Source organism: Zosterops lateralis (assembly GCF_965231275.1).
Source record: "Zosterops lateralis genome assembly, chromosome: 4".
NCBI classification, from domain to species: Eukaryota; Metazoa; Chordata; class Aves; order Passeriformes; family Zosteropidae; genus Zosterops; species Zosterops lateralis.
Genome location: NC_139765.1, coordinates 36,853,795 through 36,914,742, shown reverse-complemented (window position 1 = coordinate 36,914,742; position 60,948 = coordinate 36,853,795). Strand labels below are relative to the sequence as shown.

At 42.7% G+C, this 60,948-nt stretch overlaps 3 protein-coding genes across 3 annotated transcripts; 2 read left to right on the top strand and 1 right to left on the bottom strand.

The window, feature by feature from the left end:
* Window positions 1-499: 499 nt before the first annotated feature.
* Window positions 500-7,058, top strand: LOC310908295 (glioma pathogenesis-related protein 1-like). Its single transcript, XM_083859154.1, has 6 exons — window positions 500-754; window positions 2,864-3,109; window positions 3,551-3,663; window positions 4,382-4,464; window positions 6,225-6,251; window positions 6,345-7,058. The coding sequence occupies exons 1-6, from the start codon at window positions 587-589 to the stop codon at window positions 6,569-6,571; spliced, it is 864 nt and encodes a 287-aa protein (XP_083715280.1). The 5' UTR covers window positions 500-586; the 3' UTR covers window positions 6,572-7,058.
* Window positions 7,059-8,502: 1,444 nt separating this feature from the next.
* LOC310908296 (glioma pathogenesis-related protein 1-like) lies at window positions 8,503-19,834 on the top strand. Its single transcript, XM_083859155.1, has 6 exons — window positions 8,503-8,819; window positions 13,460-13,705; window positions 15,683-15,792; window positions 17,571-17,653; window positions 18,795-18,821; window positions 18,906-19,834. Exons 1-6 carry the CDS (start codon window positions 8,640-8,642, stop codon window positions 19,055-19,057), a joined length of 798 nt encoding a protein of 265 aa, XP_083715281.1. The 5' UTR covers window positions 8,503-8,639; the 3' UTR covers window positions 19,058-19,834.
* Window positions 19,835-23,154: 3,320 nt separating this feature from the next.
* KRR1 (KRR1 small subunit processome component homolog) lies at window positions 23,155-29,004 on the bottom strand. The gene is made up of 10 exons (XM_083859013.1): window positions 28,816-29,004; window positions 28,266-28,441; window positions 27,646-27,780; window positions 27,252-27,377; window positions 27,071-27,154; window positions 26,432-26,488; window positions 25,775-25,945; window positions 25,539-25,616; window positions 25,290-25,383; window positions 23,155-23,767 (listed from the first exon to the last, which is right to left on the bottom strand). The coding sequence occupies exons 1-10, from the start codon at window positions 28,907-28,909 to the stop codon at window positions 23,625-23,627; spliced, it is 1,158 nt and encodes a 385-aa protein (XP_083715139.1). The 5' UTR covers window positions 28,910-29,004; the 3' UTR covers window positions 23,155-23,624.
* Window positions 29,005-60,948: the final 31,944 nt, after the last annotated feature.

Genomic DNA, 60,948 nt, shown 5'->3' with positions numbered 1-60,948 from the left:
TTTGTTACACATCAAACCAGACTAGAATGTCTGTTCTGCAGCAAAGTGCTGTTCAGGAGTGTTTTTTTTTCCTCCTGCTGAAGCACAGATTTGCTAATTCTGTTTATTTCTTGAGTACTTCTGATATGGAAGCAGTGTCCTGCAACATAATTGTAACTGGTGTGACTAAACAGTACTGTTGGAAAATCAACTGAATAGCAGATTTCTGTTTTGTCAAAGCTGCATTTTTTATGATTGATGCAGGTTTTAAGAAAGCTGTTCAGCAGCATCTCTTCAGATAAGACCAAGAATCACAGAATGGTCTGGCAGTTACCCAAGATGAAGCACACTCAAAGAAAAGACAGAAGTATACTTGGAGTGTTGCTCGTTGATGATATGCATGGCAGCTGCCTGTTTCATGCCTTACCCTTTGGCTGCCAGCTGTGATGTCAGATAGAGTTGTACCTGATTAAGCAATTGCTCTTCACTTCCTGTTTGACACTTTCAAGTGCCGCCGCACCCAGGGGACAAACTCTGAAAAACTGCTTGCCGGTATCATCTCCACCTAAGAGATTTTTCAAAACTTAGGAAAAAAAACTGGAGAATTATGAAAATCAGATTTTTCTTTGCTGCATTGTCCTCACTAGATTTCTTCACTTTCTTTCATGCTTATCTGCCTGACATAGAAGATGCAAAGTTCATTGAAGATTGTGTGAGAGCTCACAATGCATTTCGATCTAAAGTGAATCCACCAGCCAGCAATATGTTTCGCATGGTAAGGTGGTGTTCGTGATCTTTTTGAAATTATTATAGATTGGGCTGCTGGTTTAGCCCATCTTATTCTTTGTTTGTACTGTGCTGTTCTTTCCATTTCAGTTAACGATTTCTGTAACATGTATGTTGGTTCTTTGTATGAAATAGAAAATACATTAATTTTCACAGTATTGTTCAATTTTAATAAGTTGAAGGGAATTTCTTTTTTAGCACAAGATTTAGCTACTCTCGACTTAAGCCAGAGTATTGCAAAAAATAGTGTTCAGTTCTCAGTATGTCATCTACCTCTTTCTAAGAGAGATAGTAATCTGTTTTATATCAGGTCAGGTTTCATGCATGGAAGCTGTTTTGCTTCTAAAAAGTTTCTGAGTAGGCAGTCTGCAACAGAGTTAGAATATGTGTTGAATAAAGGGATGTTCCAGGACATCCATGTAGATACCTAATCTTCATTTGCTGTAGCAGGGTCTGAAGAGTAGGGATAGTGATATCTAGGCTGAACAGCAGAGTTTTCTACAAAGACATTGGATATCAGAAGAGGTTATGGTTAGGTCACACATTGTTCAGTGGAATACATAAGGAGAAATATGTATAGCTAGATGAGGGAGGTAACCCCAGTCAGTGCATGTCACTTCTAGGAGCCCTTCAGCAGTGCTGCATAGCTGGAAGGGAAGTTAAATGCCTAACCACATGCAGAGCATGAATCATTTCTACAAATGGAAGCTCACAGTAAAGGGATGAGAATACCAGTGACTTTAACAATACCAGTGACTTTAATTTCTTGCCATGTTAAAAATTATGTTTAATTAAAAAAGCAAACTTACCTGCTCAGACCAAAGACCCAGCGATTCTGAAATAACAGCAGGAGGAATATAGTTAGACCTCTTGAACCAAAGGTATACTTACCAGGTGTCCAAGCATGGTACTTACAAACTCTTAATGGATTTTTTTTTCAGCCTTGAGGTCATAAAAGTTTTTTATCACCTCTAGCATCTCATGGCAAAGGGCTGCACAGCCTAACCACAGGTTGTGTGAAGCTATTTCATTGTGTTTGATTTGGGCCTGCTAATGCCTAGCTTCATTTAATAGTGTCTGGTCTTTGTATTGGAAGGTGCAAGTTAATGCTGCTTATTTACCTATTTCACACAAGATATCCAGATGTCTCTCACTGAAGCTGCAGAGCACCCCCTGTAGCTATATGAAAGCCCTCTCATCTTGAAGATGATCATCCTACTCCAGTTTCTCTCTGGCCTTTCTAGTTCTAGTGTACCTTTCTTGAGGTGGGGTGCTGTGCTGCACACAGCATTTAACAGGACTTCTGCAGAAGTGTGATTACATATGTGGTTTTATTCTCCATTCCTCTGCAAAGAGTTTTGAATACTTTGTTTGCTTTATAGTCTACTACTTTCAAGTGGTAATAGCCATCTCCAAACCTGTTATTAGGAACAGGAACTCAATTTTTTCTCACATCCCTTAACCTGAATTTCTCTGTACTGAACTTTACCTGTCAGCGTAAAATCTGCAAGTCTGGCAGACTGGTCTGTTAAATTTTCACTTGAGCCTCTTTGGATGGGAGTGTTTCCTTCTCAGCCCAGCAGAGATGAGTGAGTGTTTTATTTGCTTTGTCCATTTGCAGAGAAGGGAAAAGAGAAAAGAGGCAGAAGGAGCTGTGGAAGGGAGAAGCTGTGACTCTCCCTTCTGTTCTGGCCAGCAGAACAGAATTCCTATCTGGCCTGGTAATAATTGCCAAGTGCAAATCCCTGGACAGCCAATATCTCCTAGGCACAAAGGCCCCTGAGCCCCTCTACAGCTGGACGTTTCACAGTTACCCCCTCCAGGTGAAGCAGCTTAAAGGCTGCACTGCAGCTCTAAATATATTATTAACAAGTCAGATTCAAGAAGATAGTGGATAGATCCTGCATGTCCTGCAGTGGCTAAGGGAGAAAGAAGACAAAAATTTGTTATGGGAGTAGAGATATCAAGTGAGAGAAAGAAGCTGAAGGCAGGGATGGGAAGCAGAAAAGGGGAACTTTTAATGAGTTTCTGTTTAAAAATGTCTGAATTAAGCTAAGTTGCAGTGTAGGTTATAGTATATTTTCTTCCTTTTCTACAGTCCTGGGATGCTGCTTTAGCTAAGACTGCCAAAGCATGGGCAAAGAAGTGCATATTTGACCACAATACCTACCTTGAAATGCCAGGAAAAATGCACCCCACCTTCCTACATGTTGGAGAAAACATCTGGACTGGCACAGCCCGCATCTTCTCTGTGGATGCAGCTCTAACATCCTGGTTTAATGAAGTCAGCAGCTATGATTTCAGGACCAATACATGTACTCACGTGTGTGGCCACTACACTCAGGTGAGTCTTACATGTCCAGTGCTTTATAGTCTAATATATGGATAGTCTAATATGTATATAGCCTTATTTCACCAAAGATCTGAGTACAGGCTTGGAACAGATTGCTTTGGAACAGGAATTACAGCAGGGCTTTGCATCCCCTAGTTTATTGTTGCTTGAAATTGGAAATAAATATTATGAGCCTCGGGGATGTCAAGTTCTACTTCCAGTAATGGTGGGAAGGGATTATCCCCTGGCAATTTCACATTTACAGGGGAGCCAGATAATAAGTGAAAAAATGGCTATCAATCTGTCATTTATCCCAGCTGCCCTTCGGGTTAAGTTGCTCCTCTGTCAGCTGATTTAAATTTCCCTGAGATACTTCCCTTCTCCTTCTTCCTTTAATGCTGTTGTTTTGGCAGTATTTGAACAGTGCATTACATACTTCCCTTTGTCCTGCAGGTCGTCTGGGCAGAGAGTTATAAAGTTGGCTGTGCAGTTCACTTCTGCACTACAGTTGAAAATTTTCCAAGACTGTCAGACGCTGCACATTTTGTTTGTAACTATGGACCAGCGTAAGTTAATTGTGGCATTTGGGTGGTTTTTTGTTGTTTTTTAAATACCCCAGCTGATCTGGTATCAGATGCCAACAATGATGGGTGCAGTTCTAACAAATTTCAGAATAAGCTACATCCTCATGTTACTTGTCCAAGGAAAACTTCCTCTGGCCATTGGGAACAGAACCTACTGGACATAGCTGGGACTGCAGAAAAGCCCATTCCAAAAAAACCATGAGAGCAGATCTTAGCTGAGACCACTCACCATAATGCAGATAGTGGAAAAAAATCTGTTTTGACTTCAGTCTCTGCAGGAAAAGTGGGAAAGGTGTAATCTTCCCACTTCAGAAAGATTACATCTTTCTCTGGCTCTACACAAATTTCAAACCAGACATTGTACTTTAAGAAATAAAAGGAAGACAGTCCTCTAGTTTATCTAGTACCTTGCAGTATTTCTACCTACTTTTTACAGGTTTGTTTTTTATAATCCGGGTGGGTAATGAGGGACTAGAGGCAAATTCTTACAATAATACTGGCTTACAATAATACAGTATTGCCTGAGAAGTCACATTAATTTCCAGTGGCAGGAGTCAACCGCTCCCCATGCCAGTGAGAGCTTTAATCTGATCTAAAAGGAATTTCAAAAAATTGCAATGACAAGTTTTTTGATTAGGGTATTCCCTCCCCTTGATAGCTTTTCAATGACAGCTACCAAAATACTGTTCCTGTTTTGCAGGGGGAATTACCCAAGAAAACCATATAAAGAAGGACAGCCATGCAGTAGATGCAGTAATGAGAAGTGTGTAGACAAGCTCTGTGGTAAGACCAAAGTGATCAGTAAGAAAATTGCATAGTAATAAAAGCATAATTTGCAGTGGAAAGACAACAACAAGTCAATTTGCACTAGTTGCACTATGCATAGTGGGTCTGTAGCAAACCATACAGCAACAGTACCAAACTCTGGGAGGAATGGAGTAAGAAGGAAATAATTGAAATACTTTGCTGTTGAGGGCTCTCAGGAAAAGCAACCAGAGTTTCTGATGCAAAAAAGTATCAGTTAGACTATTTTCTCTCTTTTATCTGGTCAGGAAGTCAAATCCAAAAGTTTAGCCCCAACAAATATTCACTGTCTAGTTTTTCTGTCCCAGCAGAAATAGGAAATTTATCTTCTGCTTTTTTTGCTTGTTTAGCATGTTCTAACACATTTTCCAGACAACTGTATTTCTGAACTAATAATGAGACTGTACCAAAAAGCACAGTTATTTCTAGCTTCCACAATTTTCTGAAAAACAGCAGTGAGAGCTTGCTTGTAAATTTTTTCCCTACTATGCTCAGTGTTATCAGAGCACTGGTGGAAAATAATTAAATTAACAGTTGTAAAAGGGCTTGGAATGCTCAGGGGATGAGGCAATTTTCATACAATCTTGAGGAGCAATTAATAAAAAATACCCCTTTGGAGCAGGCCTGTGGCAGCTGTGGGATGTCTGGCTGCTGCTGGGAGCTGGTGTGGGGCTGAACTGGCACAGCCCACTACCAAACCCTGCAAAGATGCAACAATGAAAGGAGTGTGGTTGGAGCAAAAACCTCTCTGGGGTGGTGGTGCTCCCTGCAAACCTGCTGCCTAGGCCTGGGAGAGAACTGGACAATGGTGAGGGGCTCAGCCTGCTCCCTCCTCCTTGCCTCCCCTCTAATGAGCTGGAGTGACTCTGTGCTGGGTCTGTCTCTTCAGTGTCAGGGTGTGGGCACAGCAGGGACACACAGCCTTTACCACATCACTCTGAGTCTGCTCCAAACAGCCGTGGACCTTTATGTCAATTCACCTAGTCTCAAACTGAGCAATGCTTTAAATAAACAGAGATTAAAGGAGGTGCAGCAATTACTTAAATCAAATATGAACTTTATACAGAGGTGTAATGGGGATGTCTTTATTCGCCAGGATCTAGACAGCTTCAGCTGTAGAAATTATTGAGCATTTGGTACTCTTATTTCCTTCTGTAATATCCTGGCTGACTCATCTGAAAGTCTCAGACTGATGCATCACAGGAAAACTAGAAATATCTCAAAGACTAGGGGGAGGGACAGGAGGAACAGCATATTTAAAAGTTAAGTGCTAGACCCTACCACCTGCTTTCACTATTTTCTCCTATAGGCCAAGTGAGGAATTTCAATAGGATGAACGCAGGCAATCCTGCAAATGCATCAAAACTTATAGTAAAGGTGTACTTCTGTGCTAAATTAGTGGTTATATTTGTCTGTCTGTAACTACTTAAATTTGGTATCTGTAACAATTTTAAATAAATTCCAAGTTTTGTTATTATTTTTTATTCCCTCATCTCCATGACACAAATTCTTCTTGATACAGCTGTTTTTTTCTGTTTCTCTTTCAATTCAATAAAAATAGGAACTCCACACCAGCTGGGAGCCTGCTCTTGCCGGCCTGCTTCCCCCCTGCAGGATCTTAGGCATTAATTGGCATTATGAGTGCAATCAGCCAGGCACCAGCAAAAGCCTATCTCTTTACAGTAAGAACCACCATTGAATGGTACTCACATTGCTTTCCTCTTCTGATCTCTTTGCAGCAAATGCAGAACGTGAGAAGCTGATAAGTACGTATCAAATTCTTCTTAATGGCTTTCCTGTAAGTATTTCCTGTAAGGCTAAGACTAGGTCTTAACACCTGTTTCTTCACTGACTTTTAGGTTATGCCAACTGGTATCCAGACTGGGATATGCAGCCCCAGCCACCGCGGCCCCGTCCCCCCAGGCCTCCTGTGCCATCACGAGTCCCACCTGCTGAGCATCCACGCCCCTCTTGTGACCAATACTGTCTTAGTGTTTTAATTTTAAGGCCACTGTTTCTCATATTGAGTGCTGGTGCTGTATTTCTAGTACAACAGCGCTTTCCACACACTTTCTTTTATGAGTAATGATCAATTAAGATACTGATTGTGATCCTACTTCTGTATTACTCTCACACAATTGGCACACATTTACAAAAAAAAAAAATTGGTCATCTCTCATTATCCCTGCAATGTTTATCCAGCCAGTGTTTATCTATAGAAAAGGCTGCTTCTTCACTCAAGACAAGATATAAGTGGCTGTGCATAGAGGTAGTATAATTTATTGGCAGTAGCTGCAACATGCTCCTATGTCTGTATGAGACTGTTAGCTCTAGGGGTAGGTTGCTAGAAGGACCACAGAGACCAGATATTACTCCATGTGCTAGCTAACAATCCTCCTGGAAGCCTGGGGCATCACAAAGACATGTCTGAAGTGGCACACTGTATCCAAAAGAGTCAATAATTAATCTTCATTATGCTTCAGTTATCCCAGACACAATTTTCCCTAGATAATGGAGATTTAACTGCATGTATTACTTTTTAGGAACAGGAATAAAGCTTGCCCTTTGCTATATTTAGCCTATGTGTGTCAGTGTCCGTTACTCTATTGTCAGTTGTACTATTCAGTTCTTCTCCTCTCAGTAATCCTTGTTCTCCCTAGGTAGAAGAATACTAGGGAAAGTTGACAGAGTATGGATTAAGGTGAAGTGTCAGTGGGGAAAGGTTAATTTTAGGATGTGAGATGGTGAAAATATCCAAAATGCAGAGTAGATGGCAGAAGATGAAATGGGCTCAGGATAGATTCTGGTTTAGAAATGGAATATCTCAGTTTCATTTAAAAAGTCCAAATCTCTGATGGCTTCAGTTTGTTTTGAGAGACATTTAGCCCTCAACCTGACTCCCATTGTTCCAATATATGTTTGTTAGTGAGGGGAACCTTTCAAGCCAGGAGATACCGACTGATATTAGCAATGCATAACTGTGCTATCAATATTTAAAGCTGGGTTTTCCTCCTTTGTCTTTGTTCTAATGTTTTAGGAAGACAGTGACTCAAATTCTGAGCCACATTGCAGCATATCATCCCACAGAATAAAAATGGGCCCCAGCCAAGGTTCTTGTTAATAAATCCCTTGGGGTGGATTAGAGTGAAATGACACTGAATGACCAGTAAATAAATAAATAAATAAATAATAAATAAATAAAGCAGCTTTATTTTATAACAATTTGGTTGTAGTTGAAAGGAAGAAAGTCTATAAAGAAAAGATAAAGCAACAGTCTTAACAGCATCTAGTTTCATCAAAAGAAGAAAATTTATTCCAATCTTTTCTGCAGTACATTGTGATTACTATGAATAGGATTACAGGGATCAAACAAATAGTAACAAAGAAGCCTAAAGGACAGGAGAGACGCTTGCCCACCACAGTTAAAGAAAGAAGAAAAAAAGAAAGAGACAAAACTGCTACAGCTCTAATGTGAACTTGTAGCTTAATTTCCTTATTCTCATGACAGCGTTCTTGAAATATGACTCGTTTTCTGTGACTAACTTTGTATTCAATTACCATGGCTAAGGAAAGTCCAGCCCACAAATCTTCCAAGCAAAATGCTGCTGGTAGAGCTAAAACCGCTTTGTACAGCTGAAACACTCTGCTTTTAAAGCTAGAAAAGCTGCTTCTCAACCAGATGTTGAGAAGCAAGACTGTAAGGAAAGGGCTAATGACATTTGCAGTGGATGCCTTAAGCAAGCGCTCGGCGACGGAACTGGCTGAAGGAAACTTCCCTGGTGCCTGTGCACAAACCGCAGAAATGCAGCGCTGGCCCCGCGAGGGCAGGACCGACGCTGATGCTTTTCCCGGCACGTTGCACAGCGAGTGAGGGACAGCACCAGCACCGGCAGCGGGGCTCAAAGGGGCCGGGGGGCTCCGGGGGCGCCGCCCGCCCCGCCCCGCCCCGCCCCGCCCCGCCCCGCCCCGCCCGCCGGGCCCAGGCCCCGCCCCGCCGCCCTCAGGCCGTGAGGGCGCTGCAGAGGTGGCCGGGCAGGGCGGGGGCCGGGGCAGTTCAGCATCACAGCTCCGCGCCGAGGGTGTCCCCCGGCATGTCCCTAGAGCCGCTCTGGTGACTTTCTGCCTGCACCGTCTCTCTTCTTCTCCCTTTCCCGATGACAAGCAGATTTTATACTTGTGTGCTGGCTTTACTACTCTTTTGTTATTCCTCTGATGCCTATGAACCATCAACATTGCCCGATCCTCGGGATCCAAAGTTTATTGAGGAATGTGTGCAAACCCATAACACTTTGCGGTCGAGAGTGGATCCACCAGCCAGCAACATGCGCTACATGGTAAGGGAATCTTCATGACTTGTATGCAAATTTGTAGCATTGAGATGCTGTTTATGATTTTCAAAGACTGCTTTTGTGATCAAATGCAAAAAAATCAGAAAACAACCCCACAAAAACCTGGGGTCATAGAACTGACTGCTTTTTAAAGCGGAGAAGAAGTCTCTAATCATCAGGGGGCTTTAAGCAGTTGGCTCTGTGCAGGTTTGCCGGGAGTGCATTCCCCGCTGGCGGGCGCGGGCCCGGCCCTCAGGCGGGCGCTGTCCTGTGCTGTGTGAGCAGCTCCGCGGGGCGAGGCGCCGCAGCCGGCCGGGGCTGTGCGGTTTGTGCACATCTGAGCACATCCTTCGTGCTCCGGACGGCGAGGGCAGATCCTGTTGCCGAACAGCGCTGGAGAGCTGTCTCTGAGCTTTCTCTGAGCACTCTCGGCAAGGCTCTCACGGACCGAGCCGGCAGAGCGGCAGTTCTGAGGGGCTGGGCCTGCAGGGAAAGCCAAAAAAGCCCCAAGTGCAGCAGATCGAGCGCTGGAGACAATCGTGTCCCCCCCTGCTCTGCCCCCACCCGCTCCCCGGGCACCTCTGGAGCAACATCTGCAGCTGCCATGCAAAACACAGCCTGTCTTTCAGTGGACCACAACCACTGTCCTAACTCCGAGCTCTTTCTTTTTGCCCTGCTTTCTTACTATCTCCCATGGTCACCACCAGAAGAGGACATAGCCACAGCTGTAATTAGCAACACCCCAACTGAAGTTAGCGAGGAAAAAGGGTTCATTTGCCATTTCTGGTTGTCAGGCACTAAAAGACAAGTTCCCCATTTCGGAGGGGTAACTGCACAGTAATCAAACTTGAATTGCAAACATGACAGGAAACTTACTTAGTTTCTCTTCTAGATGAGTCTTTTGTATCACCTCTCCTCAGCTGTGCATCCTGACTTCCAGAACACGTTGCTTTGGACTCTTTATTTTCTACATTGCTGTACTGGCAGTGTAGAAAATAAAATATTGTTAGGATGTTTTAAAAGTGCAATATTCATATTTTTAAATTGTGCTTAATTTCTTCATTTAAAAAAATAACTAAAATCTGAAAAAAAAAAAAGGAAGTATAAGAAATGGACAAATACATTGCATCTAAAATGGAAACTGAATCATGGTAAGTTTCTTTCAAAACACTGCAAAGCCCCTAATCTTAATATGACATTTCCCAAGAACTATTTAATGTGGAGAGAGCAATGTAATACATGATAAAATCTGTTACAAAAGTAAAAACATTGGAATTGAAAATGGTATTTTGATGGTCTTTAGCACTCAAAAAAGGCAGAAAAAAAATGGTGCTTTTATTTCACAGGGAACTTCTTTTTTGCTGGAGGTAACTGTCCACCTAGGTATGTAAAAAATTAAGATTGAATTAAGGGCATTCCCATATTTTGGAAAAGGAGTTTTTAAAAGAAAATGCAAAATTGAAACTCCTTGAATTGCAAGAAACAAAGCTCAACCATTGATATTTGTAAAACATGTATTATAAAATGAGAACATTGATCTAATTTTTTTTTACCTGACAACTGTGAGCCCTTTCTCAGCCACCCAAAGCACTGTGTAGTTCTGTTCTAAGGCTCCTTAAAAAGAGCAGAGTCTCACCAGTTTCATCAGGGCTTCACAAGAGTCTTCTTTGAATTAGTGCTGCCTTCCATCACTTTTCACATATTATACATTAAAGTTTTCCTCCTTAAGTCAGCAAGCAACTTTTTATAAAATGGAAACTGAGAAGCAGTTCATGAGGGGGGAAAATGTAAGTATTGTTTCCTTAAACAGCAGTGATATCTGTAAGCAAATCTTCCTGTCCTGTTCATTTTGTTCCCATGCCATTTAGTCCAATCTTGATTTTTAAGTGCAGTATTAAAAGCAGATAAGGAGTGTAACTGCAGTTCAGCTAAAGATCATTGTGAACATTTCTGTACACCACTTTTCATCTGTCAGCCAGTTTAAGCTTTCACATAAAATGGAAAGCGTATTTAAATTTACTGTGCAACTTTAAACTTAGTATTATGCATACCTTTATCGAACTTTAAACCTATTACTACTATAGGATGAAGGAGAGGAGGTGCATGGACTCTTAAAAAGCAGAATGGGGGGGGAAAAGAGACCATGAAGCACTAAGGTGCATCCCCCACTGTCGTATATTTTTCATCATCATCACAGGGCCTTGACAAGATGTAAAATGAAGCTTCTGTCTTAACTGGCAGAGTTATCTTCCAGGACTGGAAGATAAGTTCTGTATAATGCTAAATTGTATCCATTGTCTTTAAAAGTATCTAAGGAAATACCTACTGCTCACTTGAAATAAGACTCCAAATTTAATATTTGATATGCTGAGTTCCTATCTAAATTATTTATGTTCTAGTTTTGTGGGTGTATTTGTTTTGCGTGGACAGGTTTTGGAAGCAGAGGGGACATACAGGGCTGGTTTCTGTGAGAAGCTGCCAGAAGCTTCCTGCATGTCCCACAGGGCCATTTCTCTGCTGCTGGCCAAGGCCAAGTCCGTCAGCCACAGTGGTAGTGCCTCTAGGATAATACATTCAAGAAGAGGAAAGGTTGTGCACAAGCAATTGCAGCCAGAGAAGACTAAGAACACGTGAAAGGAGCAGCCCTGCAGACACCAAGGGCAGGGCAGAAGGAGGGGCAGGAGACACTCCAGGCCCTGGAGCAGAGATTTCCCTGCAGCCCGTGGTGCAGCCCATTGTGAGGCAGGATGGGACCCTCCAGTCTGTGGTGGAGCTCCATGGAGGAGCAGAGATCCAACTGCAGCCTCTGGAGGACCCCACAGTGGAGCAGGTGGAGGCCTGAAGGGGGCTGTGACCCTGTGGGAAACCTGTGCTGGAGCAGGGCCCTGGCAGGACGTGTGGCCCCACGGAGAGAGGAGCCCACACTGAGCAGGTTTGCTGACAGAACAGGTGACCCCATGGAGGACCCACTCTGCAGCAGGGTGTTCCTGAAGGACTGCACCCTGAGGGAGGGACATGCTGGAGCCGTGTGTGAACAGCTGCAGCCTGTGGGAAGGAAGAGAAGTTTGTGAAGGACTGTCTCCTGGGGGAGGTACCCCACACTGGAGCAGGAGAAGCGTGTGAGGAGTCCTCCCCCTGAGGAGAAGGGAGCAGGAGAGACAGTGTTTGATGAACAGAGCGTAACCCCCAATTCGTGTCCCTGTGTGCTGCTGGGTGGGAGGAGGAAGTGGAAAATCAGGACTGAAGTTATGTCCTGGAAGAAGACAGAAGGGGGAGGAAGGTATTTCAAATTGTAATAAATACAATTAATTTCCCCAAGCTGAATCTGTTTTTCCCATGACAGTAACCGATTAATCATCTCTCCCTGTCTTTCGCAGTCCACAAGCCTTTGGTGGCATTTTCTCTCCCCTTCCCAGCTGAGAAGTGGCTTTGGTGGGCACCTGGCCAGCCTCCACCCCACCACAGTGGGAACATACACCCTCCACAAACATTAGGCAAAGGAAGAAATGGAAGGCAAAGGTTAAAAAATATTTTCAAATCTCTGTAGATGCATTTTGGCATGATCTTGTGATTTTTAATTACTAATTGGTAGCATAAACAATACACATTGTTTCAGATTTAGCTATGGTACCAAAAAAGCTTACTTAGGTTAAACGTAGACAAAAATCTAATAACCTACCTACAAAAATCTACAAAAAGGTAAAATACAACTTTTCCTTCATCATTTCTGATGCATTCAAAACAATTTCCTTAGAGTTTCCATCATTTGCAAAAGCAAGTAAGCTATTTTAATTAATTCAGAAGAAGTCAAATAAGAAGTTTATTTTAAAAAAAAAACTTCAGTACAAAATAGTTCAATGCTGGGCAACTTAATTTACGTAACACAAAGTATAACTAGGACTACAAGCATACACTTGTGGTACTGTATCTTGCAGGAGGTCCAATGCTGTAATCACTCAATCAAGGTGTGTGCACAAGAAAACCTAGCAAGAGCAGACACTACCTCCAATGCAAACAAAAGACATTTACATAACTCAATTGCTTAAATAGGCACTTCCTCTAAAATGGAATAGCAAGTGAATGAGTCATTCCACAAGTATGAATTCAGCACTAATGTTTCAAGCCACCAAACACAATGTTGCTCACCAAAGGGTTGAGTTCAAACTGTCCCCAAAATCCCAGTGTGCTTGTGAACTGACCTGCAAGCCATGGCCTTAAGCAAATACAAGGCTACACAAGACTTTTGCATTATTGATATGGTAAGTATAACCCTCATTTTCCAGATTCCATGTAAATTCAGTTTAAGTTACATTAATGTTCTATCATGGTCAGCACAGCCTTGAAATGCTCATTGTGCCACAAACACTGTATTTGTCTGATACACAGCTCTTGGTGTCCAACGAGCCAGTCAGCCAAGATCATACACCACCCCAAAAATTTCCTCAAGCTTCATCAGCAATTTAAGTTCGTATCAGAAACAAACCTGCAAGCTGATCTACCATGTAGCTCTGTAAGTCTCAACAGAAGTAAAAAATTAATGAACCAAAAGCATCTGCACTGTTGAGACCCAGCTTTTCCTGAGAGCTGCTCTGAATTACTGCACTGCCAGTATAACAAAGTGATTTTTAATTGTCTTTATTTTACAGACTTGGGATCCAGATTTGGCAAAGACTGCAAAAGGTTGGGCAAAGAGATGCGTATTTCGACATAATATATACCTCAAACAGCGAGGGAAGACTCACCCCAGATTTGATTCTGCTGGAGAAAACATCTGGACTGGCTCAATTTCTGCCTTTACCGTGAAAGGAGCCTTAGCCTCTTGGTACAGCGAGGTCCAAGCCTACACTTATGACACCAATAGGTGCAGTGCAGTATGTGGCCACTATACGCAGGTAGGCATTGCATTTCTCCATCTAAACCATGAACCAGTTTTGCCATTTTGATACAAAACCTCTACATTTCTGTTGAATATTCAGTGAACTTTTCCAGGTTCTGTAGTCTTACCATATGTCTGTGTGCACAAGATGTTCTTATGTTCCCATTTATGGGAGGAAAAGAGTCACTGTATTATTACTTTAAATGTGGTGGTTTGGGGTTTTTTTGGAAGAAAGTAGTGTAGCCATCAAGCAGTCAGATTAGCCAAGCAGTGGCAAAAAACAGGCAATGGCAGTGGCTGTGAGCTGCAGTGCATGAGTGGAATGAGGTCTCAGTTCTGTCAGGCAGACTTCAGATGCCAAAGGCTGGAGAAGTACCATCATAAAAAGAGGTATCTGCAGTTCTGCAAACATCATGCGTGCACTTTGTCCAACTGCTATTCTCAAAGGAAGTGGGTAAAGTGAGGAAAAAGACTGCCATGAAACCCTGCTATCACTACCCATAGCTATAGGAAAGCAGGACAGCTTGCAACAGCAGCTCTAGGGTTCAACTGTGACCTGAGGCTATTTAATATTTTTGCAGGGATACACATGTGCATTTAGGACATGAGTAGATGAGGTAAAGCTGGTGGGCTTTCTGAACTTGTGTGCAGAGAAGATACTTGGATGCAGGAGCTGTGAGACATGGCTGTGCTGCTCTTTGAGCTTGCTCTCAAGGACATTGCAAGAGTCAGCACCTGGAAACTGCACAGAAGTGCACCTTACCTGGCACTGAAGCACAGTGCTGTTGGCCATGGTGTTTGTAGAGGAGCGGTCCATGCAGTTTCATGGGGGTAGAATAAAAAAATAAGGTTATTCTCACTTGGAGTTAGCAGTGATAGTGACTGTAGCTAGAAGATGTATATCTGACAGCCTCAGGAGGTATTACTGCCAGAGAACTCCTCATTCCTCTTCTTCCCAGCTGTGGAGAAGAGAATTTTCCCTGGGCACAATTACTGCAGTTACCACAAATCACTGCTCAGTCAGTGGCCTCCTGGGATTGGGAAGGTCCTTTCATTCAGTTCTTCACAGTCCTCAGGAATTAAGTTATCTATGGCTGGTGCCAGGAGCAGCCTCTGCTCTGCCACTGCACTGAGAAGACCCTCAGGAGCCTGAGGATTGTCCCCTCGTCCCAGAGCTGGTACCAAACAGGCATAAACAGAAATGGCTAGACCTCCCCTTTAAGTCAGTGGAAGCACAAATGTATTTATGTTCTAGGTTGCCAGGATCCTTCCATATTGCTCATGTAGTCAGTCATTGCTGCTGTTTTATCTGCAATATTGCTGTGCCCTTGTCTCCCCTCTGCTGCTGTCATGGGACTTACTTTTTCAGGACTGCAGAATTTGTCTACACTCTGATAGGATGCTGGGTCCCACAGAAAAGCTTCTGGTAGAGAGGATCAGTATGGGAAGTAATGGCCTTGTCTCTAGATTATCTTAGTCACGGCCATGATATTAAAAGGCAGGACTGCAGCCTAGACACAATCCTCCTCCCAAAGCACCGGTGCCTTCTGGCAATTTGCTTTATGTCCCCATGGGATTTAGTAAAGGGGCAGCCAGCCCTCATATGAGCTGTAGCAGATCATGCAGCCTTTTCTGCACAGGTGTGAACTCAGCTCCAGCAGCAGGAAAGACAGAAAGCTAATTGATTAGGTTGAAACAAAGGAGATGAACTTCACGTTTCTCCTTTGCAAGAAAGGAAAATGTGTTACAGCCAGTTGTGTCTTCTTTCTGCATAGTTTTAACAAATATATAGTGAATTGGGTAAAATAATCAATCTTTCTTCAGAACAAACTATGATTTTGAGATCATTACTGCTACTTTTCCTTGTGAAGCCTGCCAAAGGAGTCCTCCTCATCCCATTGAATGTGATAAAACTGAGGAGAGCAGGTCTTCTCCTAACTCTTCAGGTGCTGAATCAAAGCCTTTGTCACCAGTGTATCCATCTGTCTTTCAGGTAGTTTGGGCTACAAGCTACAAGGTCGGTTGTGCAGTCCACTACTGTCCCAAGGTGAAATACATCTCCATACGCAACGCAGCACACTTCGTCTGCAACTATGGGCCGCCGTAAGGGTTTTTGTTATGAATATTTCACAGGGTTTGCGTCCTCCCCCTTCCCTTCCACAACATGCAAGTTTATTAGATCAGTCCATTGAGTCTGGTGTTTTGTGGGAGGAAATAGTCTCCAAAGTAGAGAAAGAGGTACACCTTTGTCCAGCGTTTTTTGGGTTGGTTTGTTTTTTTGTTTTTTTGTTGTTTTTTTTTTTTCTAGGTGAGGGCTATATATTGGAGACAGAAAGTAGTGGGACTGGGGATTAAATATAAGATGTTGACATGAAAATACTGAAATGATCATCTGAAAGTGAATCCCTTCCTCCTGATTGCCAAGATGGCCCCAGACAGTTGACAGAGTGCAAACAGGAAGTCTGAAAATATTCCCATGCATGCCTGAAGAATTAAGCCCCTAAGTCAATGGCATGGATAAGCATTGAAGTGTGCAGTGCTGGCAGCCTGCAGTCTTAGCAGCTGAGAGCTGCTTAGGAGGCTGCGGCTGCTCAATACAAATTTGATCCAGAGGTCCTTCATATGCATAGTCAGTAGGATATCCAGCTAGGATGGATGTATTTTTCTCTTCTCCAGCTAATAAATACCACCACGGTACAAATGCAACTTTAAAAGCTTTACATGCACACCATGTTGGGCCAAGGTCAGGCAGCACTTGAACTCAAGCAAATTTGTCATTCCTTTTGCCCATGCCTCATCCGTGGAAGAATATGTACCCCTGACTAGATACCTTGAAATGACACAGCTGCTGCTCTCCTCAGAAGTCCCACATGCAAATGTGCAAAAGGCCAAAACCCCACTGGATTTCTTGCCCTATGTTGGCATGGGGAAGAGGAGTGGTGCCTTCACCAGCATCCAGCAAAGCAAGCAGGGGTCTCTCTGGAGAGGCAAGGGGCTCTGGAGAGGGCTTTAAAGCTGTGCCCTTCCCTGCTGGGTGAGGACACCACAAATGGTCAGTTGCATGCTAACAAGTGGAGTAATGTCACATCCAGCTGTTGATTTTGAGAAGTAGCAGCTTCATTGCTTTGTTTCAGCTCTACCAAGACCCCAGGCAAGATGCATATATAGTTTCCTCAAGTGAATGTACTCTTCAGCTTAGACCAAGCAATGAAAGCCTCACCTTGCTGAAAGTAGTGAGGTTTTACCAAGAAGTTTCATCTCACTGCTGAGATTTCATGCTTACAAAGTCCCTCTCTGTACTCATGGGCAGTTTGAGGCATGCTGTAAGTTTTGCTTTGGCCATGCTTTGAGCAAAGCACTCAGCTATGTTTGGTGCATTATCAGCCTGGGCAGAGGTCGTTGGTCCCACTCACACCACTGGCAGAGGGAGGGAGCAGGAGAGGGACCTGCATCGCTCCTAAAATATTAACCAACAAATGGATGAATCACCTATAAGAGATTCTCCAACACCAGAGCATTCCTCTTCAAGGCTGAATACACATATACACACAGTAATTGAACCTGCTCTTGTTTCCATAGCCATAGCCAGCTATGGGAGTCCAGAGTCTCCCTGCACACAAATGACCCAACTCTGAGACAGCTTTAATTCCCAGGTTTGCAATACTGCTGTTTCCAGGTTTCTAAACAACAGGGTGTCCCATTACACTTAATCTTTTCTGTTTCACTGTGTGTCTCGGGCACAGGGCACTCAGACAGGACTCTTGAGAAAACCATCACTCTATCAACACAAGTGAAGCAAAACTCAGGTTAAAACCTGTTTAGCAGTGGGTATGAATGTTTTCCCAAGGGCTGTTTGAGAGCAGTGTTATTTTCCTTCGCAGTGGGAATTACCCAGTGCAGCCATACAAGACGGGAGCTGCATGCAGCGCGTGTGGTGGTGAGGAGTGTGTCAACCTGCTGTGTAGTAAGTAGAAGACAACCAGACATCCTCCCCAAGCACATGTGGAAATGGAAAGAGCACACAAAAGATACCAGCAGGAAGCAGGCACAGCACTCTCCTGTTCCTAAATACAGGCTGGAAAACTGCAGTCAGATGCCAAGTGGATAGTGATGCACAAAGTGAGGGGAGGAGGGCAGAAGGAGTCTGTTTTCTACCCTAGGGAGTGATGGGATGGGGTCTGCTCTTCAGGTGCTGGAGGGTGTATTACAAGAGATATGGTGGCTGCAATTTAAAGTGTTATTACCACTGCCAGAAGTTACTGCTTGCAGAAACAGAAAGCAGAGAATGGGATACCTGTTCTCTCCTGGGGACTTCTGGTTATTGCCTGATATGTGAGCTGTGGCTTGAGCTGGTGCAGGTCCAAGCGAGCTTTGCCCCAGCCATGCCACTGCAGGTGGGGAGAGCAGCCATGGCACTGCCAAAGCTACTCACTCCAATGAACATCAGCCAGGCCATCTGCTTTCCCCTAAGCACTGGGAGAGAACAAGGCTGACATGCAAGAGCCTTCCTGGAGATGCAGTGCTCAACCCAAGTCTGGGCAGCCTTCCTGATATGCCTGCACTTGGCTTTGTAATGGCTTCATGGAGTCAAGAGGGAAGGAGACCTGAAATTTCCATAGAGACAAGGCACTGTGCTGTGGCCATTGGCCTGTGGGAAGCTGAGGGTATGGTCACACTTTTTCCCAGCACTCGACCATTAATGAACTAAAGGAGTGGGAATATGCTGTTAAAACACCAGTACCTAAGGAATGTAAGGGAGTGCTGGATTCACAGGACTGTTTAATGTTTGTTGCAGGCTCTCAAAACACAGGGCACAGGGCAAAAGTCAAAGTGATTTTGGGAAGCACACCCATGGGAGGAGTCCTCTCTACACCAGCCACTGGCGGTAGACGTCAAAAAAATGTGATAAACCACTCCTAAGCAGAGTCCCGAGAGTCACTGCAGGGCTCTCCCAGAGTCAGCAGGTCTTTGCTTCTTCCTGAGAAGAAACACATCAGCTGTATTTATAAGCCCATTGTCGTGGTCACATTTCATTCCATTTTGGTTAGAGTCAAATTGTTTCAAAATTATAAGTGTGCTTATGTTTACTTTTTTTCTCTCTCCAGAAAATGCAGAGCGTGACAAAGTCATTGGTAAGTACCACTGGAAACACTGCTTCCTTTCGTTGCCAGTTTTGCAGTTATACTTGAAAACAAGTGAATTGTTGTTTTTTACAGAGGACTCCAAGTGGCATCCAGAGTGGGACAGACCTCCATGTGATGCGTTCTGCATCTCCATTATTGTTTTAAGATTACTACTCCTTATACTGACATTTGTGGCCACCTGGCTCTTACCAAAATATTGGTCTGTAGTACCTGCCAGTGGGTAACACACATATAGAAGACCACAAGAGCACTTGGCTTAACTCAGCTCTTCATTCACATAAGTTGCAGGCAACACAAACATTGTCTCTACATTGTTTGCATCCACAGGTGATTTTGCAGGTTGTAGTTACAAGCACTGATAAACAGCTTTTTCATTGCTCAGAACCAGTTAAAAGTTAAAATTAATTTAGATGTTAAAATTGTTTTAAAAGTTAAAATATTTTTAAAGTAGAGTAGTGTGCCTCTGATCAGGTGGGTACAGGAGCACATTGTCCAGGCAGCACACTAAGGTGCAGGCAACTGCCCAACACACTTCAGGAAGGGCTGGACAGTGTCCAGCCCAGGAGCCAGGCCCCAGCCCACAGCCAAGGCACAGGCAGAGCATGCACCTGTCTCATTCTATTGCACTCTTACCTTGGTCACTCCTACAACAAGATGCAGAGTGGCCTGTATAATTTAATTATTTTTAAAGATTATTTTGATCCATGTGAGCTCTGGCATTTGCATCCTGTGGCAGCACTTCCCAGTCTCACAGAGCACTTGTCATTGGTACTTCACTTTGCTTAGAATTTGTTTTTAAACTCATGGCATCTGTGCCTAAACAGTTTCACCTGTGTTTACATGGTTATGTATCACTGCAATTTTTCCTGTTGTGTTTTTTTTTTGTTTGTTTGGGTTTTTTTTTGAGAATAGGTGTTTTACTGCTGTTTCAAACAATAAATTGTTATTTCCTGCTTCCTGTGTATGAAAATCATGAATTTGCAACATGAGCTAAAGCTTAACTGCTGGTGCACAAAATAACCCCAGATTCATCTCCAACTTGAACAACACTAGAAACAATGCTGGGAAAGATAGAACTCCAAATAAAATCACACTGTGCCCATAGTTACAACTTTGGTTCAACACCTGCCAAAGAACAAATCTCCTAGAACCTGCACATCTGGAGCAGGCAGGAGGCTGCAGGGACAGCTGCTTTGTTCAGCTTGGTTTGTCCTTGACCAACCACACTCAGCTCAAGCAGAGTCTGGAAGCAGCAGAGCTGCACACTCACAGCACAAACCACAGCAGTCCCTGCCTATACTTTTAGAAGCTTCTGCACCGTGTCCCTCTGCACACATTGCTGCAGAGGAAGCTGTGAGGTTCCCCTCACCCTTTCTTTTCTGTGGTAATACCACAATACCTGTCAGTGTTTCTGCATGCCTACTCCTGACCCTAACTCCTGCTCTTACTACTGGCATGGATTTTAACTGAAAATGCTGGAACTGGGGCCCAACATTTCTCGTATTACACTTCTAGATAGTTATCTGCTAGTACTGCTTGTACTAGAATCATTTCAATATTGCAGCATTCCTTGAATAAATCGTTTTTCAAAATGTAAATATAGCTGGGGACAAAATTATGAATTTCATGCTTGATATATCTTTATACATCTTTCTTTGTTGATTCCTGGAGCCTCCATAGCCAAGACAGCACACTCACAGACACTCTTGTGTGAAACCCAAGCCTCAAGCTCCATGTACTGCAAAGCCCCATCTCAAAATTCTCTGGCAAGTGGCACGTGGGCAGCAGGACTTAATGTGTGGGCACTCTGCTGCTCAGGGCTCCACAACAGACTGCCCAGCACTGTCTCTGCCCCCCATGTGGGTAATATTCTTCTGCTGGAAAAGAGGGATGCAGGGAAGTGAACCAGATACACTGTTGTGTCCAGAGAGCTTAAAATGAGATCAGCAGGAATTCTCCCCTGCTTAGTTTAATTAATGAATGGTCTCCAGCAGAAGAAACAGAAGCAACACAGAGACCTTAAAGTTCAAAATGTTAACACTTTCATTTAACTATATACTTAAGCAGCTCTTACGAAATCCTAAGAAAGACCCTCCTTAAAAAACTGTGGGCTTAGGGAGATTAAACCCCCAAACTTTACAATGTGGCATCTTTCAAACAAACAAACAAACAAACAAAAGCTTGAAAACCAAGAAGTCAAGAGGAAAAAAGCAACTTTGTTATTTTAAGGATATCCAAAAATCCAGGTATTTAGCTCTGGTTGATCAAACCATTTTGAATTGTCCACATGGCATATTCCCATGAATTCCATACGATAAATGCAAAACACTGATATGGAAATAGACTTCAGGTACATTTTTGCAAGTCTGTAAACTCTAAAATCAGTTAAAGAACATAATTTGCAGTAGTTCAAGCTGTTCTGAAATCACAAAAAAAACCTTTCACTCTTCCAAGCCCACTTTATTTTCTACTATTTATGTTTTACACAACTGCCATACTCTGTCAGAAAACAGAGGCACAAGGCAACCAGCAAGTGACACCATGCAGCCCCTTTCCATTCAGATATGGACTCTTGGGCAGACAAATCCTTTGGCTTGCCTACAGGAATATGAATAAACTTTCTTGATTGTCCAGTTTAAGTAATTCATATCCTACCAACAATCCTTGAAACCTGTCAACAGTAACAACCAAGAAATACTAAACATATCATACTTTTCCACCCCAGAACAATAGGACAAGATTTCCTGAAGTGTACTAAAAATTTTACTGGAGAGAAAGATGTCATGTAAAAGCTACATAAATGACTCAGCTGGGGGTCCTAATTTTAAAGAACCACACTTTGATGGAAGTGAACATAAAGCCAGGCTGCCCCAGGATGAGCTACATTTTCCTGCACTGCAACTCAGGCAACCAAGAAGTCAGCTGATGCAGCTGAAAACTCCCTTAGTTTAGGATACTTTTGCAGCCAGATTCCTGAAATGATATGCCCATCTAAAAGACCAGTGTGACACAAACAGCATTACACTTGTTTTCAACTTTTTAAATAGGCAGGGGAATGTGTGCCACTCCTCTGTCATGAAAGAGGCTGATGCAGTTCAGATCAGAACCAAGGACTCTCCCTCCCCTAATACACTCATGCTTGTTCCCTGGCTTGTCAAACTCCTCCTTAATGGGTCCTCGCTCTGCACTTTTGCTGAAGCACATTTGTGAGAGCAGGGATGTAAACTTAAATATTGCATTGTCTCCTGTTGAAATTAGTCCTTTCACTGCGTGAGAGGTCTAGGTCTGAACTACCCACCAAGCCCTGAACTTTGATCTCCCCTTTACTCTGTCAACTGCCAAACACCAGTGGTGTTTCTAAAAAGCTTTTTGTAGTGCTGGTATCACTGAACCCATCAAATCACTACAGTTTCTGAGATGGGTGGCTTGTGACTTACACATTGTGTTCTCAGTGAAAGATGCTTAAATAGTATTTTCCTGACAGATTCCAAAAGAAACTGCCATTAATGAACAATGCAGTCCCTAAGAAAATAGGGAGTATTTTTTCCTTAACAATTAAATGCCAAGAACTGCTCACATAATTGAAAGGTCCACTTGCTTAGAGGGCAAGGACCATAGCTATGTCCCAATGCACACATACTGGCTCTCTAATCAAATACATTCTCAATTATTTATTTGTGTGGGGACAAAAAAAAAAAAAAAAAAAAAAAAAAAAAAAAAAAAAAAAAAAAAAAAAAAAGCTCTGTTTTCACCTAGTTACAGGTAAAAGGTCACTAACCTAAAAGGCATTGAGATGCATCCTTCTAAGATAATCACATCCACTGCATGTGCAATGATCAAAATTCCAAAACTCAGCAAAAGCACTCAGAGTCATGAAGTTAGTGTGGCTCTATCTCCTCCTCATTACATTTATTTCTGTAATCTTAGATGTATGAAATAAGCAACAGCTGCTCTGCTGGTGCACTTCATTTCATCACAGTTCACAGTTCCAAGAAACTGAAAAACCTGTAAACTTCCTTTAAAATAGGGGAAGTATCTCAATAAAAAATAAAAAGGAGCTCAATTTTTTAAGACATTCTTGCAAGAAAATAAACTAAGAATATATTTAAAGGTAAATAACACAACTTTTTGCTTTCCCTGCAGCACAATCCACTTTGTACCATGTTCTGTGTAAAAATGCATCAGGATAATGCTAATAAATGTTTATTAATGGTATGCAGTGAAGGTTATGGTTTGTCTGATTTTCAGTTGAAACTGTGAGTTTGTTTCCTGGACAACACAATTGAGGTTGTGCAGTACATTAACTGAGGACTTAAGAACATTGTATTAAAATAGTTTATTAACATTGAGACAAGACACACAAAAATAATCAGCTTTTACAAAAATAAAAGCATAATATAGTAACAAATCTTGCCTGTTTAGCAAAAGTTATCACCACACCATTACCTTAAGCTTTCACCTTCCCAGAGTTTTCTGACCCGAATGTTTAACACTCCACATCAAACTCCTCAATGTTTCTATTGTGAAATCTTTCCTTTACACAGATGGGTATTATCGAAATACATTCTCTTACTTTCTCAAACAACACGGGAGCACAGATTTTCTTCACGAACCATGCCAAGTCTGTACACCTAGTGTATATCCATTAATTAAATGTTCTTAGGAAAAGAGGATGATCTTTATACTTAGTCTTTTCTTGTCCACATTATATTGACAGCAAAAAATCTCCCATCTTCCGAGTGTAAAAATGCTCATTATCAGAGGTGACAAGTAAACATCTTGGCTGGTGAATTACTTCTTTTTCTTTTTTTTCTTTTCATCTGCTGCCATTTTTAACTTCACTTCTTCCTCAGGGAGTGCTCCTAATTTCTTCTTCTTCGCATTCTTTACCTTTTCTTTGATGGCTTCAATATCAATCTTTTTCTCAGTGGAGGCTACACAGTACGAAATACAAAGGTAACAGACATGAATTTTACTTCTGAAAAATGTTAACAGTCTACAGGAAGACTTTATATATAAACACAGTGAAACTGCATCCTGTGACATTGGTTAGGACTCATGTTCATTAATGATTTTATAGATTATTCTAGTAATAATTTTTGTTGAAACTAGTATTATCTACACATCCTATTCAGCAGAATTTGAAGAACAATTATATACAAAAATCCCATATAACTACATTTGAACACAGATGCCAAACCCTACAAACATACAAACTATTTTATCATCCACTCCTCAGAACACAGATGTACTCCTCTGAAAGCAGTACATACACACTGTCTTAGGCACAGGCTTGACTGATCTTGCATAAGGAAAGAAAGAAACTGCTGAGGGCGTACATACAGAGGAGCTTTTATGGCATTTTGTCTCTCTGCAAATAACTGAAGTGCTAAGATCCCAAACATGCCTATCCCATCCTTATACTCTCTCCATGGCTATCCATTAATGGCCACTGTCAGACAAAGGATGAGGAAGGGTGGCTTGGGGGAATATGATGTAGATCTTTGACCCCTGCATGAAAACCTTTATTAAAAACTTCTACAGGGAGTGCCAGAATGCTGAAGTTAAACACATAGTGCTGAGCAATGTGAATAACCTACTCTTATGTTCACACAGGTGATGGTATTTTCTCTTTTGAGCACAAGCCATGAGTTTGGATCTAACTTTCCCCTCTCACACAGTTGATTTCTAAATCTAATGGTGGGTACCATACAAACTACTCCTGTCATCTGTTCCTGAAAGACTGAAGGATTTCAGCTCAAAACACACAGCAGCTAGAAAAGCACCATATTTAAGACACAGTGCAAAGGACAATAGTTTCCAGATCACTGGAAATTTACTGCCATCACAACAAAAAAAAAGTACTGTATTAATGCTACAAAACACATGCTTTTCAAGAAATACAAACTTTCAAGTCCATAAGATTGTGTAATATATGGTGTAATAATATGTAGATAGTATAGCTAATAGTATATCTAATACTATGACTATGAAGCATAATCAGTGAGAACTAAAGACTTGTTTCCCCAGTGCATTAAAAAAATAAATCATTTGAGAACATAAGCTCTTACTCTACACATAGTGTCGTTTTATTTTAGCCTTTAGAACAGACATTTACTGTATCATGTACTCAAGTTGTGATATAAGTTTTTCAAGTAAGTATTGCTTTCTGTTTACTTGAATGTAGAAGTCATGGCAGCCTCACTGTAAAACTGAAAGGCAAAAACTGATGAAGCTAGAACAAGCAATTGAGATGGACTCTTGAACGGAGAATTGCCATTTTATAGGTATAGAACTTATTGGCTAGATGATCTTTCTACTGTCCCTGGAAAATCTAGGCATGGATCTTACCACCAGGATTCTTTTTGACCTTTCTTTTTCCTAGGCTGTATTTGCAAAATCACTCAGCCTAGAAATTGACAACAAAATGTTTTAAAACAGGAAAAAAATGGTTACCTTTCTTTGTTTTCACAACTGGCTTTTCCTTTGGTGGAATAAAAGCTTTATTTCTTTCTTCTTGTCTTCTCTTGACTGCATCTGCTTGCTTTGCCTGAAATTACCAATAAAAAGGTCAAGTAGCAGTAGAGCAGGCCAAAAGGACAAAAAAAAAAACAAAACAAAAAAACCCAACAATAAAAAAACCACCAGATTCCAAAGCAGCAATCAAATGCTTTTTAACTGGACCCAGGATTAGTATAACTTTACCTTTATCTCTTCCATTCGCTTGCGCTTCTTCTGTCTTTCTTTCAAGAAGTATTCACCACTTGCCAATTCTTTATCAATCTGAGTAAGGCAAGTAGCAAGAAGCCTTAGTTAATTATGCATTATAAGCCAGATGTCAGGGAATCAGAACATGACAGAAAAAGCCTCCCCATCTCTTTTTAAGAACCCAATTTCAGGTGTGCTACATTCCTGCAAAACCAAATAAAGTTTCAACTGACCTGGCTTTCTGGCTGAGGAGGTGGGAACGGTGTGTACTCCTTCTTAGTATTTTTCTTCTTGGGCTCCTTGCGTTTTTTCAAGTTCTTCCGCTTGAATTTAGGCAAAAATCTTTCCCAACTTTGCGTCCTCAGTTCAGGATCTTTTGCTAATTCCCTTTTGATCATCAAAGTCTTCAGTAGTTTCAGAATGTCACAAAGAAGTTATTAAAAAAAAGAGTATTACAGTAGAAGCCAAGAGATCCAAAACAGGAGTTTCACTAGACTTTCTTACAGGGACTATGCTACATCCAAACCTTCCACATCTCACTTCAGTAAGAGCAGAGAGGCTTAATTATGAACAGCAGAACCAGAAAGATGTCTCAAAACAGGGACAGAGTGCACTGGAGAAGGTGCTTCACTTTAAGTGAGCAAGTATCAAGCCAACAATCAAAGGAGAAAGTTTATACACGCTTTTCCTTTGATTTTGCAGATACTGCCATAATGGTATTATAGCAACGTATCCTAGTAAAATGGAGGATATCAAAGTCAGTGTTTTTTATAAAGCAGCAAACTATAGAAATTCTCAAAAGTAGATTACCACACAGAAACATGTAAGTTATTAACATACAACCCTCTGGGAAGAAATATTATTTTTTTGTAAACAAAGATGCAGCTAACCTTGATATTATATATGGGATGTATATTCTTCATTGTGTCCAGAACAACTTTTCTAACCTGTATTGAATATACAAAAGAGAAAGAACAGAAAACTCAGCAAGTATGTCACATGCTAATCAATTAAAATAGCAGCTATAAAATATCGTACTTCCTTTCCCCGCCTCTGCCACCCCAAAGTAGTAAGCCTTAAAATTACAGAAACATTAAGGTTGGAGAAGACCTCCAAGATCATTGATTGCAGCCTTTAAAAAGCTAAAGCACAGGGTTAACTGGAAGGAACAGCAGTTCAAAAATGCCAGTAATATTGTCATGCTTCTAATAGGCCCTACAAACATTATTTTCATGTTACCATGGATCTTATGGTGTCACGAGGAACTTGTTTTTGACAAGCATTCTTCTCCCATATAGTTATTAAACTGTGTTTAATATACAGATATATAGATGCTTTTTCTTCCAAGACAGAAAGATATTAACATTCAGCAGCTAAGATGATAATACTATGGACATTCATGTATATGTAGCTTACTAACACACAGCTGAAAAGTCAGTGAGATACTGCTGAGATTGCCAGATTTTGTGTAACACCCACCCAGGAGCTGGGCACAGACTTTTGTGTTTGCTACATCTACCTGGTCTTACCTCTTTCAGCCCACTAAAGGGTCCAAGAGCTGAAACAGTGTTGCCTTGCACCATAATATAACAATTTGTTAACAGTTCCAGAGCCTACACCAAAAAAAGAAAATAAATTAGTATAATATGACAACCTGACACAAATTTGGGTCTCAGTATTGTCTGGTTACTACACCTTCAGAGGAAATACCTTCAGAGTAGATCCTTTTGGTCCAAGAAGCCGTGCTCTTCTTTTTATAAAAGTCTCTCTCTTCCTCACCAGAGAGCCTATCTTAATGATGTCACATGCCACATCATCCTGAAGGATACGAACTGCCTAAAAAGATGCAGGCAATGTCATCTGAATTCAAATGTATCATTCATAAGAGTCAAGAGAATACTTCAGCTTATTCTTCTGCTTTTCCTTTCAGATACATTAATTTTAAATATATATTTTATTTTACTTGATTCCCTTGAAATTCTCGCATTTTTAAACGTAGTATTTTATAAGTATTATGACAGAATTCAAGTATAGTATTATGATAGAATTTAAGACAAAATATAAGCATTGTGATGGATAAAAGCTTTCGCGATTTATTACAGACCTGCTCAAATGGAACGCTTCTTGCCAGAAGTTTTATTAAGTCTCTAGCCCTAATGATTGCATATGGATCAAAAGTCTTCTTAGTGGTAGTGACAGTCATGCTTCCTTCAATTAGATCCAGCGCTGCGTTCACATACTGCAGAATTTGAAATGAAACACCAGATCAATATCATAATTCAGCTTTGCAGCAAGCAGTTAACTAACAGAATGTAGATCTATTTTCCCAAATTTCTGAAGTGACTTTTAGATTAAGAAAATTCACACACATACAAACAAACTCAGACTGAATATGTGTCTCAAGGCCCAAAGCACCACCTCTCCCATCTCCCTGAACTCAAGCACAACAAAGCTGTCAGTGCCTGGAAGAAGAGATATTTGCTACAGCAAATATTTTCTGCTGACAGCATTTACAAAGAACTGCACGTCTGGTACACAATTCTTCATTAAGTCTGATGACAAAAAAATGACACTGTTAATTCAAAATGCAAGCACAGTAGAAATTTACAAATACAGTATGAGAAAAACAACTTGCACCATCTGTATTAGCTTAAGTAAGACCTCTATGTCCCAAAGTGTAAAGTGCAGTATCACAACTATTTAGAGTTCATATAGAGTTCATACATGTTCACCCAACGCTTTCTGGACAAGCGGCCAGCACTCTTTCAAGTACGCTTCTCTGTACTTCGGGAACAATGTTGCAAAACTGCTTTCTTCCAGCAGCCCTTTGGGATTATCCTCTCTTGTAAAGGCTGGCTCTTTCCATCCATCGGGCACAGTGAGAAGTTCAGATTCATCAACTGCGATTAAAAAAAAAATCCAAAAAGCTATTATTATAAGAAGATTGATTTAATATACCGTTGAGTGCAGTTTGCATCTTTTCTGACCTTTGGAAAATTACTGCTTTAAACTATTTATATTAAAAAAAAAAAAAAAATCCGCAGCAGAGATACGCGGTGTTATCAGGTCTATAAAGACGATTATGTAAGTATATTACACAGGAACAAGGCACAGACAGGCGGGGAAGCCGAGCACCTCGAGGGCGGGCACACCACAACACGGCACCACCGCTGCCGGCCCCAAGCACCCACCGGCCGCCTCCACCCTCCGCAGCGCCCCACGGAGGGACCCGAGGGCCTCCCGGCGAGCCGCCAGCCCCGCGTCCCACCCTCACCTGGCTCCGCTTTCTTCTTGTTCTTGTTCTTGGGCTTCTCTCTCCGCTTGGGGCTCGGCCCGGGCCCGGCCTCCTCCTCGGGCACGGCCGCCATGTCCGCGCGCGCCGGAAGGGGCGGGGCCGCGGGGCCGAGCGGAAGTTCCCCGGCCCTGGTGAGGGCGGCCCGGGCGGAGAGTGCGCCCCGAGCACCCGCGGGAGTGAACGCCGCCAGTGCCGCTTCCGTGCTCGGAAAGAGAGAAAAGGGACTCCTGATCAGACCTGGTTTTTCAGCCGAGTAACTTACTATTCAGCTGATGAAACTGGATAATAAATAAGTAATTTAAGAGTTACTTAAATTCTGAGGGATGTTCTGCATCCTCCTCCCTGCACCTGTAGCTGAGCGTTTCCTTCAATGAAAGAGCACGAAGGTGCGTCCTCCGCTGTCTTTCATGGAGACCATGAAAAGCCAATGGGGTGAAAAACTGGAGGAGACCTTTAAGGGCAGAACTCTGAGGCAGGACACTGTTGTTTTTGGCTGGTGTTCACCGCATCTGTCAATAAAAACATCTACGATGTTTAATTACCTAAATGATGAGAAAGAGATTTCTACCACCTGATCTATACCTAAGTAAAATACTAATTTAAAAATCAGTTTTGATCCTCCCAAACCCTTTCTTTGGTACCTGGCTGCTGTTTTTCCTCGCCTGCTCCATCCACCAGCCCTTTGCCCGCCCCATCTCCCACAGCGAGCGGGGCTTCCAAGGGCGCTTCTGTCTGCACGCTTGACACCGAGCTGATGCAGGCTTTTAGCCGTTTGTTTAAATTTCTGTCTGTCGACATCCTCCAAACGGGGATCAGGAGCTGTTCCCGAAGCAGAGAGGCCCCGGGCCGGGGGTGCCGGCCGCGCTTTGGGGCGGGTTTTCCCTTCCCGGCCCCGCTAGAGGGCGCCGCCCGCCGCGATAAGAGCAGCGTCCCCAGCGGAGCTGCCGCCGCCTGGGCCTGTGCGGGGGGGACAGCGCCGGCAGGGAGCGAGGGACAGCCCCGGGCCTGTGCGGGGGGACAGCCCTGGGCCTGTGCGGGGGGACAGCCCCGGGAGGGAGCGAGGGACAGCCCTGGGCCTGTGCGGGGGAACAGCCCCGGGCCTGTGCGGGGGGACAGCGCCGGGAGGGAGCGAGGGACAGCCCTGGGCCTGTGCGGGGGGACAGCCCTGGGCCTGTGCGGGGGGGACAGCCCCGGGAGGGAGCGAGGGACAGCCCTGGGCCTGTGCGGGGGGACAGCCCCGGGCCTGTGCGGGGGGGACAGCCCCCGGAGAGAGGGAGGGAAGGAGGGATGGGCGGTGGGGATGTGCTCCCCCTCCGCCCCCGCAGCCCTTCCCGGCCGGCACGGGGCTTTGCTTGCCCAATGCCACTGACATTGTTCCGTGCCCCTGCACAAGCCCGGGGAGGCAAATTCGCCACTCTCAGCTCTTGGACACAGACGCTTTCTGGGGCCGCTCGCCGGGCTGGTGTTCCTCAGCGCTGCAAAGCCTTTGAGCACAGGACGGGGTCCCGGCCGGCTGCGGGCACCGGTGGGGCGAAGGAAGGAAGGAAGGAAGGAAAGGCTGGGGGTCCTGGGGAGGCGGGGCACTGAAGCGCATGAAGCGCCCAGGGCGCGTCTCTCTCACCTGAAACCGGGCCATGTGTTGTGACAGCGCAGCAAAGCAGATTTGGAAAGAGTTTGAGGGAGGATTGTTAGTTTAGTTCTGCTCTTGTTTAGTGTCTGATGACTCCTGTGGTGCAGCCCACGGTAAAATCACGGAGTGGGCTGTGGAAGGGGCATGCCCTCGGCGCTTGGCAGTGGGAGCAAGATGGGACGAGAGGAGAGAGGTAGAGAGGCTGCAGCCCACAGAGTGTCGAGAGTGTGAAGAAAAATTACAGGCTGCAGCCCCCAGCCTGCCAACCTCCTCAGTAGTGTGTTTGCTCCACGTTTAAGTCCCACACCTCAGAGTGGCAGCAACAGCCTACTCCTGTGCCCTCTCCTCTCCTGCGTGCCAGCCCCTTGGCCAGCTGCTGCTGCAGGGGGGTCAGTGAGCCCCCGAGTCTCGGTGCTGGAGGAGAAGTGAATGGGTGTGTGGGGTAAGGGGCAAGGATCTGGGGCCTTCTCACTTCTTTTCTAACTATGGGCAACCCTCTGTGGTCCAGTGCTGTGCTGAAGCTTGTCTTTGCCTGATCAAGACAGATACACTGAGAAAAACAGAAAATAGAGGCAGTAATGCTAACAGGCTTGGAGGATGTGATTTGAGAAGGGCTCTCAGGTCCCCTCCTGTCTGATTCTTTGAAGGAGACAGTAATTTCACATCTTTCCTCTTACCTCAGTATCTGCAGTCTGGCTGGATACAAGGAAGCCACTTCTCTAAATTCCTGATAGGAACAGGATGCTCCCACAGACCTATCCTGCTTCTCCAGACAACGGCATGTGTATATAATTCCTCCCATTCACAGTTCAAATGCAATAACCAGCTACTGCTCATCTGGTGGGGTTATGAAGCTGAGGACAGCTAGCTACAGGCACAATGGCTATTGTGGGGACAGGAACTGACACTTCTGTCCAGGTGACTGGGACAGGTATCCTGCAAGCCCACAGGAGCAGGGTCCTCTGCACACTGGTTTGAAGCTGAGCTCCCAGGCAGGAGGGACAATGTGAGTGCCACCGCAGGGGTGGGGTACAGTTACCACATGTGGGGATGCAGTGCTGCTGTAAATCCCTGCCCTCCACCACCCCTTCCCCCAGAGTCTGCATGCCCTCCCCAGCTCTTGCAGGAACATGTTTTCTAAAAGCACTTTTCACTGGCAGCACACACCATGCTCAGTGTTCTACCCAGCCCAGTGTGGGATGGAGAGACCCAGGTGCAAAGGGCTCCTTCGAAGGCCTTGGTCTGAATAGTACAGATCCTAGTCTGGCAAGACCTCTACACCTGCTGGAGCCATTCTTATTCTTGGGAGGACCTGGCTCAACTCTGTGTGTGTATCTATGTGCAAGTATTTTTTCCTCTTAAAAATAAAATTAAGGAATGAAACAGCACAGCCTCCCTTGCTCTTGTTTCATATGATACAATGAAAAGGGCAGAGCACTGCTGTTAGAAGGAAGGTGCCTCTTTATTATGCAGCAAAGTAATTATTTCCCAGTCAGTAAATAGGACTCCAGCCACTTGGCACTTTCTTACATGTCATTTTCCAATCCAAAAGAGCAACTTGGGATTTTGTGATAATTCAAGCAATCAGATGAGCTCATGCACATGGCATTCATTTGCTAGAAATGCCACACAGATCCCATCCAGTCTCAGCACTCATAAATCCATGTGACACTTTTATCTATTTATAAACTTTTAACAGCAGGTTATGATTGTTATGCAAGCCATTTTCCAAGGATTAATAAACAGCTTTTGTTGATGGCAGCAAGAAGGGCCGTTAACTACTCTGAGACAATCATTAATCCATAGTAAATACTAAGCATCTGAATAATTTCTATGTAATTAAGTAATCAATACTGCCTTTTGATTCAAATAACTGGAGAATTATATTTCAAATTTATCTTGGCTTTGGGTATTCTTAGTTCTTTTAGTTTACAACAGGGCAGGAAACAGGCACATGGGCGAGCAAGATTTTCTCCTGGTGTAACAGGCTCTTAAATTATCAGGTATTTCATATAAAACCTGTCAAGTGGTCAAAATAGCATTCAAAGTGGCCACTAAAAGCAATTCATTGGATTGGATTCAGAAAAAAATAATCACGTGTTGTCCTTTTTCATAATAGAGTGCTTTCATTATTGCAATAAAATTAGGTGATCTGACCCTAGGAGGTAGCCTGGAAGAGTTAAAATAATAAAACAGAAACTCCCCCAGCCCAGCCACCCTCAGAAAAGTCCATTGTATTTCGTTCCCTGGCTAACGTGACCTCTGTGCCCTCAGGCAGATGAGGTTGTGGTGTCATTTCTCTGTCTCCCTCTCTCTCTTACTTTATCTCTCTGGGCACCAGTGTGAGTCACCTCTCTGGTTTTGTTTTGTTCTTGTCTTTGCTGTGGAATCCATTGATCAGCAGAGGTGCTCACAGATGATGGTATTGGTGTCCATTGCAAACCTGGCCCGGCAAGAATACACCGTGGGGCTGCTGCCTTCTCTGTGGAGGGCTCAGGAAATGTCCCAGCAAGCAGAGTTCATCTTTCCTTTTGAAAGAGAGCAGAGAAGACAGTACCTGCTGAACCCTAGAACTAACAAGGAGCTGGAAAATGAGAGGACTGTAAACCATGAATGCATCTTAAAAGGATGGCTGGAATAGCAAAGCAAAGATAAATTGTGGCAGAAAGAAGAATCCAGAATAAGAAGGAGGAAACTATGGGTAAAAGAAAGCATAGCTTTGTCTGGGAAATTCCTTGCTTGCAATAAAATTGCTGTCAGTTTAGAGGCAAGAAAAGGATGAGAACCAAACTGGGAAAGGTATTTACTGTCATGAAATCAAACCAGCAGGTTTAGATCAAAAGGTCTTTGGAGCAGGGAATGAGCCTAATCAGTGACTGACAGAATGAGGCTTTTGTCTTGACTTGAGCCTCTGGGAATTGCCAGAAAGCAAACATCAGATCAAGGCAAGCCACACCATGACCTCTGAGATATACACAGGAGAGTAAAAATGAGAGTGAAGGTGAGTGGTGGTCAGGGGTAGGTATATCAGAAGCTGGGGAAGACAAAGGCAGGGGCCTGAGGAGGGCAGTGGAAGAAAATGCCTGAATCATTGTGCTGGTGCAGAGCCTCAAGGGGACGGGACTCAAGTGGGGATGAGAAAACAATTGGTGCCATCAGCTTTAGGAAGTCTCCCACACAGTGTGGAGAGCAATCACAAGTTCCCAAGGGCCCAGTAAGGACAGCTAACAGATTTCTCCAGCTCTTGTAGTAACCATCGTATTTAGGTAATGCCTCACATGGGCTGTGCCTACCAGGGCATTGCTGGTCTAATGCCTCTTGACTCCCCAAAAGAGATATCCTTCATCACTTGTGGATGGTCACGGCAGAAGAGCACCAAGTGGAAATCAGGTGGCCAGAGGCTCGGGTCTGCTGCAGCACTGAGGGGTCGGTGCCCTGTGCCAGTGCCTCTCCGAGCCCCTCCACATGGGGAAAGGGGATGATCCTTTCTGAATGAGGGCAGGAGAAGCACCCCAAAGCCTCCCTCCTCTCTGCCAGAGAGGTGTGCCAGAGCCCAGCCAGAGCAGCACAAGAGGATCTGCTGTACAGCTCTCTGTAGGCGTGCAAAGAGCAAACCTGTTCTTAGAGGTGTACAATATGTACAATACCCCAGGGCTGTGGATTGAAGCTGAAAATTCCCCCCTCCCCCACAAAGGTTTTTAATATAATTTTAAAGTCATACCTGAGAAAACAGAGTCTGAGCATGGTTTTTATTTAGGAATTTGCCTGCTCATGTGCCTTATTCTGAAGCACTCCCACAGTCTGTTTTTCTTTTGCACTAGAATCTGGACATTATTATGCAGATTTCCACTATAGCAATATTACAGCAGAATAAATAGCTCTGCTCTACACGAAGGGGAATCCTATTACATCTTCAGTAACTCTCAGTAAGCATTATCGCTATTATACCAACTGAAGAGACAGAAAACAATTTTTAATTAAAAATATTTATAGCAGGCATAATACCAACTGCCAGTTTCACTATCCAGTGAATGCATTTTGCAGCTGGTACTAATTCTCTCTTATTTCTATGAGGTTAGCCAATATCAGCTGTTCATTAAGCAGAGGACATTTCAGGAATATCCGTATTATATGCTGTAACTAACTAAGAACTTCTTCCTTTGACAGATATTAGGAAATCAAGATTGCTTGGCTGTGTTATTCTGGGACTTCATAATAGAGAGGTCATTTCCCAGTGATCTGAGTGGGCTGCATCATCAGTTTTATTCAAATCAATCCTACAAAACTGCTTTCCAGCAGATTAGAACATTTTAATTAGCAATATATCTTCTGTCTTCTATCTGCAGTGGAATAGGGGGTGGGAAATTGATTTCAGTACACCCTTTCTTTTACTAGGAGAGCAGCATAATCAGAAGGTGTCAGCAGAAGCACAGGCAAATTAATTTTGAGATACAAAGCTTTCTATGGCCAACCACACTGCTTTTCTTTGCACTGAGTTGGGCCAGGCTGTGTGGGCCAGTTCACTGCTGCTGTCGGTGCCAGACGCTCCAGGGGGTCTTGGGTGAAGGGCATGACAACAACTCACTGGCTCACCCTGAACATTCTCACGCTTTCTGTGCCACAGAGCACATAAAACCTCTGTTCTCATCCTTGTTGGATCTATGCATCAGAAAGTGTGCGTATGTGTAGCTGTAGATGATGGACAGCTGTCCCTAGAAGCCATAAAAGCACCTGTCTGCTGCAGCCCTAACTCAGGCTCAAAGGAAACCAGCAGGCAGAGGATGAGCCGCAGAGGAGGCCTATTCCCACATATCTTCCATCCTCCTACCTCTCTGTGCCATAGGAAATGTGTCTGAAATATGGAGCTGGAACATTGCCTCCACCAATTTTGTGTCCATGGAGAGCTCTTTCCCCATAAATGCAGGGATTCAGTTTATCCTTGGTTCACATTCATGTGGTTCAGAGGAATTGTGGCATGCTGAAGGCTCCAGCCCATAAAATCTAATACAAAACTTCTTGTTTCCTGTATTCACCCCAGGATAGCTGGCAGCCCAGTCAGTGAGGAAATCCCCTGGTGATTTTTCAAAGGAGCAGCTGGGAACTGACAAACCAAGCAGCTCATCATAACCTGGCATGCAAATTGCTAAATCCCATATGGTTATTGTTTTTCACTTTAAAATATTAGCAGTGAGTTTCAAAATACAGAATTTAGCAAGCTGTGTTTCATCACTGGAAAGATCAAACCACATTTGAGTCTGTGAAGCCATTTACAACATTCTTATCCTTCCACCTGCAATAGATTTCACAGCAATTTCCCTTGGTCTGTGTCCACAGTGACAGCAGAGGAGCCCAGGGGACACAGCTGGAAAGATGAATGATGTGAAATGGTGGAGATGAGCATCTGCGAGGGGAGCAGTGGCTCTCCCAGGAGGTGATTCAGAACAAGAATTTAATGTAAAGATGTGCTCTGAGTCACTTTGAGGGGAACTTCCCTCTGCCCACTGCCTGCAGACGGACCTGTGACGAGCAGCTGCTGTTGCTTAATTAGCCTTTGTGAATATGCTGCTTTAATCCATCTTTAAAGCTCACAAAAGCCTATCATGTCTGTGTGCTACTCTTGCTCTAGGCAAGATTGCACTAGTTATCAACAGCTTCAAGAAGCTGAGATTCACCAGCAACATATGGGAATGTCTAAACTATTACATCCATTTTCTTTTACCTACAAGGAAATAAGTATGTGAGTCAAGTAAAGAACAAACTCTTATTTGCACAGATGGCCAAAAGGGCTTCCAAAGCACTTTGGACTGAGTGTATGGAATGCAGAAATCTAGATGTGACTTTCTCAGTAGTCCTAGGCTGGCTCTGATTTCAGCCATTCCCCTTGGTATTTCATGGAAGTGAGCAGTGTATATTTGAGCAAAGTGCCATTTGGCTTCTAAAGGTGGCAAGCAAAGTTTCAGTGAAAAAAATTATACTAGTCAACCCTCTGGAAAGGCAGTCTGAACAAGTGGAGCAGCAGAGTATGAAGCATTCCTTCTTATCTTTTTCCTTGGCTTTTCATGAAATGGCACATGGAAAGACATAATATTATTTCTCAAAAATGTTTTTTCTGGCTTAAAGCAGAATTTGTAGGTTGGATAACAATGAGTTTGCACCAGTCCTGGAAAAGAGGAGTCCATCAGTGTAGTCAGCCCTACAGTGTGCCTGAGAACCTGGGCATCTATTTCTAGAGCTGCTACTACACTTGGAAAACCATTTTCCTTGCCTACACTGTAAATTTTCAAGAACAAAAACTTTTTCTATGTATGTATTTGTGCAGGAGGGCAATTTGAGATAATCCTATGTGAGGTACCACCTCAATGCAGACTGCTGGCTGCTCAGTGCTGAGTTTGTCATTAAGTTATATCTAGTGTGGAAGGAAATACAGTGGAGCTGCTGGGTGGCAAAGTAGCTGTTAAAACCACCATTCCAAATAAAATGACACAGACCGAACTTTGATGGATAAAATTTCATTTTTGCATGCCACCGGGTGGAATAAAAGACCCCATCTGTTCTCCAGGCATTGCACATTGTTAAGCAAACTACTCGCAGCTTGGCAGATCAGAACACTAGAAGAAAAAATATTTTAGAAAAGCCAATCATAGATGAGCGTGAATACAAGATGAGTCATTGAAGTTTGCCCAAAAGCAACATAAAAATGATGATTCTTGCCAGGAAGTTATGCCAGGGTATTCTCACGGGCTTGGCTCGCCGGGCCGGGCAGGCGGGGAGAGAGAGGCAGGGAATAGGGGCGCATTCTTCCGCTGCCGGGGCTGGCTGGGCCGCTTGGCTGCTCGCTGCGGGGAGAATGCCTGTGTTTGTCCTAGCAGACAAGGGGCACCATTATCACATACCTCAGCAGGGTTGTGGATGTCAACCAAATAATTGGTTTTATTTAGAATATGGCATCCAACTGGTGAATAAAGCATTTTGGGTGTCCTGGAAAGATTTTATATACAAACCAGCTGGAATCCCATTGACAGGAACAGCCTCTTCCTTTCCCTTTTCCCACTCCCCATTATTTTGAGTCAGACAGAGCTGGAAGTGACTGAGAGGAACTCCAAGAGTCCTGTGCCTTTGAGCAATAAAGTCTACTGGTGCTAAACATCTGACACTTATTCATTAAGAGAGACCCAGGCAAGCATTTCATCATTGAGATGAGTATTTAATACATGAATGGGTAACGAGAAAACATATTTGTGGCCAGTTCAAAAGGCTGTCATACAAGGAGACTCCAAGTCTGAGCAGGTTGGGAAAGCTGCAGGGTGCTTTGGAATTCTCTCAAGTGAACTCACACTTGTAAAGCACAAAGTTACTGCTGCAGCCTCTGAATAAAAGTGGAAGTAGAATGGGCAAACAGTGGTGGGGCAGGCAGCGGGTGCCAGGCTCCTGCCTCCCTTTAGCACAACCCCTAGGTTATAGGGAAGAGGGAGCCTTATGCGGCTTCCCATATGGAACATCACAGTTTCACCCATCCCAATGTTCATCCCGTCATTCCAGAGCTGCATGAGTTATGTGTTAGGATGTTCCCAAACTCAGGGAAAGTCCGTCATGGTAGCCCCTAGTACACGTGTCTCATGAACAAGGCTGGATGGATGCATCTTCTTACTGTGGCAATCTACCATTTGCTCGAGGATAATTATTCAAGGTAGATATACTCAAAACAAGAACTGACTGAAGGCCTGAATAAAATGACTGAAGACCTCCAATAGCTGAAGATTAAAGTACATTTCTAATGAGACAAAAAAGGACAGTAACATTCAGGAAAGTGCTTTTTCACGTTTTTTGGAAGATGTAAGATGCTGCTTCCTGTTACAGGAGCAGAGCATGTCTTACACATCCTAAATGTTCCAGAAGATAAGGGAATGATTTTTTCAGTAACTTCTTGAGTACTGAAGGCATTATAGGAAATTTGAAACAAGATTGTGATGTGACTAAACACGACGAGTAAGAAGTCACTGGTTGAAAAATTTTCATCCTGAGTGAAACAATGAAAAAACTTGATGTGCAATTCAGTGATCAAGAAGATGCATGTTTAATCACTGAAACCATTGTTTCATAAGAACAAGCTGACTTTATTTAATATATCTCTTACTTTTCCAGTTTATAAGTTTGTCTGAAAAAAGCAATTGTGGACATGACAGATTGCTAATCCATATTTGTTGTAACAAGCTAGCTGGGTGTTATCTCAGAAAAACTCCACCAGTATAAACAAAAACTCCCCATTGCATAATACAGGACCCAATGGATTAAACTCTTAGTGATGAACAGTGAGGAGCAGTCATGAAATGGATTGTCATGTTTCTGAGTCAAGCAGTGTAGGACCAAGGCACTGGTTTTGTTCAGCACCTGAGAGAGATTCAAGAACCCTGGAAAGCCAGTGTGTGGAAGATGCCCAGGTAGCAAGGGAAATCTGTTATGACATGGCAGTCATAACAGTGAGTGAGCTGGAGCACTTGCTCAGATCAAGTCAACCAAACAAGAACATTTTTAACACCAGGCAATGCAAAACCACACGTCTAGGGATGAGGAGTGCTGGATCTGTGTGGAGGGAAATAGGATTCTGGAAAGAAATTGCTCTGTAAATTTGTGAATTAAAAGAGGTCAAGCAAATCAACTTAAATGCTCAGAACAATGCTGTGAAAAAATAAATAAAAAAGATATATGGACAAGAAAAGAGTGAGCAACACAGTGATGTAAATGCTTATTAAATATACATTGGTGAAGTGATCCTGAACGCCTGTGTCATGATAGTGACTACGTTTCTTACAAAACTCAATTAACTTGCAGAAGAGACAGGAAAATTGACAAGAGCTCTGTGAAAAAATATCACTTGTTTATCAGAATTTGTAGACAACACTTTTGTAGTGTCTTAAAATGGCTAGTATTAAGGTATTAATATTTCAGATAAATAATTCAGTGGTAATAATTAAATTATCAACAGATTATAATTATGAGGTTTAGGTAGCAGAAATAAGAAATGCATTTTTTACCCAAGTACATTTGTACACGTGTGGTTAAAAAGGGGATGAGAAGTAAACTGTTTCTCCACTTCTTGATGGCATCAGCTGATGATTTGTTGCCTTTCTGGGTGATAGGCTTCAATGTAACACAAGGTATTGATCTCAATATATGAACACTCAAAATTAAATGATCTGTTCCTTGCATGTGATTGTGTTAAATTTCATGATTCTTTCTTGCCTTAAGATTGGTGACCCTCCCAGCTCTCTCCCCACATTGTTCTGCACATTAAGGTTTGCACTATGGAAACCACAAATAAATTAGAAAACGTAAAAACTTGTAAAACACCATGGTTCAGCAGCAGTTCTTACTGAGTATTTGAGACCATTTACAAATCAGGAGAGAGGGAACAAAGGGAGTCAGCAAGACAGACAAGACATGCCAATTGCAGTACTAAGTGCTAGGATTATTAGGGTTGTGGGTACCCGACAATCTCACTGGAACCAAAGGATGCCCTGTCTTGTGGGTCAGGTGGCCTCAATTCAGCATGTGCTGGACTGAGAATCCCAGCTAAATGTTCTCAAAGCCTTTTACTGTAGGTTTGGGCTGTGTGCTGATCCTGTTATCAGGTCTAAGAGCAGGAACTGTGGTCCTGCCAAAATTAGATAAGGGTTACAAAAAAAGAGAAAAGGGCACCAGCAGACTCTGCTATCAAACAGAGTGCTTGCTTGTGCTCTTACACTGCTGGAAATCATCAGCAAATTAGGAATAAAAGGAACATGCAGGCAGTATGTTCCCAGCTGAACTGCTATAAATGTCACAGCATTTGTATTGACACTGCAGACTGCTTCATCACTTATTAAAAAAAAAAAAAAAAAGGAATGAAGAAGAAAGATAAGATAATATTACAAAGAAGACTGTTTTTCAAAAGAGAATAGTCAAATGTAATTAGTTAAATCTAGCCTGCAGGAATCTAATCATCACTATAATTGAATGATGGTCAAAAGATAATAGACTAAACAGTAAGTCTACATCATGATAAAAACTACTTAAAACATATTAAATGTCTTATACCAAAGAATAAATGGGAATGAGACAAAGATGTGAAAGAGTTTGAGCTGTTTATGTTCATGTTTATTCATCATGTTTCAGAGCAGACACTGGGTGATGCACAGGGACTCAGGAGTCATTGAAACTGCAAAATCAAGAGGGATAAACACCATGGGAAATACTGGCAGCACAGAAATTGTGCCCTTGAGAGCCAGCAGTATTCTGCAATCACTTGAAAGCCTCCAGTTTACTTTAGCATCTCTTGGCCTTTGTTGAACAAAAAAGCAGGATGGGGCTGGTTTCTGCATATAGCAAAGCCAGTTGGAAATGGAACACCAAGTTGCTGAATGGATTTTATGAAATCTCAGCAAGGCAACACCTGCCCATTTGACAATGCTCTTCATAGTTAGAATTACTCCTTTGCTGTTTTGAATACCACAATGCATCATTTATTCCTTTTCATACAGGAGGAAATTCTCTCCTTGAAACCCATGAGACTGTGTTTGGTAACAGCCAGTCTGTGACATCTCTCTGGGGAATGAGGAACCTTAGAGCAGATACCACCTCATGAATGATTCCTGTAAGCACACGAGAAAGACCAGCAAGAACATTTCACATATCCCTTCAATCATGCCTTCCAGAGGGACCATAATGCTTACTTCTGCCTTGAAGAAGTAAAGTCAGGGCATACATTGCAACAGGCCAAGATTTTAGTTCAGGAACATTTTCATACCAGGTCCTTAAGCAGAGAGAAGAGAGCATGACTATGCTTGCCCACTTCTACAGCAAGAACGTTTTCTCTCATGGCACTCAGTTTGGCTGCCTTGCCTAACCATCAGGTCCTGCTTCAGATTTGGTCTTCATATTATTTCACTTGTATCAGAGGGCTCAAGGGTAACTGTTTTCTCCTCAAAGTTTCTCTCCACCAAGATCAATGATTTCTAGTTGAAGGAAAGAGTGAAGGCGTCTTCAGAGAACAGTGCATGTGAATAGACTCATCTCAACCAAAGGGGTTATAATCAGTATTTTTAATTACAATATAAATTAGCAGCAAGACTTTCCTTTAAATAATTACTTTTAATCTTGTTACATTTCTTCTCCTTGATTCTTTTCCAAGGGAGAGGTAGACCTTGCTGGTTACTAGCTACAAAGATGTGTTGAAGTTGTACACGGTCTTTGCACAGAATTTGGCGCCTTTTTTGGTTTTTGTTATCCGGAGGGACACATGGTGAACATGTTTAAGCCATCACATTACTCAACATACCCTTCTTAGGTTCTTCATTCTGTATAACAGAGAATAGCAAATGAAAACTGAAAAAGGTAGCTCTTTTTTGCATTCTACTGTTTCTGGATCGAAAGTGGGATTTAATAAAAGTATAGAAATTTAAAACTATGGTAAATTGGTTTCATATGTTTCAGTTACTCTTCTCAAACTACATTTGCGCTAGAAATTAATTTTGCTTGGTTTCTGAAAGCCTTATCCATATCATGGATTTTAAACAACGACAGGAAAATGAAGTGGATATTCCTTCTGTACCTGGAGCAGTGGCTGCTACCGCTGAGAGCTGGTGTATCTCCTTGGTGAAACTCTGGTTCAACATGATCAGGTCCTGTCCAAGAGTTCCAGCTGTCTCAAGGACTTTGAGAACAAACAAGTAGTGTTTGAACATTATCTATCAGTGTTTATTCAGTTGAAGCTATTTTAATATCCTACAATAACCTTATAATGGACCATCATGATTCTGAATTAAATATCAACTATATGATTACTTCAAGAAGAAAGAAAAGCTAAGTTTAAAATAATATGTGAGTTGGTCCAAATAAATTTAAATTTCTATTTAATAATATTTGGTAAGGAATATGCTGTATTTGTTCAAATAATAAACAACATTAATTTTATTTGTTATCCCTCTACAGTATGGATTACAGAGCTGTGTACCTCCACTGCAACAAACAGAAGCTGTGTAATGAAATTTGTGACCCAGCATGCTCAGGGAGTGGAGGAGGACCAGGCTTGGCTAGCAGAGAGCTGGATCCACAGTTTTAGTAAACACAGGGACTGTGTGAAGGGTGCTGCATGAGTAGGGTGTGGTTATTTATCACATTGTAGGAGCAGCAGCTTTTCCAGTTGTCCCACTTCCGGAGAGGGAGTGAAGTGCTTCAAGGCAGTGACTCTCCCATCCTGCAAAGTGCTGGGGCACTTCAGGGAATGCTAGCTGCAGCCAAGGCTACTGCTACCCACTGAGAGGCCATATGACCCAGGGTTTCTCTGAATCTCCATGCCAGAAGATACCAATTCATATATTTATGAAATCCAGGGCAGACTCACAGCTTTAGTAATGAGAAATTTTATTATATTGCTGTATTACCCTTTTGTTCCTCACATTTACAGTCCACTTTCACCATATCTTTAGGTTATAACTGTGCTGTAGCAGCCTATGGGATTGTGAAAGCACTGTGCCATAACAACATTTTATTCTGACAGTTATTTACCCTCAGCTGTAGCCAGAGCTATGAACAGGAGTTAGACCCATACCCCATCCAGGTCATTTTATATGCATCACTATTCTATTAGAGGAGTTTTTTTAGGTATCCCTGCTTCTAAAACTGTCAGCTTTACTGCTGCATTCACTCAGCCTCCCCCCAAACACCAGCTTCAAAGCCTCAGTGCTTTCTGAACACCACTGGGCTTTAAAATACAAAAAACTATTGCTTTTTGCTAAAAGATGTGCTTTGTTCCTTTTGTTGGGTAAGCAGAATGTTCCGGCAGCCTCAGCACTTCATCATTAACTGCAGACCATAATTCACACCCAGCTTGGGAGAGAATTGGAGCAAAAAGAAAAATGGTTTTGCCTCTCTGCCCCTGACCCCATGCCACCGTGTTATTTGTCACAAGATTGCTAAGCCGTTCATGAGTATAAATCAGTATCATTCAAAAACCAGTGTCAAAGAAAACAATGAAAATCCCAGGATTTTATGAATGGGAGGGATTGTCCTGTGCTGCCAGACTTGGATCAATGCAAAGCTGGCAGGGGACGCCACTGCAATGCAATAAACGCTGCCATCTGTTACCTCTGAGTTTCTGGAGCATGTAAAAGGCACCAGTGAAAATCAGCCCTGCCCTGACACAAGATGCTCCTTGAGCAGTTCCTTCCACCCCTGAGGGCAGCAGGCAAAGCTAGCATGTGGTGGCACTGGTGACGCTTTGCCTCACCAGTGTCACCACAGGGAAAGGCACCTTGCGGTGCCAGGACTGTTGGGCGCATCCCCATGGTGGAAAGCCTTCAGGAGCTTTCCAGCACCATGGTTGTCGGATGCTTTTCTCGCCCATAACACTGGCATACATCAGTGCCTTGGTGGCACCAGGGTCCTCCTATGCCCAGGAAGGTCCCATGTGCAGCACACTGTGAAGAGCTTTGTGTGTTTTTGTGTGCATAAAGCAGCCATTCCCACTGCAGCACCTCATCCTAATTCAGGGTAATTCAGGAGAGCATTCCCTCCTCCCTAGCCCCCTGCAAGCGCAATCTATCTCCAAGTGCACAGGGCATGTTTGTCAGGTTCTGTCACCTCTCCACAAGCATCTCCCCACCACGGGGAATGAGGGCTGCCTGCCAGCATTTGCCATGGGAGCAAATGCCTTCCCACATCACCCTGATGCTGACTGCTTGGCTGAGCAGTGGTGCGTTGTTTCTGCACACTCAGGCGTGATGTGGTTGGGATTATTTATACCAAGATACCTGCAGCTGAGGTCTTAAATATAGAGGCACTCCAAAAGATAACAGGCTGTTGTTCTCTGCTCTGCAGAGAAATTTGTGAAGCCTAATGACAGAAACAGAAAGGGAGACACCCATATGCAAAAGCAGCCTGCTCAGAAACTACCCAGTTATTTTTGGTGCGGAGTACTACTAATGTTTGCAGGCACATTTTTTTTTTCCCCACACTCTGAGTTCATGCAGAACGGGGGAGAAAGGTCTGTAATAGCTCATCTTTTCCATTTGCTTTGCATTTAGATTACAGATTTACAAATGTAAAAACTGAGTGGACAATACTGGCTGCCCGAGGAACACTACTGGAAACAGTGTTTGTATGCTTATCTTTGAAAATCTGGCCCTGGGGGCTGTGTTAATTTCTCTCATTATTTTAGCTGGACCTCTCTAAAGCCCGTCCCCTCTCAGGCTTGGAACTGAGGCCACGTGCCCCACAAACACATTGAGACCTGCTGATCATACCACAAATTCACTGGGATGCTGGAGGGGAACCATCTGTGCTTGATTATGGACAGCAAAACAGTCGTCCCACAGCAGAGACAAGCATGAAGATGAACCTCTCAAAAGATTTAATTATATAAAAGTGATTTCTATTTTGAAATCCTACAGAATTTCTATTTTGAAAATTATCTACTAGAAAAAAAATCTTGTTCTGTCTATTTGTGTCAAAATATTTCTGTCTCTCCCACCCTGCTTCCTAGTTTGCTTTGTATTTACAGGAAACATTGCACAGACCGTTACACCGCACATGTTCTGCGCAGAATTTTTCCTCAAAATCAGATTCAGTGATCATAATTAAACTGAGATGTGCCTGAGTTTCTGCTGAACATTAATAAATGGCAGTTAGGTCCTTACCTCTAAGCTTGTCAAACAAGAGTGATTAGAAATATGCAGTTGGCTGGAAAAAAAAACAACATAGAAGCCCATGAAGCTATACAGAACAGCCTCATAAGCTGATTTTTACTTACCTGGTCTTCATCTAGCAAGAGCTTCACCAGGAGGAAAATAAGACTAGTCAGACAAGAAAGAAAAAAGGTTCACATTAAAGCCCCAATTCATTTGCCATCTAGGTCTCAAAACACTGTGAGCAGTCTTTAGCAGGTGCCTGGAACCAAGTTACCCTTCTTAAGCAATCGCTTATATGGTGTTATGGCTCAGCACTTGTTTACTATATTAGCAAATAACTGTATTTGGTAAAGCTATTAACTAATCTAGATAATTCACATGCAGTCACTACCCTGTATAAGTGAGTGAAGAGATCTACAGCACCTTGGTTGGACTGGGGACACTCCAGTTCCAAATTCCAGTGTGAAATACAGATGTTGTGGACTGCTGGTCATACCACATGGGCAGAGATTTAGAAGAGATTTAGAAATGCCCTTTTTCCCCATCACACTGTGGTCAAGGTGGTCCCATGAGGAGATGGGCTCATAGGATTAAGAGAGATGAGCTGCTGTCTGAAGCCTTCCCCATCCAACACGAACTCATGTTTGCCTTGGGCTGGTAGCTGGAAGGGGGCACAATGTGGGCATGTGGGGCAATGGCCAGTGAGCTGTCTGCAGCCTATGTCACTGGTGGGGACATGTCTGAGCCAGGAACTACTACATCTGTTCAGAGACAGGCAGCAGGGCCCAGCCTCCAAGCTGCTCAAACATTGTCAGATTTTGGGGTTGGAGAATGGCTCACAAGATGCACGAGCCAACCTGCACGAGGTCTATCATGGTACTGGTGGGGGAAGCACAGAGAAGGTGAACCAGAAGCTACAAGGAATCCATGTGGCAATATGCACCTTCCCAAGGCCCTTTCAGTTCCTCTTTGCTACCAGACACCAGTGTGGTTTTGAAATCTGACCACTGAGAGCAGTCCCAAAAGAGAGATCATTGGGTTTTTTACTAAACATGGGAGAACAAGTGATGGATTTGACTCCTGCCTTGTGCTCCCCTGATCCCAGCCCTTCAGGGGAAGAGGCCAGCCTCCTCTTTCCTTTCCTCTTTGTGGGTGCTGTGATCCTTCAACAACTTGCACATGTGGCCTCTCTTAGTTTTGCCTGCCTGGTTACATGTGTTTCTTTTAGCATCTACAGAGGAATGAAGACGTGACACAACTGTGCAGGACAGGCAAGAAGAGCTTGGATCAGACAGATGGTGTATCCTGCCAAACAGCAGCACAGCTTCCCAGCCACTGCAGAGGGAAGGGTGCAATGCTGTAGCACCCCAGGCTAGCTGGGAGCTCTGCTGTGATCCCAATGTGTCTGACCTCTCATCGTGACATTGCCACAGCATTGTTCTGGTCAGGAAAGGACAACAGTCTGTGTCTTGGGCAAAGTGTGTCATACAGCATCACAGAGGACAAATACCCCAGTGGTGCCAGCTCAGCCTCCCTGAATGCCTTTTGTCACAGTTCTTAAGGTTTCTTACGACAGTCCTGTCTCTCAGCTTTGGTAGCAGATAGCAAGTCTGCATCTCAAACCATAAAAATCTACCAGAAAACACAGGTTTGGATAATTTACCTAACATAAAATGCCATATCCTTTTCTTTTTGTGCACATCCTTAAGAGCAGGGGCCAGGTTTTCAACTCACAAAATGATGATGTAGGTACAAATGTGTGGCCAAAAGGGTGGAAGCAGGCCAGAGAGCAAAATATTTGACTCAGGGAAGTGGACGCAAGGAGTTCTGGTCCTGAGGGCTCTGGTGTGGATTACAGGATCACAGGGTGACTCAGGTAAGGAAGGGACCTCAGCAGGTTTTGTGTGTAGCCCAGCTTCCCACTCAGAGCAGGAGCAGCCCATTTTCCATCTGCCTTTGCCTCTTCCAAGTTCTGCCCCATCCCAGCTGAACCTGGGGACTGTCTTGCAGCAGGTGCAGCCAGGTCTGTGCAGTGGTGTAGCCCAGCTGGGGCTGCTGCTTCCTTTCCTGGGCAGTGAGGAGCAGTGCTGGGCTGGGGAACATAACATGGTGGGGGAAGGATCACCAGCCACTGCCTCAGGTGCTGGCCATGAGAATGACCTGAAACCTCTTTGCAGTTCTCAACAGTCTTAACAGCGGAGATTGCTGTTTTATTAAATATTACACAATCTAGCGTCCTTATTGATTCAATTTGAATACACATGTATATATGTTTACACATAGAGTGCTGCAGAACGTTGTAGACACCCTATTTCCATCAGGCTGCCCGCAGAGGTCGGTAGGGGGGGACCAGAGGTCAGACAAGCAAACAGGAAGCTAAAGGCAGCCCTTTATTTGGATGTGGGACTGACAGAGGGCTTGTCTCGGGATTAGTAACGGTGAACTGCCACTACAGGAACCTGTTTTGTTACTAGGACACGTTACAAGTCAGCAGACAGCCACATTTTTCTGACTCATCAGCTGATACTAATTAATGACTTGGGAGCACAAAGCAAAAATCCCCATTGGCCTTCCCTCCTTCCTTGAAAGGCTGTAATTGTCTTTCTCCCCTTCCCTCCAGCTTGAGAAAAAAATTCACATCAAAAAGCTATAAATTTTAAATATGGAGAATGACTAAAATAGCTCACCAGTCCCAGCATCACTTCAAATAAAGGTGCAAACCATCCAGAAGGAAGGATGCAAACCTAATAAAGAATATAAAAGATAGCACCAGTATTTTTTTTTTTTTTTTAATATGAAAATCAACATTCTCTGTTACCAGAACTGCCTGTGACAAAGCAAATGCCCATGTCTGTAGGCTGCTGCATCTCTCAGGCTAGCAATGCTGAGCAGCAGGATTTCAGGTATACACATTGAAAATGTCTTTGTTTCTCTGAACAAAAGAATGAGGCAAAACTCCACAAACCTCAACACCATCCTCCTTCAAAGTGGGTAAGTATGGTCCCCTGTCTCCCCAGAGATACAGCCACCTTTGTTTATGCCACATCTGCACCCTCAGTGGGGCCAGCATCAGTTAAAACCCAGTTCCTAAAAGCCGGGTTTACAGACTGACTCCCAGCACCTGTATTTCTCTATCCTAGAAAACAGAACCACTGATCTTATATTCTTCTGGAATCCTTCATCCCTTTTATGTAATGTGCAGTTTCTCACCTAAATAACTTGTGTTGATTTGAAACCAATTTTTCCCAAATCCCCCATAAGTATTAATCCTCAGGGCAATGTATTTAAACAAAATGTAAATAGTTTCCTTCATGTAATTTTGTTTGGACGGAACAACTGCCACCAAGATATCGTGTGATCTCCAGGGTACCATGAATAGTGCTTTCATACTTTCCTGTCACTGGGGTGTAATTAAAAGATTTATTTTTTTTTTTTAATCTTGAGTCATTACTGTATAAATAAAGCCTCCTTTTGAATTACCTCAGTCTCCTTCAATGCAAGAAGAACACAGAGCAAAGCTGTGGTTTTGAATTCTGTCTGTTTTTTACAGATATAACTCTCTTAGAACTTAACCATGTCTTTACAGACACAGAAGCTCAATTACATCCTTACTTTCATTCTTATGCTCCTTTTGTGAAGCATGAAGGAGCATTAAATTCACTTGCCACAATTCCTAGAGAACATTTAATTGGGCAGATGTCCTGATGAAATAATTCCACCTTCATCATGTACATATCTAACTCCAAATGAAATATTAACAAGTCTGAAAAAGAGAAAGATGAATAAAAGGGTCTAAAATTTTTATTTCCCACAAGTACCCTCACAGTACATTAAAATGTCTCCAGTAGAAGGTTTGATGATAACAATCTTGAGTGACTTGCACACCTGCAGGACTCAGTCCTGTGCAAAGTCATACCTCAAGAATACATTCAATAATGCTCCTCCTTTTATCTCTAAGAGCTTCTCAGAACAGACTTTCTTGGGATTTTTGTTTGTCTCTGCTGTTCTTCCTGCTTTCACATTTCAGTGGCTGGAACATACCAAAAACCATCCTGGCATTTTCTTCTTCCCCTGAATGCAAGGGGCCTAATGCATGTTTGCTTGGGACCAATGACTCACTTGGAGCTCAAAGCAGGGACTATCAGCGTATAATGAGGATTACAAGAGTGCTTGAAATAAAACTGCAACAAGGACTCAGAAAGGGCTACTGGCTGCCCAGGGCCAGAAGCAAGGAGGACAGCTGGAAGGCAGGTTGAGAATGAATTCACACCTCCATAGGTTTCATATTCAGAAATAGGAACAGCTTCTCATTCAGAACTCAGAATTTAAAAGCTGATAAATTACAGAATGAACACAGGCATCTATTTACTTTATCCTCTATCTTTGTTAATTCTGCAGTGCAGCCATGCTCATCCAAAGCTTAGCACTAATTTAGTGTCAAAAATTCAAAAGCATTTGAGTGGCCAGGCTAGAACAAGTTTGCTAGTAGATTAGCTTGCTTATGGATGGATAAGACCACAGAATTCTCTTTTTATCTTTTATCTATATTTAATTTATTTAAATAAAGGTTTTGGGTTTGTTTTTGTTTTTGTTTTTTGTTTTTAAGTTCCCAATGGGTCATTTTTCAGAGGAAAGAGGATCTGATAAAAAACTCCAGATCTTTTATTTGCTTTCCTCACAGGGCAGCCATGACTTTCTCCTCTTTCCCACTGATGACCTGTAGTGGGGAGTGTTGCTTTGAAATACAGACAAGGACAAGGCATCTTTTACAGAAAGGAAAGAAGAAAAAGAAACAAAAGCAAGGAAACAGAAGCATCACCAAAACCACATCTGTTTTCCTGTGACAGGATTAAAAATCCCAAGCTGGACAATGTACTGACCTAAAAAAACAAAGTTGATTCTGTGCCTTTTTCTGGCAGAAGACTCCATCTCAACCCCCACATGTCTGTAGACCAAATTTGCTCAAATTCTGACTCTAGGATATGTGTGTTTTGAACATGTGAGGCTTTAGGCTTCACACAGAAACAGAAATGCAAGTATGAGCCAAGGCTTTGGAGTGATTTCTAAAGCAAGCATGGAAACAGGGTCTGAAGGTTTCTTAGCTGAATTTGTCTGTGCATTCTGGTGCTTCAAATTATTGTTATTTATACACAGAGGGTTTGAATTAACTGCATGTATGTACATGGTAAATTTGAAAACAGAATTTGACTTTAATAATGGAGTTGATAGCACTGAAACACTAAATTTAAACTTCTATAAATAGCAAATCCTTTTGTGGGTGCCCACCAAGTCCAGGCAGTAATCCATGCTGTTTGCATTGGATTTTCCCCTTTGCTTCCTCCATTCTGGTAAAAATACAAATAAAAAGTTAGCTAGTCAAACATGTAAACTTATCCCATCCATATTCATGGAGAAAATGTGTTCATTTGAGTTCAGTGTCCCAACCAATCCACCTGATCTGGGTTATCATTCTGTGTTGCACATACCAGACTAGTTAAAAATGAAAATAGAAGAGCTCTGGACTGCTCTGCATCAAGAGCAGAGGAGTTTCACAAGCTATTCAAACAGACAAACTAAGAGAACATATTAAACTAACCCTAATAAAAATTTATAATTCCTCAAATTTTGCATGCAGCATCTGGCAACATTTTTTCCTTAAACACAGCTGCTTTTCTTTTTTATTATTATTTTTTATTTTTTAGCATATGCATATGGCTAATTTGTAAACTAATTGTGATAAAAATGCCATGTGTGTTGTGTCCATATGCCATGGCTTTGTAAACTCTTTAGGTAATACCAACAATAAAAATTATGAAAGTATCATTGTAATAAAATTGTGACAAGGATATGCTAAAACCAGCAGATGATCTAACCCAGAAATCCCTCAAAAAAGGAAACCTTTGTTCTCTTAAACACAAGGCACAGGCAAGGTGTTGCGAGCAGTACAGTAACTGAGCTCAGATACTTGTCCTGCTCCTCTGGCCCCCAGAAAACAAATGTCAAATATTCATCCCATAGCTCTTCTAACACCCACCTGGTTTGGACTTTACAGCATACAAGGCTGGGCAAAACCACATTAGAGAGACGTATTTCAGCAAGCACTGCATTTAAACAAGGTGTCACATCATGTCAAAAAATGTCACCAGGTCTCATACAAACTAGCAAAGTAAGTTTTATTTTTTAAATTATCTACTCCTGAATACTTATCCACAATACACAAGTACAATAAAATATGGTTATAGGAAATACATAGGGTTCGACCAGGGTTTTTTTTCAGTCTCCACTTTGCAAGCCCTTGGTAAAAGCCCTGGCTGTTCTTAAAAAAAAAAAAAAAATATTACATTTTCACTGAAATTCCCTCAGGATGAAGAATCAGACTCATAATCTAATAATTTATTTTCATAACTGGCTGCTATGTTATGGAATGCTCCTATGAAGCTTTGGATATTAAAGCCCAATTGTTACCTGCCAGCAATGTTTATGCACACAGAGCTAAAGATCAGCCAAAATATCATTACAGGAAATAAAAAACACTGGAAGACAAATGCAAAAACCATTTGGTAGAAATCATAGATACTGGAGTGAAACCTTTTTCCCATATTGAATTAGGAGCAGAATATATTACAGAATTCAAAGGCAGAGCTGGAAGAGATGACTGAGATCATTTGGTTTGAGATTTTGCAGAACATCAAACTCAGATTTCTCTGTTAACCCTTGTATCCAGAGCATCTCTTTCAGCAGGAAAATGATAAAATCTATGGTAGTTATTAACTAGCTTAGTTGTTAATTACTCCTTTTGTTAAACACTTACACCTTATTTTCAATCTGAAGTGTTTCTGTCTTTGACTCCTCTTGATGGACAGTGCTCTGTATTTGTTGGGCTGAAGAGTTATCTGCTAGTAAATTTTTCTTTCCTCTGTAGATATTCACAGGGTGCACTAGACTTGTTTGTGATAAGATAAACAGATTTCTCTCCTTGAGACTGCCTCATGTTTCCCCTTTTTTTTTTTTTTTTTTTTTTACATTCTGGTAGCTCTTACTTGAATCCTCTCCAGTTTTCAATATCCTCCTTGAATTGCTGACACCAGAAATGGACTCATTTGGCCAATGTGCTTGTGCCAAACATGGAGGTAATATATCCTACTTACTCCCACTCAGTATTCCCATGTCTTTAATTATTTGGCAGAAGGACTGGGTTAGCAGCTTGTATTTGTCCTGGTCTCCAGCTCTTTTCCAGTCTGTCATAGTTTCCTTGGAGGAAGCACTGCCCTTTCCCTAGAAGGATGCTCTGCACTGTCTCCCTGGGTGTCTGGATTTGAGCTTGCCTGCATTTTCTAAGTTCATGTATTTTAACAGCAACCAGACTACCAGACTATCAGTTCATGCAGTCAGTTTTGTGCTGCTGCCCTGTCTGTACCTCATTTGCTGTTTCTGTTATCAGTACATCACTGTCAGCCTTCAGGAAGATGACAAAGCTTTAAGATCTATTTCATGTTCCTTCGAAGCAAGGGAACATATTTCTGCCACAGGCACGAGCATGGGCTCTGTGTTCAGGGATCTCTTCTCTCCCAATTTTATCTCTGACTGCAGGTCCATTGGCACCAAACTATATACTGTCACCAAACGGCAATAAGTAAATGCACCAGGTTACATACAGATCAGAACTAGTTTAGTTCTGCAAAGGACCTATTCTTGTTAATGAGAATGCTTAATCACAAAGAAGTGCCTAACAGTCACTGGCTGGGAAATTAATTCATAAAAACACCACAGTGCTTTGCTTCTCAAGGGATGTTTACCGCTTCTGACATTTCGTAGGGAAATACTGTTGTAGCCCCTCAGTGTGAATGCAGCACATGAGACTATGTGCTTATTAATAGTAATTTTCTTCTGGTTTCTTCTTATCCTTCTGGCACTCTTCTATAAGCTTAATAAATGTGACCTTCCAAACTTCAAAGGGCAGTTTAAAACTTGTCATTTGCCCACAGATGCTGTAATTCCATGCAAGTATGACTGCTTCCTGCAAACCTACAAATCACATCCATGCTGGCACCAAACTGCAGTACCCTTCTAAATCCCACCAGAGATCCCCCAGTCAGCCTGGTACCAGCCTGGCCCTGCCACACTGCCCACCACAGCACTCCCCAGCCTTGCTGTCACAGAGCCCTTGCAGCAGGCATGGCAGAAACCCAGGGGGGAGACTGTCACCTCTCCCTGCCAGGACCCAGAGCTGGCTCACTCTGTGCCATCACATTGTCATGCCACTGCCACCCATACCCTCTGCCAGGTTCCCCAAAGATAGGATACCTGAAAATTGGTAGCCTGCTGGCCCTCCAGCTGGAGGCAAGAAAAGTCTTATGAAGTGGGACGAACCCAGTGTACTGCAGCTCTCAGTACAGCCAGTGAAAACAACTAGTAGCAGTGATTGTCAGAAAAGCAGGGCTCATTGTGGCACATGTCAAATGGGAGTCTCTGCTGAAACTTCCCTGGTGTTTACAGGCAGGACACAGGACCCACAGCAGCGTGGGCAGGACAGACAAGCCAGCAGGACCTTGCTCCGAGGATGTGCATTGGAAGCGCGGGGGGAATCTTGCTCCACACAGCTGGCCATGGGCAGAGGGCAGCTCCATCGGCACATTGAGCAGCTGCACCCAGAGTCAATTGTTTCTTTTCCTGTTTGTCTGACTGACAGTGAGCAGAAGGGCTGTCTAGTGTTAGGGGCAATTTGTAGCATGTTTAGGCAGCAGTGGTGCGTTGTATCCCCGTGGTGCCTTTGCTCTGCCCCTTCCTGGCCCCCGGGCACCTGACATCACTCTGGCAAGCTGCAGTACAGCAGGATTTTTCCAGCTGGTGCTGGTTTAAAAGCATTAACTGATCCTGTTAACTGTCTTAGAAGGAGCCCACCTTACAACTGCAAAGAGATCACAACAAACCTGACACCTGCACAGGTCAGACGTTCCATTACACGATGACTAATGGAGCAAAAGGCTTTTCTTTGCACATGTAGATAAAATCCCTGAAATCCACCTCTCCTACTCTACCTTCCTCTTTGCATTCCCCCCCCACCCCTTCCCCCATCATTTTATACTGCTTTTTAAATCACTGATTCCTCAGCTAAGGAGGAAGCTAAAGTGACATAAATGCAAGTTACAGTCTTCTCCTTGGGCACTGCCATGGCTGGGCTTCAGCTTAGCTGCAGAAGCCAGTGGTGCAGAGGTTGAAACCTGTGGGGGCTTTTGGAAGTCAAGACATCTGCATCTTCCTCATTTCTGGTCCTGCTTGGTCCGTGTCCATACAGTGACACAGAATGGCAGTAACATTTAATCCAGGATTCATCACCATGTGTGCCATCTCTCATGAAAAAAGAAGGGAAAACAAAGGAAAAGTTAACAGATTGGAGTGTTGTAGGGCTGAAGTTGGTTACATAAAAATGGGGCTGAACAAAGCATTTGAGCACATGCTACTGGGAACAGCCCTGGTGAGGATCAAAGAGACCAGTGTGTCAGCCAAGCCCATCTGGAACTTTCCAGTATCACCTCTTGCACTTCATATTTGCTACAGAGCTGAGCTAATAAATGCACAAACTCTCCTGGGGCAGCCCTATTTAATACACATATACTTCTACTTCTCACAAATCTTGCTGCCATCCCTGAGAATCCTGAATTATTAATATTTAAAACAATTGAGTAGCTGTGAAACTGCGTTATTAAGCGGATTCATTCTTATTCAAGTGATACTGGTGCAATACTGCAGGGCTCCTTCATCATAAGCTCTGAGATCAATGCCCAGGGAGTCCTGGACAAGAAGGGCTGCTCCAGCTAGAGACAGTGTGAATGGTGCCAGAGAGCCTCTAGTGACTTTTTTTCCCCTCAAAGGTGAATGCATTGCTCTAAATACACTCTAGTTTTTAGCACAGCTGGCCTGCACGTGCAAAAGAGCCATGGGCACTCCCAATAAGCCTCTGTTCAAAACCTGAAAAGGCCAGGAAGTGTTTTAATGTAGTTATTCCCTGCTTTTTAAAAAGCACACAGAAGAAAGCAGGCTGCTTTCTTCCATTCCTTGGCTGGAAAGACTTTTAACAACCCCCGTGTCTAAAATAAGGGAAACTGAACAGCAGGTTGAACAAGATGAAAGGGACTGAAATATTACTAGAGCTACAGCAATCTTCTGTTCTTATAATTGTTTACATTCTTTCTCCTTTGCAACTGTCCTTTACTAAAAGCATGTATTGATTTTTGTTATCTGTTCCTCTGCCTGCTCTCCCCTGAGCCATTTAGATGCTTACAGGAATTTAAATAGACTTTCAGAAATGGTGTTTCCAGTTCTGAAGGTTATTTGAAAAGACACTGTCAAGACATTTCCTTTGTTTTTATTTTTAAAATTTGTTGAGTTAAAATTTGAAGATATTTTGACGGGATTGATGTTTATCCAAGCATAGGTCAGATTCAGATTTCCCTTATTACCTGGGCTCTAACTCAGCTAATATTTTTCCTTCATCCGACAACTGCTACCAACATAAACATTCCTCACAATGTAACATAATAAACTCATGTCTTCTGCAGAAGAAACTAAAAAGAAAAAAGGATTGCAGCATTAACTTGCTGGTTTATGTAGTTACAGGAATGAATGCTGGAGTATCTTTATTATTATTATTATTATTATTATTATTATTATTATTATTGTTATTATTCTGCGGATACCAAGATGCATGGAGGAAAGGGAAAAACCATCATCAAGCACAAACTTTCGTTTCTAGCACTTACTTAAACAAATCCATGTGTTTTTTCTTTGTGAATCTGTACAATGACAGAGTCACAGTGGAGGGAGACAGGAGCAGCAAGGCTGAGCCGTGCCTGCAGCACAGTGCTGGACACCTCCTGCAGACTGTGCCTCAGCTGCACAGCCTGGCTGCAAGGGGCACACGGGCACTGACATTGAGGTCCCCAGGGTGCCAGTGAGGATGGAGGTCCCCAGTGCACCCCTCCATTCTTCTTTCAAACTAGGAACCTCCAGGCTGTCTCCCAGAGACAATAAAGCAGCTGTCTTGCAGGGGTCTTCCATGCTTTCCAGGATTTCACCAGACAGAGGAAATCATTTTCTCTGAGAGTCTCTAAGCTGTGTCCTCTGCCAGCCTTATGCTGGGGACATCTCTTCCATCCACGTAGCTGGGTGGTTTCTTTCTTTTAGGTTGTGGGGAATGAATTTCACATACTTTCCTTGATCCCATTCAAAGTAATTTAAGACCTCAACTGGTCCTACTTTCAGCAGAGAGAAGAATAGTAGCACAAGTATCTTAAGCATCTTAGTAAAGCATCAGGCAAAGGGCTTTGGAGCAGGCCCATACCTTTGTTTATGTAAAGAGACCTAAACATCAAACAACAAAATGTAAACACCCCACTGATGGTGGGCCTTTAGTCAAGCTCAGGAAAATAAGGGTTCATCCTTGAAGATAGATGACTTAGAATTACCACCAGAGCAAAAAAAACCCTGGAAACAAATAGGTTTTGAAGTGTTTGTGCTTGGGTCATCAGGCCTGTTGTTGGAGAAGCCGTTATTAGTTACACACAGTCACCTCTCAGAAAAGAAAAAAATCCTTCAAAAGCTGCTGCTCTGCTGGCACAGTGAAATGCTGCGTGCCTGTATTGAAGGGTAACTTCTCTAAGGAGAAGCTTGCCCTGGGCAGAGAAACCACACATTTTGCTGTAAACATGCTTCCACAGCAAGTGTCTGTGTCTGGAGCAGCAATTACCCCCTCTGACCTTTCCATCCCCAAAAGAAATTGAAGTGCTCACTGCTGATAATCATGTAGGAATTGTCCAAAAGATCTTTGCATAGGTTTGTAATTTTCCAGACATGAAACACTTCCCTCAGCTGGAAACAGAAAGTAAAAGAGAACCTGGCCTAATATTCCTGTAAGGAAACCCAGGAATATTTTGGATGAAGCCATAACTGGCCAAGAATTATGAGCATGAACCATACAGCAAGTAGCTGTGGATTCACTCAGATTTCTGTCCTACGAAAAGCAGTCACAGGCAAGTCAGTGAAAGAAATTGGTTGAGAGAAAGGAAGGAGAACCACAATGATTTTAACTAACACCAGTCAGCAGTGGAGTTTGCTTGGTAAATGCCTCAAAGAATGCAGTGAGTGCCCACCTCTAGATTTCTCTCTCTCACTGATGGGCTTGTGTAAGGTTTTGTGGATTTTATGCCTGTTTCTAAATCTTACAGCACAAAGATCACCATTAAGATGTTAGCATTTGAGCATGAACAGAATAAGGTGGAGGGCATTTTTAAAAGGACTTCACTTAGAGAACTTGTTGATATCTCTTTGCTGCTGTGGTTCTGCAGTGAAGCACTCATTGCAGAGAATATCTTTGAAGTTATCCTTTCAAAATTAATTAACTGGGAAGACTAGATAAAATCTGTTCTGCAGAGAAATCTATACAATTATTGAAGCTTTTGTTTTTACGGATCCATTTTTTCCCTTCTGAGCCTAGTCCTTTTGAACTTTACTTTTGAACAGGCCTTCTTGAACACAGTCTGAAGCAACCACAAAAGCAATCTTTAAAAATCACTTCTATGCAGCTGAGAGACACTAAATTCCCTTCTACTGGCTTAAATAACCTTATTCTAAATTCAGTGAAATAAGATCTGATCCAGTGTCTCAACAGTGGTGTTTTACAATCAGCACGTTCTTTTCTCAATCTCCCAAGAGTGAAAAAAAAAAAAAAGGAAACAACAAACCATGTTTATAACCTTTATTGGGAAGACAGTATCTAACACTATGTGCAAGGCCAAGACTCAGGGATCTTCCAGGACTGGGAACCCACAGACTCTAAGCTAATATAAGCAAGAAATTACCATTGCAAAAACAAACTTGCCATTAATTCAGCTGCAAGGTTACCTAGGCTGCTATATAGCAGCTATTCTGTCTACTGATCTGAAGTATTACGGGGTTTTCTATCTATCAGTGGTAACAGTTGTCCTAGTTTACAGTATGCTTGAGTGACAGAAGTGTTAGTTCAATTCTTATTAAGCAGTCAAAAGTCAGTTGAGTAAACCTTTTCATTTTCTCACTTCCTTTTGGGAAATATTTGCCAGAAGACAACCCGAAACTAAGCCAGCTAGTGAAGATGCTATTAAGTGTTGATCCTTCTAATACACAGTGTCTTCCAGAAATAGTTTGGAACTTCATTTCCACCTTAGATGAAGTTAAACAGGCCAGATGGCATTTTAGGCAAACAGGATGGGTCAGAGAAAGATGGAAAATTAAAGAGAACTTAAAAGGAAACAAAGGCAACATGCATAATTTTGAGATGCTTTAGATACATAAATGCTCACACAACCACTGCAGAGCTAGCAATGAAATCCAATTTCTTTTTGCAACAACAAAAACATTTACTCCTGTGAGGAAGTATAATAAACATTTTCCTCACTTCCACAAGACATTATCTCATAAGGTTTTGAATTGCAGCAATGTATAAAGTAAAAAATGAGACAATAATATGGGGTTTTCAGTATTGAAATTAAAAACTTCCAGACCTCATTGAAGAGGGATGACTTCCTTGTGGTTTCAATCAGTTCCAGGGACGACTAAGAAGAAGGAATTTCCTGCACCCTTTCTTTGTTCTGCAGCATGAAGCTGTCCAGGCAAATGATACGCTGAAGAGATTTTATAATTTTGGAGCCATTTGTCATCTTTCTGCTAGGCAATTTACTCTGTGCCTGCACCCATGTCAACAAATGGAGGTGTGTGTAATGGCTGTGTGGGGATCTGGGACACCCTAGTGGGTGACTTCAAAGAGGATTCCATCTACCTTTTTCCCTCTAAAGGAAATGGGTTCACAGGATGGATTTGAATGCCAACATATGCCAACCTGTGCTTTCTAGGAGAAAATTAAGATAATGTCCTCATCAGCTGGCTTTTATAAATACTCTGTTGACATTATATTTTCTGCCAAGGTAATTTTTGTGAAGAAGTTGAGACAGAGGAACTGTAGCTCAGACACTTGCCTGCACACTCTTGGCAGTGAGTGAATGTGACACAAATGCTTCTCTGTGTGCTCAGTGAGGGAAACGTCCTCACATGCCTGGAAGGCTGTGGAGGTGAGACCCAGTGCCCTGCTCCCTGCAGGGCTGACACAGTGCCCTGCGTCCCAGGTAAAGCCTTGTTTCATCAGAAATTCTATTTCCTGGGTGATAATTTTATTTGCAGAAATTGATATGTTGTAACCTAGAAAAAAAAAAAAAAAAACAAGCCCAAAACAACGATTTCCCTGAACCTTTTGTGAAGTTTTAAAATCTCTCTATTGCATCTGAAATGCAGGGGTTTTATTTCTGGTAAGCAGATACTGTTTTGGCTAGCTCAGGAGACTGTTCTGTAACTTCATCTTTGCTACTGAACTAGATGTTCCCTGAGTGGGAGGAACTGATATCTGAATTTCAAAGCAGTTATTAGTCTTACTTTCACTTTTGCAGTATTTGGAAAATTGTAATTAACCAGCTTCGCTAATTTACGTTTTTAATATTTAAATGTTGCTTGTTACACAGAAGCTGATTGCTGTAGTAGCTTCATTCTGAAAGCTCATTAGAACTGCTAAAATGTTTAAATACACACAGCTGAAGAAATACATGCATTTTTATAAGGCAGGTATTGTGGCAATACTTTGAATTTCATTGGCCTGAGCAAATGTGCCAGACTTCTGCAGGATTTTTTAATCAAGCTTATTTGCATTTGCTTGAAAAGGTACATTGCTGGTTTTCTGAGCTGAATACTTTAATGGCATTAGCTAGCAGGAGTTTTAAGTTTGTGTTTTGCGCTGTCATTAACCTTCCATTATGACACAGCCAAGGAAAATCAGACAGGGAGTCTTTTGTGCTCAGTGTGATTCATGCAGGATGTAGATAAGACATGGATAGGAGGAGCAAGACTGGCATCTGCAATTTTCTTTTAAAGCATACCAATATTATTTAAGAACAGTATCTCTTTACTTAAGGATATATGCTCTTTTTCCTGAACTGGGATGAAATTAATTCCCATGGGAGGATATGAAGACCAAGTATTACCTGCTCATTGAAAAAGGAAATGCAGATGAAAGTGTAAGAAGGGGCAACAAGAGAGAAAGGATGTGGCAGGAACATGTTTCTTCTGGATGACGTGGTGTGACCTGACAAGCATAAGACAGAGATCTGAGACAAAACAGCCTCTTGTTATTTTCAGACTTGTGTTCCAATCCTGTCCCAGCCAAACCAGGGATGCAGATCACCCTGGTACTTGGGATGCATTGCATTGTAAACTCTTATTACCCTCACGTGTGATAAAGCTCTTAGCTTCTGTGCTAATATAGTGAGAATTTTCCTTCTATTTCCTACCCCTTCTGTCATGTTTTCCCTTTCATGGTTATTTTTCCTGCTCCAGTAGCTTCCTTTTCCCAAAATATAACTGATTCCTCTCCATAAATATCCCACAAATGTGCAGAGTGCCAGATTATGATGAGGAAACCATCAGTGGGCACATCTGAATGTGCAAATACCCTGCTGCTGTAAGGGTTGTTCTGTCTGTTCAGCTATTTGGGAAAAACACCTCACAAGCCAAAAGCTATATATACATATATTGATATAGATAGACAGATACACATGCAGAATCCTCCAGTCAGCAGATCTTGTAAATGAACTGGCATTACCCCACCAGCATAAACTGTGGCATGCTTAGTGCAGCAAGCTGAAGCACAGGGGAAGCCTTGTTCTGGGCTTCTTAATCCTCTTCCTCTTTTCCTGGCACTGCCAAGCTCCTGCTGCTGTCCCTTCATCCTTTTCCCACCCC

What these genes read in the sequence shown, in the direction of transcription:
- LOC310908295 (XM_083859154.1), top strand. Translation starts at nt 587, where the DNA reads ATGAAAATCAGATTTTTCTTTGCTGCATTGTCCTCACTAGATTTCTTC. An exon ending in TGTGTGGCCACTACACTCAG is followed by an intron (nt 3,110 to 3,550) that starts GTGAGTCTTACA and finishes TTTGTCCTGCAG; the next exon opens with GTCGTCTGGGCAGAGAGTTA. An exon ending in GTTTGTAACTATGGACCAGC is followed by an intron (nt 3,664 to 4,381) that starts GTAAGTTAATTG and finishes CCTGTTTTGCAG; the next exon opens with GGGGAATTACCCAAGAAAAC.
- LOC310908296 (XM_083859155.1), top strand. Translation starts at nt 8,640, where the DNA reads ATGACAAGCAGATTTTATACTTGTGTGCTGGCTTTACTACTCTTTTGT. An exon ending in GTCTGCAACTATGGGCCGCC is followed by an intron (nt 15,793 to 17,570) that starts GTAAGGGTTTTT and finishes TTTCCTTCGCAG; the next exon opens with TGGGAATTACCCAGTGCAGC. An exon ending in AGAGCGTGACAAAGTCATTG is followed by an intron (nt 18,822 to 18,905) that starts GTAAGTACCACT and finishes TGTTTTTTACAG; the next exon opens with AGGACTCCAAGTGGCATCCA.
- KRR1 (XM_083859013.1), bottom strand. Translation starts at nt 28,909, where the DNA reads ATGGCGGCCGTGCCCGAGGAGGAGGCCGGGCCCGGGCCGAGCCCCAAG. An exon ending in CAAGAAGAAAGCGGAGCCAG is followed by an intron (nt 28,442 to 28,815) that starts GTGAGGGTGGGA and finishes TTTTAATCGCAG; the next exon opens with TTGATGAATCTGAACTTCTC. An exon ending in GAAGCGTTCCATTTGAGCAG is followed by an intron (nt 27,378 to 27,645) that starts GTCTGTAATAAA and finishes GCATCTTTTTAG; the next exon opens with GCAGTTCGTATCCTTCAGGA.